Genomic DNA, 72,089 nt, shown 5'->3' on the forward strand with positions numbered 1-72,089 from the left:
ATACTCAAGGTAAGCCTTATTATATTAAATTTTGACATATAATCCCATAAAATCTCTACTTACAGTATACTAGTTAAAATATAGTCATGCAATATTTAGATGGTCTTGTGCAGAATTTGTTTACGTGATAAATATCAAAATATTCCTAGAAATGCATGTATAATATTGGTGGGTTATATTGGTATGTATTACTATGTCAACACACGTGAAGAGTTTAAATTACCTACCAGTATGGACCCTTTGTGTATCTACAATACTTTAACTTTTCCACAAACACTTTCCCAGATGTTTTGGGAAACTGTTTGTTGCCATGGAGGAATTAAAATAACTTACCTCTAGTTATGTTCCAAACTCCTCCCTTTTAGAATGCTGAACAGCTAACATATAAAGGTTTCTCTCCCTGGTTTGTACAGATGCATACTTTTATCAGTTAATAGACATAAACTCAGAATGGGGTTAGGGGTAAGTGTATTATGTACTTTAAATTACATTTTTGCTTTTGTTATATTTTATGCTATATTTTAAACTGGGCATTGCTATTTTTAATTTTAAACTTTTTAACTTTTTATGCAGACAGGAAATGACAGGTACATGCAGGCAGCAAGTTCAGAAGTAGGGGAGAAAAAGAAGAGGAAGGACATAAATGAACTTAAGAAAGAAGTGGATCTGGTATGAATTGTACTTTATGTATTTTTTACAGTTTACAGAACATCAAAATAATACTTAAAGCAATCAATTTAAATATCCTATATGATTGAACAATAGAATGATGAAGTATGTTGGAATGGTGATTTTTGTTTTGTTTGATTAATATAAGTTTTAAACATATATATCCTTGCAGGATGATCACAAGCTAACCTTAGATGAATTGCACAATAAATATGGCACTGACATTAACAGGGTAAGTTGAACATACAACTAAACATTTAAAAAGTAGTTTAAATTGTAAAATCTTCATGTTTTATTAACTGTATAAGCTTATAAACAATTTCTTTAATTAGGAATTTTGAATTCACATGTGATTGTGACAGGGATACATATCTTCTGTTTGAGTGTCTGGTCATTTATTTAGAGTTGTAAAATGCTAATACTAGTCAGTTAATTAAGTGTGGATGCATTTTCCTTTTTTATCTAGTAAATATTTAAATATTACATTTTCATATAATATTTAAATATATATTGAAATAATGTTTAGTTAAAAAATAATTATCCTACAAAATAAGTTCTAGAGATGTGTGGAGAAGCCACAACTTTGAATTAATAAATAAAATCACAAGTGTGGAGAGACCACAGCATTAAATAATAAATCAATAAATAATTTAATGATTCCAGAAAACAGTACAGTGAGGTCCTGGAATTTGCAGTGTGCCAATTCTTTATTTCCCACCCCCACAATCACTTTCAAATCAACTGTGCCCATCTTTTTTATTTTGATTAATTTGTGTTTTGACTGAACGTACATTTGGTACAGACATTTGTTTAGTTTTAAGTGAATGCATTTAATAAGATTATTAGTGTGCCATATGAAATGTGTTCAATGATAGATTTGGTCATTTCTGGGGATTTTATAATAAAAAAAGATGGTGCTAAGTTTTTAACTAGTATCATTTTTGCCCATGAATTATATATCTAAAAATATGTTGGGGTTTTTTTTGTGTAAAATACAGGGTGCTACACATTTCACATATCAGTAAAACCCTGTTATTAAAATTGAGCACCAATTCCTCATCATAATACTTTAGAATTACTTTTAAGAATTTAATCTAAGACATAATTAAAACAAATTATACAATGATGAAGATTAAAGCAGTAGAACATTATGCTGTAGGGAAATCTAGCTGCTATATTTATATATTGCAATGTATTACAAGATTCTATTTTTTACTTTTCTATGCTAATAAAAGCAGTCTCTTCCAGGATGACAGACATTTCAATTGTCAGTGTAATAAGACATAATATTGTTGTTCTGTGTTATTAAACATTTTTTTATCCCAATAAATTTAACTAAAAACTTAATAGGATGCATGCATGTATTTATCTTAAAATAAATAGCTAAAACACACAAACTAATATGTTTTTGAAAATTATTATTATTTGTATTTTTGTAAGGGTTTGTCAAGTTCGCGTGCAAAGGAAATTTTTGAACGTGATGGACCAAATGTTCTGACCCCTCCTCCCACTACCCCAGAATGGGTCAAATTCTGTAAACAGCTCTTTGGTGGATTCTGTACACTACTGTGGATTGGATCATTTCTTTGTTTTCTGGCTTTTGCGATTCAGATTACTACTGAGAATGAACCAGAAAATGATAATGTAAGAAACATTACATTTCCTTTATTGTATGTACTTTATTGATATTTTCTAAATACAGGAAAATTCTGAATCAAATAAAAAGATTGACCTTTTTTCATAGTTGTACTTGGGTATTGTGCTGGCCACAGTGGTGTTGATTACTGGATGCTTCTCATACTACCAAGAAGCTAAGAGCTCAAAAATCATGGACTCTTTCAAGAATCTTGTTCCCCATGTAAGATACAAACAAACTAAAGAAAGAATACAAAATGTTTATATCTCTGCCTTCATTTAAAGTGCATGTTCCTCATACAGCAAGCACTGGTTGTTCGTGATGGTGAGAAAAAATCCATTAATGCTGAAGAGGTTGTTCTTGGAGATTTAGTGGAAATCAAAGGTGGTGATAGAATTCCCGCTGATCTGCGCATTATTGCTGCTCATGGATGCAAGGTAAGATAAAGTTCTTAAAATATTTCAAAGGAACATACATTTTAAAGGAAATGAATTCTATTAATTCCTCCTTGGGTAGTGCAATTGCCAAGGGTCCCGTGTTCAAGGGTCTATCCTGATGTCAGGTTATGGTTTGTGTAGAGTTTCTGTGAATGTTCTCCCTATATTCACATGCTAGTAGGTGGACTGCCTATAATAAAGTGTGAATGATTGTGCAAATGTGAGTAAAAGGGTACTTACCCTATGTATCATAGTTACAATAGAACTATTTTGGGGACAATAACTGAAAACATAACCACACTTACATGAGGATAAAGTACTGTACATCTAAACATATGCCCATACAGGTGGACAATTCATCTCTCACTGGAGAATCTGAGCCACAAACCCGTACTCCTGATTTTTCAAATGAAAATCCTCTAGAGACAAGAAATATTGTGTTCTTTTCCACAAATTGCCTGGAAGGTACATATTTACATATAGACAAAAGATTCAGTCATTGACTAAACAAAAGATATAGAAAATGTATTTAAATAAAGTTTTTGTTTCTTCAGGTACAGCCAAAGGTATTGTCATCAACACTGGTGATTGCACAGTCATGGGTCGTATTGCTATTCTTGCCTCAAGTCTTGAGGGTGGAAAGACCCCCATTGCCAAAGAAATTGAACACTTTATTCACATTATTACTGGTGTGGCTGTTTTCCTGGGTGTGTCTTTTTTCATCTTGTCCATTATTCTTGGATATGGATGGCTTGAAGCCGTCATCTTCCTTATCGGAATTATTGTAGCCAATGTACCCGAGGGTCTGCTTGCTACTGTGACTGTAAGTAAAATCTCCATGATGGTCCTATATTAAATGTGCTCAATAACCAAAAAGTGGCCAAAATAACTATAATAATTTTAATATTTGTTTTCATAGGTGTGTTTAACTCTAACTGCTAAACGTATGGCAAAGAAGAACTGTCTGGTAAAAAATCTTGAAGCAGTAGAAACACTTGGATCCACCTCCACCATCTGCTCAGACAAGACAGGAACTCTGACTCAAAATCGTATGACTGTAGCACACATGTGGTTTGACAACCAGATTCATGAAGCAGATACCACAGAGGACCAAAGTGGAACCTCGTTTGACAGAAGCTCTCCCACTTGGTCCTCTCTTGCTCGGGTGGCTGGCCTGTGCAACCGTGCAGTCTTTCTCGGTGACCAGAGCAAAGTTCCAATTCTTAAGGTATGTGTAATTTTAAAGGTTTTTGGTTTGTTCTTTTGTTTATTATGATTTCATTTTGTTGTTACTTTCAGTTCCATTGTCACCTTTGGTAAAAACTGCTTATTCATATATTGGCTGTGCCTTTAAAAGACTTGTGAAAGGTAATTTATCACTATGCAAGAAACAAGATCACTGAAATAAGCAAAACATTTCAAATTTTTGCATTTTCTTTTATTACAGAGAGATACAGCTGGTGATGCATCAGAGTCTGCCTTGTTAAAGTGTATCGAGCTCTGCTGTGGCTCAGTGAAAGAGATGAGAGACAAGTATCCAAAACTTGCTGAGATCCCCTTCAACTCCACCAACAAATACCAGGTGTTTAGGTTTAACCTTGAAATAACTTTATATGTGATTATTTGATGCCTACTGTTAATCCTAACAGAAGTGTACCTGTCATACATAAGCTCTCAGTACACAAGAACCCGAACACTACAGAGACTAAGCACATATTAGTAATGAAAGGAGCCCCTGAGAGCATTCTGCACAGGTGCTCAACAATTATGATTCAGGGGAAAGAGCAACCTTTGGATGAAGAGATAAAAGACTCTTTCCAAAATACCTATGTCAAGCTTGGGAGCCTTGGAGAAAGGGTATTAGGTGAGAAAATGTAAATAATACACAGCGCAAAAGTTTATATTTTAGATATGTATATGTATGTATATATTGTATATACTCGTATGTTTTATACACTATGCTATTTTTTATATTCCAGGTTTCTGCCATTTCCTTCTGCCTGATGAACAGTTCCCTGAGGGCTATAAATTTGACACAGAGGAGGTAAACTTTACTACCGAGAATCTGTGCTTTCTTGGCCTCATGTCTTTGATTGATCCTCCTCGTGCTGCTGTACCTGATGCTGTAGCTAAGTGTAGGAGTGCTGGAATCAAGGTAGGTTTTTTAGCTTGTATAAAATTTCTATGCAGTTCGTCTTGTAAGAATGCAATTACAGAATTATTCTCTTATATTAAAATACTTGCCTGTGCTTTCAGGTTATCATGGTTACAGGAGATCATCCAATCACAGCTAAAGCCATAGCTAAGGGTGTGGGTATCATATCTGAAGGCAGTGAAACTGTGGAAGACATTGCTGCTCGTCTGAACATCCCTGTGGGAGATGTCAACCACAGGTTACCTGAAACTTTTTTTTTTTTTGCTCTAATCAATATCTATTATGTTTCTCAATAGTCTTATAAGCTGCATGTTTTGCATTTGCTAGAGTATCAAATATGATTTTAGTAAATATGGGCATGGAGTGCATTTAACACTGAGTGAAAAAGAACTGTGTCAAAAACAATTTGACTGACAGTAGAGAACCATAGACAGACAACCCTGAGTATCTATTTAAGAATGCGCTATTGTAGTGGGAAAAACTAGATAATGTGGCGACGCACCTAATGATTGAAGTGACAAGTGTGTGACATGTGTGTTGATTCTACAGGAGGTGGGACGGAGACAGTTTATTATTTAGGGTCCTGACAGCTTGCAAAAAGAACCAATTCCACACTCTGGTGGACTTGGCTTGGATACTGTAGTGCATACTGCTGGATTACAAAGATTCAAAAAGTTTATAGGAGTGCTCAGTCATCATTCAGTTGGCTTTGCTGAGGCAGCATTTGTGGTTTTGTAAACCTCCTGTTTTGGAAACAGAGAGTCAAGAAGCTTTTATTGTCTGATGTAGTACACAGTGAAATGAGACAACATTCCTCCAGAACCTTGGTGCTACATAAAACAACGAGACATGCAGACAACAGACATGCATGATACTCTATTGCGTCTTTACCATCTGTTAAAAGGTCTTCGGGACTAATGCATTCCTATTCCTTTACCAGTGATGTGAGTAGTGAGAACAGGTGATGCAGGTGATGCAGGTGCTGCTGGGATTATTTGGCAAGAGACATGATGCTGTAAAGATAGGTGCCACTGTCACGATAGGAGAGCCATGAATAAGTAGTGATGAGTAGTGCAATCTGGTCTTCTTAAAGTCTACAATCATTACTTTTGTCTTATCAACATTAAGAGAAAATTTGTCCAGCTGATACCAGCCCAACAGCTACTAATCCCTCATTATGTACTCTGTCTTCTTGTTGCTGATGATGAGTAACCCTATTGTGGTATTATCTGTATCAGGGTCAGCATGATGTTCCTAAATCCTCTTGTTTCATCTTCTCTAATTAATATGTGGTTGTTCTTTAGCTGTCTAAGATATTATAGAAGGAAAAAGTAAATCCTAGTAGATTTAGCTTTGCGACTATGTTTTGTGGAATCGTTGTATTGAATACCAAGCTGAAGTCAATAAACAGCATTATGACATATGTTTTCTTCATGGTATTGTGGGAAATGCATATTATGTACAGTGTGTAATTTGACGCTAGATCTCTTTGCAGAGAGGCAAAGGCCTGTGTGGTCCATGGTGCAGAGTTGAAGGAAATGACAGCAGAGCAGTTAGATGATGTCTTGAAACACCACAATGAGATTGTGTTTGCCCGAACGTCCCCTCAGCAAAAACTGATTATTGTGGAAGGTTGCCAGAGACTGGTATGAATACATTTTAGTATTATTAAAACTATTAATTAATAATATATGAATTACTTTTGTTAAAGTGAGAATTTTACCTTTTGGGTAGTAAAAAAAATATCTTTACATTATTTGCTGACAGGGTGCGATTGTAGCTGTGACTGGTGATGGTGTTAATGATTCTCCTGCTCTGAAGAAGGCTGATATTGGTGTAGCGATGGGTATTGCTGGATCTGATGTCTCCAAACAAGCTGCTGATATGATTCTCCTGGATGACAATTTTGCTTCTATTGTTACTGGAGTCGAAGAAGGTAACAAATGCCTTGTTTTTTAGGTTTGGTTACAGTTAAGCCAAATGAGTAACATCAATTTAACTCTCTCTTTAGGTCGTCTGATCTTTGACAACTTGAAGAAATCAATTGCTTACACCTTAACCAGTAACATTCCTGAGATTTCCCCCTTCCTCCTCTTCATCATTGCTGGCATTCCTCTCCCTCTTGGCACTGTCACGATACTTTGTATTGACTTGGGAACTGACATGGTAAAACTTTTATTATTATTATTATTATTATTATTATTATTATTATTATTGTTGTTGTTGTTGTTATTGTACTTAGGTTTAGAGGCATGATTCATATGCTTTTTTTTTTATTTAGACAGTCTCTACTTGCAGCAATAAATGCAACACAATGGCAATAACACATGATTCTTTGAGTCCAGCCAAATTCAACTAAATTATATATATATATATATATATATATATATATATATATATATATATATATATGATCCACATATTTGATTTGGCACAATAATATGTATATATATATATATATATATATATATATATATATATATATATATATATATATATATATTTAAGTTGAATTTGGCTATATATATATATTACATATAAATACAAATCATATATGCGGATCAGTCGAGGCCCGGGTCACTAACGACCGCCACAGGTATCGTTAGCCAACAGGGTGCGGTGAAAATTGGGCTACTGTTGGCCCAAGTTATGGGAAAGAGTAGTGGAAGCCAGGCTGAGAGAAGAGGTGACCATCTGTGAGCAACAGTATGGTTTTATGCCGAGGAAGAGCACCACAGATGCATTATTTGCTTTGAGAATGTTAGAGAAGTATAGAGAAGGTCAGAAGGAGTTGCATTGTGTGTTTGTGGATTTAGAGAAAGTGTACGACAGGGTGCTGAGAAAGGAGTTGTGGTACTGTGTGAAAAAGTCAGGCGTGTCAGAGAAGTTTGTGAGGGTGGTGCAGGACATGTATGAGGGTAATGTGACAGCAGTAAAGTGTGCAGTAGGAATGACAGACTGGTTCAAGGTGGAGGTTGGACTGCATCAAGGATCGGCTCTTAGCCCTTTCCTGTTTGCAGTGGTGATGAACAGGTTGACAGACGAGGTCAGACAGGAGTCTCCATAGACTAAGATGTTTGCAGATGATATTGTTATTTGTGGTGAGAGTATGGAGCAGGCTGAGAATAGCTTTGAGGGGTGGAGGTACGCGGTGGAGAGAAGATGAATGAAAGTCAATAGGAGTAAAACAGAGTTCATGTGTGTGGAGTGGTGCAGTTGCAGGGAAAAGAGGTGCAGAAGGTGTGTTAGTGTGTTAGAGAAGTGAAGAAAAGAGTGCAGGCAGGGTGGAGTGGGTGGAGAAGAGTGGCAGGAGTGATTTATGATAGAAGGGTATCTATATATAGGACTGTGGTGAGACCTGCGATGTTGTATGGTTTAGAGAGAGTAGCATTGAGTAAAAGACAGGTGGTGGAGCTGGAGGTAGCAGAGCTGAAGGTGTTGAGGTTTTTGTTGGGATTGTTGAGGATGGACAGGATTAGAAATTAGTTTATTACAGGGACAGTGCATGTAGGAAGTTTTGGAGACAAGGTGAGGGAGAGCGAGATTAAGATGGTTTGGACATGTGCAGAGGAGGGACATGGGGTATATCGGTAGGAGAATGCTGAGGATGGAGCCATCAGGAAGGAGGAAAAGAGGAAGACCAAGGAGGAGGTTTATGGATGTGTTGAGGGAAGACATGCAGGTAGTTGGTTTAAAAAGTTTGGCTCGACTCAAAGAATCACAGACAAGTGTAATAACTAAAGAGTAGTGTGCAATAACAGGTGCCTGTTGATTCCACATGAAGTGGGTGGGAGCTATTTTATTATTGAATGTCCTAACAACTTTTGGAAAGAAGCTGTTACAAAATCTGCTGACCCTGGCATGGAAACTTTAGTGTCTTTAGTGTCAAAGATTTAAAAAAAAAAGGAATTGCAGGGGTTCGATTATCATTTAGTTTATTCTACTGCATTGAAAGACATCATATTTAATTGTTGCCTCCAACTTTGTGGTAACAGTTTGGGGGAGAACCATATATAGTGGGAAAATTCAGATATCCCAATACCTTTGTCCACACAGTCTGCTGCTTCAGTGTTTTTAGATCTTTTTATTAGATGTTACTATGGTATACTGAAGTATAATTACAAACATTTTTATAAGTGTGAAAGGCTTTTATTGGCAATTACATTAAGTTTATGCAAAGAGTTAATGTTTGCGGTGTTGATCCTTCTTTTTCAATACCTCTACAATTCATTCATGGCATGCTGTCAATAACCTATGGGTCACATTCTGACTGATGGCAATCAATGAATAATCTTGCATAATCAATGCTTAGAGTTTGTCAAAATTTGTGGGTTTTTTGTTTGTCCACTGACCTCTTGAGGATTAACCCCAAACATGAATGGTCTCAGTATGCTTTACTGTTGGTATGACACAGGGCTGATGGTAGCGCTTACCTTTTCTTCTCCTGACAAGCTTTTTTCCAGATGCCCCAAACAATCAGAAAGGGCATTTATCGGAGAAAATGACTTTACACCAGTCCTCAGCAGTCTAATTCCTGTACCTTTTGCAGAGTATCAGTCCCTGAGGTTTTTCCTGGGGAGAAGTAGTTTCTTTGCTGCCCCTTTTGACACCATGCCATCCTCCAAAAGTCTTCACCTCACTGTGCATGCAGATGCATTCAAACCTGCTGTCAAACCTGTCTGTGAATCATATACATTATTTAGAGTAACCATGGTTAACAGAGGAAGAACAATTATTTCAAGCAACACCCACCTCTTAAAGCTTCCAGTCTGTTATTCTAACTCAATCAGCATGACAGCGTGATCTCCAGCCTTATCCTCATCAACACTCTCACCTGTGTTAATGAGAGAATTACTGACATGATGTCAGCTTTTCCTTTTGTTGCAGAGCTAAAATGCAGTGGAAATGTGTTTTTTTAGGCTTATGTTCATTCTCTTGGCAAAGATTTTGCAGTTAATTCAGTTCATCTGATCACTCTTCATAACATCCTGGAGTATATGCAAATTGCAGACATTGTGAAAATTAATATTTGTGTCATTCTCAAAACTTTTGCCCACAGCTGTACCTCAGCAAGGTGATTTGTCTAAATTCCTAATAGGGGGTGCTATAACTAACACTTTTCTAAAACTAATCATTTTTGATCATCAACATCAAATAACATCTTTTTTCCCTGAATATAGTTTTTAATTGCCACCATTGACTGGTTGGCTAGATTTCAGCAGGGAATTAAACATTGTTAGTATTGAGCTCCCATCATGAAACCTGATTGGTTGGTTTGTGTCAGAATCTACTAATACATAAGAGAAGCTCATAAAATGTTCTTGCCTTTTCATTTCTTTTTTTAATAAGGTTCCTGCTATTTCACTGGCATATGAAAGTGCTGAAAGTGACATCATGAAAAGACAGCCCAGAAATCCACAAAAAGACAAGCTAGTGAATGAGAGACTAATCAGTATGGCCTATGGACAGATTGGTAAGAAACTGTAAAGTATATTAGATTTAAAATAATAAGGATATTTGTCATTTAGACCTGTATAGCACTATTTTTAACCGAATCAACATTCTTTTCTATGTTTAGGAATGATGCAAGCAGCTGCAGGTTTCTTCACTTATTTTGTAATCCTTGCTGAGAATGGATTCCTGCCCTCATACTTAATAGGATTGCGGATTGGATGGGATGATAAATATTTAAATGACTTGGAGGACAGCTATGGCCAACAGTGGGTATGTACTTCAGATGAGAGTTGATTGATTAGAATGCATAAAATGTTCAGATTGCTATATATGCATTGTTTCACTGAAAATACATGTATGTACTGTATATTTTGCAGACATTTGAGAGCAGAAAAATTGTAGAGTACACATGCCAGACAGCATTCTTTGTGAGTATTGTGGTAGTGCAGTGGGCTGATTTGATCATCTGCAAGACAAGGATGAACTCCATTCTAAAACAAAAAATGAAGTATGTGACTCTTTTAGGCCGTATCATATTTAATGAAAATTACAATTTTAAATGACCTGCTAAATACTGACAAATATTAAAATGACTAGTTTTACAATTCCTTTTTTTTTTTTAGCAATAAAATCCTTATTTTTGGGCTTTTGGAGGAGACAGCTTTGGCTTCTTTCCTGTCATACTGCCCAGGCATGGATATTGCACTTAGGATGTATCCACTTAAGTAAGTTTGCTGCACTTTTTAATTTAAAGGCATTAAAGGTTTGTTTTCCTAACATTTTAATTGTATTTTACTGCACTGACCAACCCACACCCATTTAAAAAGCGAGAACAAGTAAAATAAAAAAAATTAAGGAAGTTTGATTTTTTTCTAGTCACTTTATACCACTCTTTGAAGCAAAATGATTTTCCTGATACAGCAACTGTCGAGGAGTGGGTTACATTAAGCAACAACACTCACTTATGGAAAAATGGCATGTGTTAGGAACTTTGAGTGACTTTGTCAAGGGCCAAGGTGTGATGACTCGAGGACTGGGTCAGAACATCTTTAAATCAGCAGGCTTTGTGGTGTGTTCCCCTTATGCAGTGGTCAGAACAAAATTGGTCTAAAAAAAGCATAACCTGTGAACCTATGACAGGGTCATGGATGCCCAGTTCTCACTGATGCACATTAAGAGTAAAAGCTGGCCTGTCTCAGAGAAGAGCTACTGCAGCAAAAAATGTTGACATGCTGCCTATAATAAAAAGTTTTCATAACACACATTGCATCGTGGTTTGCTGCATACTGTAGCTGCAGACCTTTCAGAGTGTACAGTACATACTGACTCTGGTCTAATGCTGAAAGCACATACAATGGGCATGTGAGCATCAGAACCGAACTATGGAGAGAAATATATACATTGGCACACTCATTAAACAGAATATATATATAAAAAAAACATCTTATATTCCATAGGGAAAGCATCAAAACTTACACTAAATGACTTATTATAACTCTTTTTTCTGTTTAGACCATCATGGTGGTTATGTGCCTTACCATATGCCTTCCTCATCTTTATATATGATGAGACTAGAAGATACATACTTAGACGAAACCCTGGAGGTAAGTAGGGGTGTAAATATTATTTTCATTTTGGCCCTTTAGAGTCATGAGAAAACACCAGCTGTAATATACTTGAGTTTATTAAGTGCCATTAACAGTCACTTCCGAGATGAAAATATTTTGTCACCTTTGTATATATCTCATGGATTAAGATCTAGTGTACATATAATACAACACATATTAATAATAGAGCAAAATGTTTAAAAGTGTTGAATATTTTTGTTTTGTTTTGTTTGTTTTTTTAGGTTGGGTGGAAAAGGAAACATATTATTAAAAGAGGATTTGTCTATTTCTAATTCCAAGGACACACATTAAGCAATCCATAATTAAAATATAATGCATAAAATGCATCAACATTTTAATTCCAGTTACAAACAATAATCTTTAATCAATGCAAATTTCTTATTTTTGGTTTAAAATAACTGTAAGCAATGGTATTCAAAAGACCAATAAAATCATGTAATGCAAATTATGTTGTGTTTATTGTGCCTACGTATTGCACCCACCAAACTAAAGACCTGAAAACTGAGCTTGTATGTTTTTGGTGAACAATTGATCAAAACGCATTAAAATATAAAGTTCTGGACTGTGAGTGACTGCTTAACTATGTTAAGTATGTGCCTACTGTATCTTTTCTAGCTGTTTGTTTTTTTTCTAGCTTTTTAGCTATGTTTTATTCTATTTCTTGAATTAAATAAAAAAAAACAATAAAAGTGACCTTAAAATAAAACACTAATTTTAAAACACTGCATACTGGCTACATAACGCATTATTTTCTTTCTTCCATCCTGCAAATCCCAACAGAACACAAGAACTTGGCTTTAACATGTGAATTATGAATTGCTGCAACTCCTTTTTCAGATTGTTACTTCATCTAATTTAAAATGTGTTTTATTTGTCTACTGCATTAGTTATAAAAAACTAATTACACATAATTTATTCGTTCATTTTGAGATATATTTTATTGGTAACTTTTTTTTATTATAATTATTTTTTTGGCCACAGTGAGGTATTGTCCAAATGGACATCTTGTTTAGGAATGGGATCTGCTTCTCATTATACTGTTGGGAAATTCCCCTACTGGTTTGCCACTATTTTCCTTACATGTTTTTTATGTGCAAACACTGTGTGCTATTAGAGACTTGAAGGAATACAGATACATATGGTCACTTATCATTCCTTTGTTAGCACTGGAGCTGCAACTACCGATTATTGTTGTAATCGATTCATCTGAGGGTATTTTTTATATATATTTTATTTAATTTTTTTGATTAACCAATTCATCTTTTTCTAAGCACATTTTTAAATAGATATTTTGTTTATAAAACGCTAATTCGGGGTATTTATGTATAAAAGTGTATTTTAAAAAAATGCAACAAACACATACTGAGTTTAACTATCTTTAATTTAGTTATTTCAAAGCTTATAGTGGCTGCTTGTTGAGTAGTGCACATGGGATTTCTCTCCCATGCTGGGTTGTTTCTTTCTGTAAAAAAACACAACAAAAACAAACAAAATAAAAAGCATCTGATTATGCAAGGTGAAGCAATTTGTGTCAACCAACATTTGTATTGTATTTTGCAGATGGCAAGTTATACCATATTTAAAAAATTAATATAAAATATAATACAGCACTGTGACAATTTTTGTTTTAAAAATACACAGTCATTTGTTCATTTGTGAAGATATAAGCATCTAGAATATATCATAAATTTATATCTACTTTTTATATATATTTAAACATTTTGTACATTAATTAAAAGATATATGCATAAATTAAATATAAAAACATTAAAAACAAGATTTTGAACGTGGTAAAGCCGCAGTACATCACACTTAAAAACACACAGAACAGATCCAGTGCAACAGTTTACACAATAGCAGTTCAGTAAACTATACCATTTTCATCCATGACACCAGTGTGTTTTCTTTTCACGTGCTTCTGCATTAACTGTGGTAAGCTCTGCTTTGCATAATTTCCAGGTAGAGTTTTCTTTGTTACATTTAATATAAAAAGCTCCAATTCCTTGCGTTTAATATAAAATGTTCCCATGACTTGGGTGACGGGACGCACACTTTTTCCTGCTGCCTGTTGTCCCTGTACTGTCATCATTTTCCCAGGTGGCTGTGTTATCTTACCATCGCCCTAAACCGTAACTTGAGCAGCCTAACTAATCGATAACGGCATTCGGTCCATTGAATTTCTTTATCGATTATTATCGATTTTATCAATTAGTTGTTTGTTGCAGCTTCAGTTAGCACAGTCTCATGTATAGATGAGCCAACATATCACCACTTCCATATCAATCAAACAACAGACTGATCTGTTGTTGGAATTATATAAAGCAATCAACAACACCAGCAAGTCAACATCTCCCATGTGCTGATTGTATGTGGATACTGCAGGGTATGTGGAGTACAGTTTCAAAAAGCACTTGTCTACCATTAAAAAATTAAAAAGATGCAAAATAATAAAAAATCATAAAACTATGACAAAAATCTTCTCTACACTTTTATACACGCACATATTTTATGGTTAATGTCATTTTAATAAGATTTCTTTGACCATGTAGCAAAAAAGTCTCATCCTTAAATAATGCTGGATACTGACTCCTACACCTTACTGAACTGTTTTTTGCTGCCATTTGACTATGCTGGTTGATTGCAATAACTTACATTTGTGGCTATTAAGAATGCACATTTTACATCCACTATATTTGGGGATAAAAAAACTTTCCATTGCCTGATAAGAGCAATGTACAGTAGATGGATTCAGGATATATGAATCTTAGCACAACTTTCACCTAATATGCACCTCATATAGTAACTGTGGGTGGCTTTTCTTCAGGGGTAAACGAAGTACAAAACCATGTAGTTGAGTTAAATCTGAGATAAAATGGGGAAGAAATTACTCCAGTACAGGTAAAAGTGCTCCCTTTAAACTTTTACTTAAGTAAAAGTGCCTTCAAATGTACTTAATTATCCAAAGTACTATGATTTATTATGGCTATAATCTTCCAATTATCATTTTTGTCACAAAACCCTACAATGTTAATGTTACTCAGCACACCGATCTATTAAGATATCTATTAAAATGATCATGAGCCTAGAACCTTCTTTTCGACTACTTAAAAAATCGAGTGGAGTGTGTGTGTTGTGGCAAGTTACAGTTAGTAGTTTCTTCCACCATTTATTTGTCTCAAAATATTGTGCTTGCTGTTGATTTAACAATGAACTGTATGTTGGTTATCAGTAGATACCACCAAGTAGCAATCAAAACAAGTTCAAAACAGAGCGCATGCTCGACCCTGATTGGTGGCTTGCTGCGTGCTTGACCAGTGAAATGTTTATCCACTCATAAATAAAAAGGAATAACTGATTTTGCAATATGTAGTTGAGTAAAAATTACGATATTTGACATTGTAATGTAGTGACGTTGAAGTAAAATTCTTCCCAATTTAAATATTTACGTAAAGTACAGATACATGAAAAAACTACTTAAGTACAGAAATGAATAACACTTACTTTATTACTGTCCACCACTGCCCTTCTACTGCACTAAAAACATTGGTGTGATTATTAAACCTCATTTGAAACTCACACATTTGTATAATATTAACGCTATAGCATTTGATAATCTCCAGAAGTCCAGAATGTAGCAGCCATTTTGTTACATTTGAATAAATCACCCGATACATCGCACTGGCTCCCAATCAAATTTTTGTGGTGATTATAAAATACTTATTTTGACCAATTGAAGACCTTTGAGGTATCAGTAGTTAAGCAAACATCTGCTCTTTAATGATCCACTCCACCCATTTTGACGAAAAGGCTGTAGGCTGTTTGTTGGTACCTTAAATAGTGAAAGCTACAGCAGGTGCCTGTGTTTATGCAATAGCTTTCCAGTTAGTGTTTGGGACTCAGACTCTCAGTCTCAGTGCTTATGTATAAGTTGAAAGCATATTTGTTAAGTCAAGCCTAATAAGTTTTTTTTTAATATAGGAGCAGATCTGGAGGATTCACAGGCAAAAAAAATGTTTTGTGAACTGGTATGTTCTGTTCTTCAAATGTACCTGTTTATGTAATATTAAACAATTGTCAATGAACAAAAATTATGTCATCACTACTACAACTTATTAAATGAGCAGTATTAATAAATGCTTGACGTTAACTTGGTGAGGTGCGAGGTGCAGATATTAATACAGGCACACAGTAAATTAAATGAGATAATGATGTGAGATAGATACAGACTATGGAAATTTGTTGGTCCGTTTACATTCTCAGAGGGTCTTTCATTAAAGGGGTAGCTCAGTGTTTATGCAAGGCCCCTAACCCTCAACTGCTCAATTGTATGAATGGGATAACTGCAAGTTGTTATGTAAGAGGGCACCTGTCGGGATTTTCCAAGTTTTGCAGCACGCACTCCCGACTTCATAGCGTTTACTTAGAGGTCGGCAGCCATCTTGCCATCTTTCCCGCGCCACCCGGTATATAAGGTCATCTAGACTCTGGATTCTGTTCATGTACCTGTTCCTGTACCTGTTTCAGTACTTGTTCCTGACCCTGATCGTGACCCTGACTTCTGTTCTGCACTTCCTCTGCTCTGGGTTAAACTCTGGATTGGGTCTTTGGTTTGTGTTTTTGCTTAGTCCTCAATTGCTCAGTTTGCTGTGCCTGACCTTTTGGACAGTTTTTTTTTTTGGATTTTGACTTCCCTGCATTTCCCTGTTTGCATGTGTTCAGACCCTGGAGATATATCTTATTTTATGTACCAATTTATTTCTAGGTTTCTGTGGGATGCCTAAATTATTAAAATAAACAACTGCAACACCCTTTCTCTGCCAGTTGGAAATGACTAATCTATATAAATAAAAACTACCTTTATTTAATGTTAATTTAGTTTATTTCACATCAATATATTATGAATTAATTTATCTATCAATAAACACACTGAGTGTAAATTAAGAAATATTTAACAGTTCTGGCTGTGCATTATGTACGATCAAATTTTATTTAAATTAGACTACTAGAAATGACTGTATTTCCGGTCAGTTTTTGACTGTATTTCTACATTTTGTTTAGTTTGGGGGAACAGTCTCCATATACTGGCATCTAAGTGAGCTAGCAGATGGTTGGTTTAGCCTGTTGTCTGCTTTCTGCTCTTTTGGCACAATTACCTTCAACTTTAATGATTATCTACTGAATTGAATTCCAAGGAGCAGGAGGCAGATGCAAATGCAAAAATTATTTTTACAAAAACAAAAAACAAACACTGCAGAGGAACAAAAATGTGACATCCTCAGCCAGGAAAGGGGGCAGGATGATACTCAGTAAAGCAAGGGGGTGGAACCAAGTTCTCAGCTGAGCAAGGTGGAAAAGCAACATCCTCAGTCCAGCAAGGGGGTGGAGCAACTTTAAGAAGAAGACTTAAAAGGGAACCCATTTTCATGTGTGTGACCATTCATTAGTCAATTCATTATAGCTCCTATCTATAAAGCCCACGTGGATATCTAGTAGTTTAGTGACCATCACCTGCTATAAGATACATTGCCACACTACATTTGGATAGGTCCAAGAATATTACAGCATCAGGCATGGTCTTTGCTAATTTACACAAATCTACAAGGTTACTTTTAATAACCTCAATATCATTATCTCCTACATATTATGTAAAAACTATCTATGATGTTTGCTATGCCTGATGCCCTGGCTTGCAGTATACACCAAGCTAGTGCTGCAGGTGCCCCCAAAGGTAACATGTCTCAAGATCGTCTTCTTAAACCACAATTATTTTGGATTTTTCAGTGGTCTTGTCTCATACATGAACTGAACAGAAATGGCATTCCAGGTAACGAGCCTTATTGTTAGTGTCACCATTCATTCTGCTGTTAAAGCTCTAATGCTAAATATCGCAGATTGTTAATTCCTTTCTTTTCTAACTATTTACTTAGTCTATCACAAAAAAGTGGAAAGAAATGTTTGGGTCTTTGGCAAGTATACAGCAGTTTGAACAATTAGAGCACTTGAATTCCAACATTTACTAGATAGAGAGCTAACATGTGCATTTGATTATGAGTGTAGGTTTGAGTCCAAGTCTAATGTTCTTGACTAAACAATATGTTTCATGTGATTTTGCCAGCCTCTCATAAAACAAAAAAGCAGTGCAGTGAAGAAAGTTTACTCTTTGCTAAAGGATTTGATTATGTTGTTAGCAAGACATAACTGAGATAAAAAAAAACAGTCAATACAAAACAACACAGCCTCATATACAAAATATAACAGAGTCAGTGACTTAGGCATTTGTCATGCATGTGCATTTATGTCCAGTAGCACAGACTAGACTATAATTAATAGGAGTTTTTTGCTTACAAGGTTAATTGCAAAGTGCAAACAGGTTCCCAAATTATAGATTATTCAATAATTAATAACAATGAAGTAATTTACTAGAATGAACACCTTTATCCTTACACAACAAATATTGTGTGCATATTTGTGTAGATGGATAGATATGTGTTTGTGTGTGTGGATGAAATAAGCTGTATTTCATAAACAATTTTTTTTTTTTTATCTTGGATCGTGTTCCTGTGAACCAACATAACAAAGAAGATTTTAGTAGCTTATTATAAAAATGTTTTATGCTTCTTTAGTCAGTTTTGTGGAAGTATATAGCTTTTAAAATTGACTGGAATATTTACAGTTTTCACAGTGGTTTAACAGAAAATATAGAGTTCTGGGACTTCCTGTCTCAAGTTCTGTGAAAATGTACTTATGTCAACAGAATCATGGAAAAACTAATTCTTTGGCTGAAATGCTTGGAAAATTCTGATAAATATTTTGCCCACATTGTTAATGTGTATGGTATACAGAGGGAAGTTTATCTGCAAACTACAGCATTGTGTGGTGGTAATGTGGTACACAGTATACACCAATCAGCCATAACATGAAAACTTGCCTAATATTGTGTAGGTCCTCTGTGTACCCCCAAAACTGCTCTGACCCTTTGAGGCATAAACTCCATATCTGCCCAAAAACATTAGCAGCAGATGCTTAAAGCCCTGCAAAATGTGAGCCGGTGCCTACATAGATCTAACTTGTTTGTCCAGTAAATCCTACAGATGCTTCATCTGTAAGATTTAGATATTGAGATTATATCTAGAGAATTTGAAATTCTAGGAATCTTGGAATTACTATACCAGACACACAAAAGGATACATTCTGCATGGGAGACTTATACACTGCAGGTAACAGTACACACACTCAGTGATTAAGACTAAGGCGTTATTGATCAGAAGGTTCAAGCCCTGGTATTGCCAAGCTGCTGTTCTTGGAGCCCTAAACCCTCTGTGCTCCAGGATGTAACATTGCTGACCCTGCTCTCTGTCCCCAGCTTCCTAACACTGTTGGGATATGTGACAAAATAACAATGTAATCCCTGAAAAAAACTATTAACAGAATTTGTCCCTAAGCAGAAAGTCATTATTGTATACATGTTATATAAAATATATTTGTAGCTATAGAAAAAAGCATTAAAAACACAAAAGGAAACTGTGCCCTTTGTTATGAAATGCACTGATCACTTGTTCAGGTAAAGGTTTTAAATGCACCTCAGCTAAAGATAATCAATTTGTCTGTCAAATTTCCACACATTACTATATATTTCATTTGGCAAGGCAATCAGAGAAATCCAGAATTCCAGTGGGTCTACATACCGCAAGGTGACTGTCACGCTAAACAGTATGAAAGAATTCAGAAACTAATGTAATGACTTCTAGAATCATTTGATTTACTAAACTTTCTTTCGGCTTCTCCCATTAGGGGTCGCCACAGCGGATCATCCGCATGTTTGATTTGGCACGTTTTTACGCTGGATGCCCTTCCTAACTCAACCCTCCCCATTTATCCGGGCCTGGGACCGGCACTAAGAGTGGCTGGGGTTGGTTCCCTGACCGGGGATTGAACCCGGGCCGCAGCTGTGAGAGTGCCGCATCCTAATCACTAGACCACCAGGGTCCCCGAATCGTTTGATTTACTAATTGTAGTAAAAGTTTAGAGATGGTGCCTTTAATGATGATACCATGGGAATTCCAAGCACCTCAGCCAAGACTTGAAGAAGTCTAGTTGCCTCTTAGGAAATTTTAAACACTCATTTGTACTTTCAAATAGTACAAACTATTTTAAATCTGAATCTTGGAACAACACAAACACTGTATCTTTCAGAAAGGAGAAACACATTTCAAGGAATTATTTTTAAATTAAAATTCTATGTCTGTTCTAATTTGTATTCATTAATAATTATCATATCATAAATATATTTTAAATTCTTGGCTTTAGTATGGCTAATGTTGATCTTCTCTGGCTTGCTCATTAGGAATAAACATATAGAGATACATTTCTTAATTAAATATATTGAATTGAACTGAACTGAATGGATTTACATTGAATTGAATATAAATTTTGTTTAAAAAAACACAGATTAACTCTTTTCTTATTTAAAACTTAAAAAAATATCTGCTGTTGCTCGTAGTTAAGGGATACCTGTGTTTTACAAATTCATTTAGACTACAGTAACAGGAAGAACGTGTTTAGGAATAATTCGAGCGTCACCTACCTGTATAGAAACAATGTGTATTACTAATAATTTTCCAGAAACATCTAAGATGTTGAGGGAATAATTTTGTTTTTGTTTTGATTTGTTTTCATGTAGACAAATTACCTACCCCTATATCCAGTTTTACGCAAACCACACCCACCAGACAGGATAAAGGAAGGAGTATAAAGATCTATGAAACTGATTTGGTGATGCAGGACCTCTGATGCATCTGTAGGGCACAGACTAGAGGACTGTAGGGAGGAGGACAGCTGCTACATCTTAATAAAAAAGAATAAAATGGGATTAGGAGTGAGTTACTGATTTTAATGTTTTGTTTTGTATTTAGTTCTTATAGCCTCCTAAAGGGTTATTTTGAAAATATTTGTTGGATAAGTTTTTGAATCCATAATGTGCTTTAAGTTAGCACAAGCTCTTTATGATACCTGATGATAACCCACTAATGATATCTTAATAAAATTTAAGTTTCCACAGAAAGACATATTAAGTATCTTTAAAAGAATGTTATATACTTTTCTCTGACTTTGATGTTTGTTTTTATACAGAGGGGAAATGATAAATACAAGGTGGTTGCTGAAAAGGACAGTAAAGAAAAAAACAAGGAGGATCTGAAGAAAGAACTTGATTTGGTAAGACATATATTACCTTTAACATATTTTACATGATTTGTATGATGTTTTATAAGTTTTATATTTACGGTGTACTGCTCATTTATAGAATGATCACAAGCTGTCTTGTGATGAACTCCACCAGAAATATGGCACGGATCTCAATAGGGTATGCAAAAAAATTATTAGCATTATAGTATATCAAATAAACATATTTTATTAAGAAAGATAAGCACAGCAAAAATAAATTGTACACAAAACTTGTATTATTGTAAGGGTTTGTCCAGTGCCCGTGCAAACGAGATCCTGGAACGTGATGGACTCAATGCTCTGACGCCTCCTCCTACAACCCCAGAATGGATTAAGTTCTGCAGACAGCTCTTTGGTGGATTTTGTACATTGTTGTGGATTGGAGCTTTTCTTTGTTTTTTGGCTTTTACTGTTCAGATGTCTACAGAGACTGATCCAACAAATGATAATGTAAGATGTTTTGTTTTATTTCAAATATATAAGCTTGTATGGTGTAGTTACAACATGTACTGTAAATATTGTACTAATTTCTGCTGTTTCCTTCAGCTGTACTTGGGTATTGTTCTGGCTGCAGTGGTGTTGATCACTGGATGTTTTTCATATTACCAAGAGGCTAAAAGCTCAAGAATCATGGATTCCTTCAAGAATCTTGTGCCACAGGTATTCAAATAGTGATATGCAATATTATTGGAAATGTAATAATGTCTGACATAATTTAATTTTATACACAGCAAGCTCTAGTAATCCGTGATGGTGAAAAGAAGGACATCAAAGCTGAGAATGTAGTTGTTGGTGACCTGGTTGAGATCAAGGGTGGAGATCGAATCCCTGCTGATCTGCGTATAATCTCTGCACATGGATGTAAGGTAAGACTCCCAACATCCTAAGAAAAAAGCACAGCAAATACTTGAGGAAAGATTCAAATTATTATTGTATTTAATTTTCATATAATTTGTATCATTTCATTCTTTCATTAGAGTTGCATATTGCATTTCTCAAGTATTTATATGTGGAAAAAAACAAAAAAAACAGTGAACTGTGTAATGTTTGTAGGTTGACAATTCATCTCTCACTGGAGAATCTGAACCCCAACCTCGTTCTCCTGAGTTCTCCCATGATAATCCACTGGAGACAAGGAATATTGCATTCTTTTCAACAAACTGTGTTGAAGGTAACAGATTTTTTTTTCAAATATAACTGAAACTATATATACTAATATAATAAAATATAATTAACACAGATTCTGAAATGGCAAGAACTACAAAAATTAATGATTTAAAGCCACTGAATATGCAGAAAACTATGTTTCCTGTCATGGATTCTTCTTCATGTTGTCTTTAAAGATGTAGTGTGACAATGTGCATTGCGTAAAATATTAAACTTGAAAATAAATGCATTCCACATTACTTATATTTACAAATTATTTTAATAAATAAATTAATTTAATTGATTAGCCAATTTTAATCACATATTGCTCTTAATGTGCAATTCCTCTTAAGGTTCTGCCACAGGTATTGTCATTAACACTGGTGATCGTACTGTGATGGGTCGAATTGCTAGCCTGGCCTCAAGCCTTGAGGTGGGAAAGACCCCAATTGCCATTGAAATAGAGCACTTTATTCACATCATCACTGCTGTGGCTGTGTTTTTGGGTGTCACATTTTGCACCCTGTCTCTCATTCTTGGCTATGGCTGGTTGGAAGCTGTCATCTTTCTTATTGGAATCATTGTTGCCAATGTGCCTGAGGGTCTGCTTGCTACAGTAACTGTAAGTTTAATATTATGTATGTTAAATTATAGTTTAACTATTATGTATTTTAAGAGATAGAATAAAAATTAGATAAATGTGATTTAATACTGTGATAAAAAAAAAAACACACTATAAGTTAATTCTTTCACATCGCAGGTGTGTCTGACTTTAACTGCCAAACGTATGGCAAAGAAGAACTGCCTGGTCAAAAATCTTGAAGCAGTTGAGACACTTGGCTCCACCTCCACCATCTGCTCAGACAAGACAGGAACTCTGACACAGAACCGTATGACTGTGGCGCATATGTGGTTTGATAATCAGATTCATGAAGCAGATACCACAGAGGACCAAAGTGGAGCCACTTTTGACAGAAGCTCTGCTACATGGTCTGCTCTTGCTCGTGTAGCCGGCCTGTGCAACCGTGCAGTCTTCCTGGGCGATCAAGCAAATGTTCCTATCCTTAAGGTGGAAATTATAATTGTTTACATTTTTTATTAAAGCAGCATTAAAAAACATTTGTTTGCAGTGGCTGCAGTAATCAAAGGTGAACTAATATTTAGAGCACAGCAATAAATCCCATAATAACTTAAAATAATATTGTAACCTTCTAAAACTTAAGAGTAGCAATACATGGTATAAGGAAATTTATAGGAAAAGTGAAACTGCTTAGTTAATGATGAGAAACTGATAAGAAAACAGAGTTTGTGTTTTAAAAGTAACAGAGATGAAGCTCACAGAGGCGCTGAGGAAAATAATTCCAAAACTTGGGATCTTTGTCAATAGTTCCTCTTACAGAAAAAAAATAACATACATTGAATTATGCATTTTTCATAACTAAGCAGAGCTTTCTTTTGGCCCACTGGAGCTAGTAACCATTGGTTTTCATGGCCATCAGTTCAAAGAGCATGACTGAGTTAAATTCCTAAGGGATGGTGTATTCAAATTACTTTCATTAATTTTAACTGTATGCTATTGTGAACCATTACAGAGAAATACTGCAGGAGACGCATCAGAATCTGCCCTGCTGAAGTGTATTGAGCTCTGCTGTGGTTCAGTGAATGATATAAGAGCTAAATACCCCAAAGTGGCTGAGATACCTTTCAACTCCACCAACAAATACCAGGTGAGGGTTTTTTTGCAAGCTGGTTTGTTTGAGTATGGTTTGTCCATAGTATTAACAGCAGACAACTTGTGTTTTGTTAGCTTTCAATCCACAAGAACCCAAACGCCTCAGAAACCAAGCACCTGCTTTTAATGAAAGGCGCACCTGAAAGGATTCTAGACCGTTGCTCAACTATTATAATTGAAGGAAAAGAGCAACCACTTGATGATGAAATGAAGGATGAATTCCAGAATGCATATATGAAGCTAGGAGGTCTTGGAGAAAGAGTTCTAGGTATGTTGTATTAGCGCATTTATTAATACATGACCCTGTATGACAGACCCACCAAAACAAATGAATTACTGCTAAAGAGATTCCTGGTATCTGTTCTTTGTACACTGATTACTCAGTTAGCTGTATTGCAGTACATGGCCGTGCATTTGGTACCTCGGCCTTCAGTGGGGACTTTCCCTGACTTTATCCACCTCTTAATACCACCACTATCAGGTCACAATTATAGAAACCATCAATACTATACAAACACGCAATATAACAACATGTAGCATTATATAGAGAGAGAGGCATTTCACTTATGGAGGGTGAAAACCATTTTACTAAAGCAAGAAACACTCATATTCACTGGTCTGGAAGTGGAGAACAAACCATTTCCTGGGCTGGGACAAGCCTAAAAAAGTCTAACTCAGATGTATTAATTTGTGCAGCACTACACACGTGTTTTGCCAGTCTAACTTGGCTGTAACAGTTTCCCTCTGACCAACCAGAGGACGCAAAAATGTTGACGCTATTCTGGCTATTCTGGCCCTGTGAGGCGGATATGGAATCTGATTGGTTAAAGAAACAGAGCTATTTCTTAATGAGACAATGGTAAAAAAAAAAAAGACTTTGCAGGCCCTGGGCAGATTAGATTGACAAAGCAGCACATAGAGGCTGAAATCTGATTGAACAAATCTAACAAATCTAACATCCACATACACATGCTGGAAGCAGTGCAGCCAAGAGAAAAGCTACGAAATGAAGAGAATAAACTGTTGGGAATATATTGATACAATTTAATGAAACAAACAGCAGAGAAAAAAATAGCAGAGAACGCTTTGCTCGCCCTGACCACCTGCCACTGCTGTACTGTATAAGTGACTGTTCATTATAGATCCAACACCAACTCCTCCATGCCAGAGCCATTAAAAGTCCAATGTCAAAACTCTACATGAAGTGGGATTCAAATGGGGTTGGTACATCTCTAGATAGTTCAGGGTGTCAACTATTCTCTTCCATTATCTTCTTGAGGTGGGACACAACCGGAGCCGGCGCAACCTCAGAATGCTTTAGGATAGGTAGAAAAAGAGAAGCAGTGGAGAGGAATTAGCATAGCTGCTGTTCATAATATTAACAAGCAAGTTGATAATGTGCATTTTATCAGATGTACTGGAGCACAAGGTTATGATCAAGTCAAGTCAAATCAAGTGGCTTTTATTGTCATTTTTACTATACACAGTGGTACACAGTACACAGTAAAAACGAAACAACGTTCCTCCGAAACCCTGGTGCTACACTAAACAACAAAACAACATAAAGTGCATCGAGTGCAGCCTGGTGCAAACAGTGCAAACAAAAAAACAATACAGACAGACAGAGTGCAGACAGACAACACAAGACAAAAACCAAGTATAGCGCCGACTAGTAAACCTACTGTATACTTAAATATACAGTACTGTGTGAGGAGAAATGTAAAAACTATACCCAGGAGAAAGTACAAACAGAACAGAGCAATGTAGTGCAAAAAAAAACAGCAGCAAGGAGGTGCAAAGACAGCATGTAAACATTATACTGTAGTACAAAAGGTGCAAAAACAGCATGTAAACATTATACTGAATATAAGGTGCGAGTATAAATAATAATAAATAGATAAATGGTGGTGGAGTGGATCGAGATGAGTGATGATTGTGTTTAGTCCAGGTTGTACAGTTCAGTAACAGTAACACACAGTGAGTGTGTGTGTGTGTGTGTGTGTGTGTGTGTGTGTGTGTGTGTGTGTGTGTGTGTAAGTGAGTGTGTGTGAGTTCTGTTCAGTTCTTTGTGTTGAGAAGCCTGATGGCTTGTGGAAAGAAACTGTTACACAGTCTTGTTGTGATGGCCCGAATGCTTCGGAACCGTTTTCCTGATGGTAGGAGGGTGAAGTATGTGTGTGAGGGGTGTGTGTGATCGTCCACAATGCTGTGTGCTTTGCGGATGCAGCGTGTGGTGTAAATGTCCATGATAGAGGGAGAGAGACTCGATGATCTTCTCAGCTGTCCTCACTATCCTCTGTAGGGTCTTGCGATCCGAGACGGTGCAATTCCCAAACCAGGCAGTGATGCAGCTGCTCAGGATGCTCTCAATGGTCCCTCTGTAGAACATGGACAGGATGGGGAGGAGATGGGCTTTCCTCAGCCTTCTCAGGAAGTAGAGACGCTGCTGGGCTTTCTTGGTGATGGAGCTGGTGTTAAGTGACCAGGTGAGGTTGTCCGCCAGATGAACACCAAGGAATTTGGTGCTCTTGACGATCTCCACAGAGGATCCATCGATAATCAGTGGAGATTGGTCGCTCTGTGCTCGCCTGAAGTCCACAACCATCTCTTTCGTTTTGTCCACGTTCAGAGACAGGTTGTTTGCTCCACACCAGGCAGTTAACCGTTGCACCTCTTCTCTATATGCTGACTCATCGTTCTTGCTGATTAGACCCACCACGGTCGTGTCATCAGCAAACTTGATGATATGATTCGAGCTGTGCGTTGGTGCACAGATGTGAGTCAGCAGAGTGAACAGCAGTGGACTGAGCACACAGCCCTAAGGGGCTCCAGTGCTCAGTGTGGTGGTGCTGGAGATGCTGTTCCCGATCCGGACTGCCTGAGGTCTCCCAGTCAGGAAATCCAGGATCCAGTTGCAGAGAGAGGTGTTCAGGCCCAGAAGGTTCAACTTCTCCATCAGGTGCTGAGGAATGATTGTGTTGAATGCTGAGCTGAAATCAATGAACAGCATTCGTACATACGAGTCCTTGTTATCCAGGTGGGTGAGGGCCAGGTGGAGGGTTTTGGAGATGGCATCGTCCGTGGAACGGTTTGGACGATACGCAAACTGCATGGGGTCCCGGGAGGGTGGAAGCTGTGTATTGATGTGATATGATATGTGATATGTGTCGATTTCACTAAAAAGACACGTCTTTAATCTGCACTTAAACTGGGAGAGTAAGTCTGAGTCCCGAACCCTGGCAGAACAGTCATTCCAAAGTTAAGGAGCTAAATATGAAAATGCTATGAAAATGAACTTTGCTATTCTAGGAACTACTACAAGTCCAGAGTTTTGAGATCTCAAAGAGCGTGATGGATTGTAGTGTGTTAGAGGACTGGATAGATACATTGGTGCCAAACCATTTAGGGCTTTGTTAGTAGCAATAGTTTGTAGTCGATTCAAAACAGGTGAATTTGAACCAACTTAATGGCTGTCCCTGAATGCCGATGTAATTCTGTGCATGATCCAGGTGAAGATCATGATCTACAGTGTCGAATGCAGCACTAAGATCTAGTAAAACTAACAAAGAGATCTAGCCTTGGTCTGAAGCTAAAAACAGCTCATTGGTGATTTTAACTAGTGCAGTTTCTGTGCTATGATGTGGCCTGAAACCTGACTAAAATGCTTCAAAGATATTGTTCCCTTGTAAGAAGGAACATAACTGGAGAGACACAATCTTTTCTAAAATCTTAGATATAAACAGAAGGTTTGAAATGGGTCTGTAATATTTTTTGGACCGCCACGATTGTTTCTAATACTTTACATTTTTTTTCAGTGAAGAAATTCATAAATTACTTACTACTAAACTGTAATGGAATACTCTTTTCAGATATCTGATTGGTAGTAAATTTAGCCACTGTGCTAAAAATTAACCTGGGATTGTTTTGGTTGTTTTCTGTGATTTTGCTCAGGTGCTCGGCCCTTGCAGTGTTTAGCGCCTGTCTGTAGCTGAGAATACAATTGCGTATAATTGCTTAAAATCTCTAATTTAGTTTCTTTAGATTACAGGCTGCTCTTTTGAGCGCATGTGTATGACTATTATACCACTGTGCAGGTGTTTTTTCTTTAACCTTTTTTAATCGGATGGGGGCAACAGTGTCTAATGTGCGGGTAAGGATAGTGTCTATATTGTTAGCCATTTCATCAAGATTATTAGCATTTAGGGGTAAGTAAGATGTTGAGATAGATCAGGCAGGTTACCTATAAATCTGTCCTTAGTGGTCAGAGCAATAGTCCTCCCAAGTCAATAACGTGGTGAGACACGGCTAATCTGCGCTACCGGTAGTGTGTACAGTATGAGGTAGTGTGTACCTTATACTGTACTGTGTACAGTAGTGTGTACAGTATGAGGTAATGGTCTGTGATGTCATCACTCTGCAGTAGAATATCTAAATCAATAATGTCTGTGCTATGGGATATTATTAAGTCTAGTGTTTGATTTAAACGATGAGTCGGCCTAGTGATGTTTAGTTTAACCCCAAAGAAGTTTAGTGAGTCCACAAGTGATTTACTGAGTCCTAGGGAACCATACACATCATCTACATGAATATTAAAATCTCCTACCAGCAGCATTTTATCAAAAGTGGTCCGAACGAAAATATGCAAACTCTTGAAGAAAATCAACGTAGGGCCCAGGTGGTCTGTACATGGTGGCCACCGCGAGAGTTAGTAGGGGTTTGTCTGAAAGTACAACATTAAGAACGAGCACTTCAAATGATTTAAACCTGAATCCTTATCTCCACCTAACATTAAGAACGGTGCTAAAAATAGTTGCTACACCACCCCCACAAATTGTCTGATGGGGCTCATGCTTATAAGCATATCCTGATGATGTAGACTCATTTAGACCCATATAATATTTTGTTTAATCCAGGTCTCGGTAAAACAGAGTGCATCGGGATTATTGTGATCTACTGTTTAGAAATTTAAACTTTAGAACCTAATAAAAGATAATAAAATATCCAGAAATAAGATTATTTCTGGATCTTGTAGTGTGTTTTTTCTTGAACTTACTATGCTGGAATTGGTTTCTATAAAATTAGCTATATTTGTACTTGCAGCTATTTGGTTTGTTGTACAACAGCTATCAAAATTGTGAATTGCATAATGTCTTACCAATTAGATGGTGTGCAGCATGCTAGAGCTGTTGTCTGATAAGACTGCTGCTCCAATTCTGTTGGGTGCAGGCCATCAGGTTGGATGTAGTCAGCATTGTTTGAAGAACGGGCCCCTGGATTCTATAAATATAATTAAGATTAAAAAGATAATTTTTTTATTTTACTAATTCAGTTCATGAAGAATTTACCCTTTTTTCAATTTTACAGGATTCTGCCATTTCAATCTTCCTGATGATCAGTTCCCCGTAGGCTTTTCATTTGACACAGAAACAGTAAATTTTCCCACTGAGAACCTGTGCTTTCTTGGTCTCATGTCCATGATTGATCCTCCTCGTGCTGCTGTACCTGATGCTGTAGCTAAGTGCAGGAGTGCTGGAATCAAGGTAAGTTATTTAGTTCAAGTTAAGCTTCTTGATCCTTAAAAATGTGATTAGATGATCATTGGCAGATATTTTAAATATTTACCCATATGTCCAGGTTATCATGGTTACAGGAGATCATCCAATTACAGCTAAAGCCATTGCTAAGGGTGTGGGTATCATATCTGAAGGCAGTGAAACTGTGGAAGACATCGCTGCTCGTCTGAACATTTCCATTGAAGAAGTCAACCGAAGGTAAAGCAGAACGTTTTATATATATCATTTTATAGAATAATATATATATATATATATATATATATATATATATATATATATATATATATATATATATATATATATATATATATATAGTACAGTACAGACCAAAAGTTTGGACACACCTTCTCATTCAAAGAGTTTTCTTTATTTTCATGACTATGAAAATTGTAGATTCACACTGAAGGCATCAAAACTATGAATTAACACGTGGAATTATATATGGAATTATATACATAACAAAAAAGTGTGAAACAACTGAAAAATGTCATATTCTAGGTTCTTCAAAGTAGCCACCTTTTGCTTTGATTACTGCTTTGCACACTCTTGGCATTCTCTTGATGAGCTTCAAGAGGTAGTCACCTGAAATGGTCTTCCAACAGTCTTGAAGGAGTTCCCCAAGAGATGCTTTGCACTTGTTATCCCTTTTGCCTTTACTCTGCGGTCCAGCTCACCCCTAAACCATCTCGATTGGGTTCAGGTCCGGTGACTGTGGAGGCCAGGTCATCTGGCGCAGCACCCCATCACTCTCCTTCTTGGTCAAATAGCCCTTGATGCCTTCAGTGTGACTCTACAATTTTCATAGTCATGAAAATAAAGAAAACTCTTTGAATGAGAAGGTGTGTCCAAACTTTTGGTCTGTACTGTATATATATATATATATATATATATATATATATATATATATATATATATACACACAGTATATATGTTATATTATTATTAGTAGTATTACTTTAACAGCTAAATAACCTTATATTTAGAGAGGCAAAGGCCTGTGTTGTTCATGGTGGCGAGTTGAAGGACATGACACCAGAGCAGTTGGATGACATCCTTAAAAACCACACTGAGATTGTGTTTGCCAGAACATCTCCCCAGCAAAAACTGATTATTGTAGAAGGCTTTCAGCGGCAGGTACCATAACAAATTTTCTGGCAATAGTTTTATAGTTTTATAATTTATAGGCTGTTATAAAATGTTTGTTTACTTGCATAGTTTTATAGGTATTTTCTCTTACTTTTCAAAGGGTGCGATTGTAGCTGTGACTGGTGATGGTGTTAATGATTCTCCTGCTCTGAAGAAGGCTGATATTGGTGTAGCGATGGGTATTGCTGGATCTGATGTCTCCAAACAGGCTGCTGATATGATTCTCCTGGATGACAACTTTGCTTCTATTGTTACTGGCGTAGAAGAAGGTACATGGTGGCACTTAAATTTAATTTCATTATTGTCTGAATATTTCAGTTCTTCTAATTCCAGTATAATTCACTTTCCAGGCCGACTGATCTTTGACAACTTGAAGAAATCTATTGCATACACGTTGACAAGTAAAATCCCTGAGATGTCACCCTTCCTCTTCTTCGTCATTGCTGGCATTCCTCTGGCTCTGGGCACAGTCACTATTTTGTGTATTGATCTTGGAACCGATATGGTAATTCATCATTTGTAAACCATAATGTTGTCATTTTAAATGACATCATATGTAACTGTGGGGTAAACTTTTACAGGTGCCTGCTATTTCTTTGGCTTATGAGGCTGCTGAGAGTGATATCATGAAGAGACAACCCAGAAATGCCAAAACAGACAAATTGGTGAATGAAAGGCTCATCAGTATGGCTTATGGCCAGATTGGTAAGAATGTGCTTATTACACAAAACACAGTCTTTAGAAACATTTATTTGTATTGTATTTCTTTTGAAAAAAAAAAGTAGTAACTCGGTTATCATTTCTCTTGTTTACTAGGTATGATGCAGGCAGCAGCAGGGTTCTTTACCTACTTTGTTGTCTTTGCTGAGAATGGATTCATGCCTCTGTCTCTGATAGGACTGCGTATAGACTGGGACAATAAAGATTATAATGACCTGGTGGATTGCTATGGCCAGCAATGGGTATATATTATAAAGATATAAATGAATAACAACAAAATCAATAAACATATTAGGTGTTTCTAACTCACTTTATGTCTATTTTTCCAGACATACGAGAGCAGAAAAATTCTGGAGTACACATGCCACACTGCATTCTTTGTCAGTATAGTTGTCGTGCAGGTGGCAGACTTGGTCATTTGTAAGACCAGGGTTAATTCCATTGTGCAGCAGGGCATGAAGTATGTAAATAAATGACTCACTTTTAGATAACAAAATCCTATGACATGCAGTCAGGAATAATGTGTATGTTTCTTCCCCAAGGAAAAACAAAGTCCTCATCTTTGGTATTTTTGAAGAGACAGCACTGGCGGCCTTCTTATCCTACTGTCCAGGAATGGATGTTGCTCTTAGAATGTATCCACTGAAGTAAGTCCTCTCTAACATTCTTGCCTCCAAATGAAAAAGAACTCCTTAAAATCTGAAAAAAGGATCTGTGTAAAACTGCAGTTTGATTCTCTGTGTTTACCTTCACAGACCATGGTGGCTGTTATGTGCTATACCATATTCACTCCTCATTTTCTTCTATGATGAAGCAAGAAGATACCTTCTAAGGCGAAATCCAGGCGGTATGTTGCATTGTATAATGGACAAATCTTACCGTATTTTTCGGACTATAAGCCGCTATTTTTTCACACGTTTCGAACCCCGCGGCTTAAACAATGAAGCAGCTTATTTATGAAATTTTCCTGGGTTTTTCCCGGTTTCACAAACTTCAAGCCAAAAAACTGAGCACATAACATTAGACCAATGAAATTTCCGAATGGAAATGAAAAAACGCACCTCACCTGTGTTCTGAGCTGCACGGCATCAGGAGAAAACTTTCATCGGGTGATTTTTAAACACACGACGATGCCAAAAGATAAACTCCCGAGATAAATAGTTGTGAAAGGAAGGAGGAAGACAGTGAACAATGACTTTCTTGGTCGGCTACTGTTTAGATACAAGCCGTTGTAACGTGTTGAGTCTGAGTGAAGGGAGCGCTCGCTAACTCCAGTTGCAAATACAATCATATAAGCACAGACAGGTTTCCAAAACTCATCCTTTTTTATTTTCTTGGCAACAGCGTTACGGGTTAGTCAAAGAAAGTTAGAAATGAGCATCAGAAAATAATGAGCACATAATCCTCAGTCTCCACACACACACACACACACGCAGTAATACCGGAAGAATGCAGTGACGTGCTATTCCCAAAATGCCGCTCTGCTCTTAAAGGAGCCACAACATATTTCACCCGTTACACCGTGTAACAGACACTGTCTTTCGTTAAAGCCTGTGTAAAGTTAATTAGTTTCAGTGTAGACCTGCGGCTTATTCACAGGTGCGGCTTATTTATGTTAAAAATAAAAATATTTGTAAAATTCAGTTTATATAAGGCTTATATAAGGGTGCGCTTTATAGTCCAGAAATTACGGTAATTCTTGATTTAACATGATCAACTGGCAGGTGTTGTAGATGTGTATCCAAATCACAACACTGTGCTGGGTTCATATATAAGAGCAACGTTTCATGTTGTAATATGAATAATCCATCATTCTGGATGGAATGTTATATATGTTATGCATATTCAAATGTATTTCTTTTTGTTTCTTTTCTTAGGCTGGGTGGAAAAGGAGACCTATTATTAAAGCACCCCGTCATACCAACCATCACCTGCTGCCCACACAATGTTCCAACCATTTCATTTCATCCATACAGCTCAATGGGCATTACATTGTGTAAAATAAACATATTTCATCAGTGAGAAGTGTTGATTTCTATTTAAAAAGTAGTATTGCCGACAGATTTAGATTAGATTTAGAAGTTAGAATACTGGATTTATATACAAACATAAAATAAATGTTGCACAGTACAAAAATAACATTACTAGCGTTGCAGTCTAAATATTTTGAATGGTGTTGTTAGGGCAACAGAAAACAAAACATAACTTTTTAAAAATATATTTAAGCTTAAAATATTAAACTAAACACTGTCATGTTTAATGTACTGGTAAATACATTATAGGGGTGGCACGGTACATGGAAAAACACCCGAACCGTTTGGTTCGCTTGTCTCGGTTCGGTTTGTGTGTGCGTCGCACGGTTCGACGCATGCGCAATGTAGCCCCGTGCTCAGTTTCGCCTCAGACAGTTTCACGTGAACATACATATAGGCAGTAAAATTTAAGTAAGGAGTGCTGCAGAAATGGCAAGTGGAGCAGATAATGAAGGCTGCACAGAGTTGGCGGATGCGCCCGCGTCGTTCAAATCCGGTGTGTGGGAACATTTTGGATTTCATGTTACTTTCGATGACAAGGGAAATAAAACAGTAGATAGAACTGTGACTGTGTGCAAGCATTGTGCAAAATGCATTCAATATGCTAATGGAAACACTTCTAATATGACAGTTCATTTGAGAAGACATCACGCCAATGTGTCGATAAGCACAAACAGGAGAGAGCCGGTTAGGAAACAACTTCTACTGTCCGCAGCATTTAAGCAGCCTCTCAGTGATCAGTCGGACAGGGCAATAGCCATAACTAAAGCATTGGGGATGTTTATAGCAAAAGATATGCAACCGTGCAGCGTGATTGAGTGTGAAGGATTTCGTCAGCTGATGAATGTACTCGAGCCGCGGTTTAATATTCACTCTCGCCGACACTTTTTTTTTTTTTTTTACCAAATAAACAAAAGGCATGTCATCATCAATGTCTTCTCTCTTGCTGTATCAAAACCTCACCTAGCTTTTACTCAGAGTTGGTCCCAATAATGTGCTTAAAGTCAAGTCATATTCAGTTAGTGCATGATTACATTACAAACATGTTAATACTGTAGCCTATATTGTGGATAATTAAGCTAATAAGTTGTCTATCAAATGCTGAAGGAAATTTCTGGAGTGTTAAAGATTAAAAGAAAAAAATAACAAAAAGAACCGTACAGAACCGAAAACCGTGACCCTAAAACTGTGATACCAACCGAACTGTGGGTTTTGTGAACCGTGCCACCCCTAATACATTAAACAAGGTTTAAACAAGGTTAAACAAGGCAAGTGGAATTTTGGTAAAGAAATGTAAATTTCTTGGAATTGTAAATTTTTTGGAATTTTGTTAAAGACTAATGCAGACCTGCTGATCATTGTCTGTTTCACCCACATTTGGAAAAAAAAATGTTTGGCTTAAGTAATAAATATTAGTAATAAATATTATTTATGCAATTCATAAAAATATGTCCCAGCTATTCACTACAATGGCTTATTTTTGTTTTGATAGTCTTAGGCAGTCTTGACAGATAATGTAATATTTTATTAATATGAAAAAAGTTAATAAAAGTAAAAAGTGTTAATACTTAATAAATTAACAAAATGGAAAGCAAATGGACAAAAGATACAATCCAAATCAAATTAATATTTGGTGTGACTAACCTTTCCTGCAAAACAGCATCAAATGTTCGAGGTACACTTGCACATAGTTTCTGAAGAAACTCGGAAGAAGAACTTGGAGAACTAACCACAGATTGTCTGTGGATGCTGACTGCCTCAAATCCTTCTGTCTCTACATATAATCCCAGACAGACTCAAAGATATTGAGATCAGGGTTACTGGGGCCAAACCATCATTCCAGAACTACACTAAAGTTCTTAATGACATTGACTGTATGTTTGAGGTTGTTGTCCTGGTGCAGAAAAAATTGGGACTAATTACACACCTTCTGATGGTATTGGATGATGGATAAGTATTTGCCTGTTATTCTTAACACTGAAGAAACGTCTCTAGGTTACGTATGTAAACCTAGTTCCCTGAGGGAACGAGACTTGACATTGCGTCGAAACACTTTGGAAAGCACCCGAGTGTTTATGCTCTGAGATAATGTGTGTAATCAGTCAAAAATTAGACGTTGGCCGTTACTGAAGGGAAGACGTCATGACGAGGAATTTTCCTTCAGGGAACTATGGTTACATACGTAACCTAGAGACTTTACTTTTCATTAACTCAAGCTGCCTTAAAACCTGTCCCTGACTAGTGTGTATAAGCACAGCTAGGTGGAAGGACAAAAGGGCCAGGAGTGGCACTGCAGTCCAGGCTATAGAACCGGACAAAGGTCAGCGGGTGGACCAGCCTGCAGCATCGCAAATGTCTTGGAGGGGTACTCCAGAGGACCAAGCCTTTAAGGCAGCCACACTAAGGGTGGAGTGAGCTCTGACCCCAAAAGTAGCGGGGAGACCAGAAGACCCCAGGGACCCATTATGTGGGCGTAGGTGTCTGGTGCGTGTACCGGACACAGCCTGTTCAATTTCTCCTGGTCTGCCTGAACGGAGGATAGAATGACTGTAACCTTACAGGTCGTGGGAGCACCAAGGGCAACTTGGGGTAAAGGCACTGGAACACCTGGAGTAAACTCCAGGAAACAGGTGGCCACAAAATAGGCCTGCAGGTCTCCTACTCTCCTGAGAGAGCAACTGGCCAACAAGAAAGAGGTCCTGATGAAAAGACGTCTCCAAGATGCCTCGGCTAGAGGCTCGAAAGGGGGCTCAGAGAGAGCACTGGACCAACTGGGCAGTGGACTAGATCTAGCTGGTGGTGCTCAAACCACAAGGTTGTGGCATACAACCCCCTCATGGAGGGAGCTCTGAAGTGGGGAATGGTTCAATTCAATTCAATTCAATTCATTTTTATTTGTATAAATTTATTTGTTTTTATATTAAGCTGTTTTGTATTGTCTCAAAGCAGCTTTACACAGAAAATGTGGTGATTAAAAGTGAATATGCTCTTTATAAGTAAGTTTGTCCCTGATGAGCAAACGGCAGCAAGGAAAAACTCCCCAAGATGGCATAAGGAAGAAAACTTGAGAGAAACTAGACTCAAGAGGGAATCTATCCTCATCTGGGTGTCCCCGATTGTCCATTTATTACAGATCAACGATGTTGAGGTGTGCAGTGATGGTGATCAGATGCAAACTGTAGTCCTGAGTCAGTGTAGCAGACTGTTGACATTAACTACAGTCTAAATCCTCAGAGTTCCTGTTTTTACTCCATAATTTCATGGATCCCCATGGCATCAATTAGAAACCATCCCCTGCTGCACAGAGTGGCCTCCAATCGAGCATGGTCTCTATCACCTCGTTGGAGAGACCGGAGGCTAGGAGACAGGGTCCCTTGTAGGCAGAGTGTGAGTAGCGATGCTTTGTTTCTGAACCTCCCGGTGTCAGGAGGAGCTGGGTTGATCCTGGGGCTGCACCCACTGAGCATCCCCACAAGAGCGGGAGAACCGCCACCGACTGTTCCTTGGCTTTCTGAAACCTGTCAACGACTGTATTCATGAAGTTGCAGAATAGGCCAGTCAGAGGGGCTTCTAGGAGAACAGCCCTTTAAAGTCATAGGTGCCTTTCAGCAGATACAAGGGTGGCAAAAGACCGGCCAACGGCATAGCGGTCTCTTTAGTGGCCCTCAGAGCCAAGTCTGCCTTACGCACACTGACTCCTGGTGAGTTTACCATGAACTTAGATCCACATGCAGCCCCAGTAGCTCACTCACCAAGGCGTATTCCTCTAGCCCAGTGGTGGGCAATTAATTATCCCAAAGGGGCTAGATTAAAGCTTTAGATTAGCTGCTTCTGGGAAGAATACGTTATGATAAGCCTATGAAAATGTGGAGTAGATCAATTGTAGGTCAAAATAAAAATAGTAAAATTGACAATCCTTATATCACTATTTCATTTTATTTTGATTGCAACATACTTTTAACCTTCACAAAAACAATACTGAACTTGGATACAATACTGCAGGGGTGTAGATTACGCGGGGGACACGGGGGACATGTCCCCCGCACTTTTTATAAAAAGTAAATTCGTCCCCCTCAGTTTTTTAGTGGAGAGTTGTGTTTGCGACATGTTGAGGTTTTAATGGAGCAATGTATATAAATGCAGAGTGATTTAAAATTCAAAGAGACAAGATAGTCTATACATGACGTTCACGTATCCTTGGCAATCAGTCACTCACTTGTCACGTCATCATCACGCGCCCTAGTACTGTAGCTCGAGTCACATCCATGGTCTCACGTGTGATCCAACATTCGGTTCCGATGAGCGCAAAACGGCAAAAAACTATTTACTCCTTTTTTACAAAAAAGTCAAGCAGTGTAAGTTGGCATATGGTATCCGAATTGTTTTACACACTGTTTAGTAGCTCTGCCTGTTGCTCTTGTTGAATAATTAGCAAGTTTTAAAGGATTATAAGGAAAAATAGCTGCTTGGACAAACGTTCACTTTTTTCTGTGTATTTTCCTTAATCTCTTTTATAACGTCTTTTGTTTTAACAAGTCTGTTATTAAAACCGTTTAAATAAGAATAAAGATAATGTTGAAGTGAGATTTTACAGCATGTTTAACTCTGTGTGTCACAGTATGTACACGGAGAGAAGAGGACACGAATAGTAACATTAAACATGTGATTTTAATAATAAGGAGCAGGTAAATCACACATACATACAACGTAGTAAAGACGATAACGGACACTGAGTGAAGACAGTTGTGAGTATAAATAGAGTCCGGGTGAACAGACAGGTGAAGACGGGAAACAAACATGGTGGATGACGGGGTGCAAAGCATGATGGGTAATGTAGTCCGGTGACTGAGTGTAGATGACAGGGGAAATGTTACAGTATGCTGATAGGAACGATCTTTATTTTATGGGCTGCTCTTTCATTATTGCACTAATTTTACGCTTTGGCAGTTTTAAGTAGCTTTATATATTGAGATATATGTTCGCTTTAACACTGTGTAAAAAGCTACTACTTTTAAACAAACCAGCCAGGAAGCTTAAAATAAGTGACACTAAATGTGTATTTCATCTGATTGTATAATTGATATCGGGTCTTGACATGTTTGTCGGTTGAGTTCAATACATATTTTCTTTCAATAGTTTGTTTTAAATGACTTGTTTTATTCCTGAAACATGGACTGTAGAAGAGAACTAAATGAAGTATTATTTGAATGTGCAAGTATCCATTACTGTGTGCCATGTACTGTGCATACACAAAATACAATTTTAAATATGTAAACAATGTACTCTTAGCACCATTATAAGGACATCTTTGTATTTTATACTCAAAAAGGTACACATTACTACCTTAGAGTACCAATGTGTACCTTAATGTACAACTATACATTTTTGGGGTAAATAAGGTACAAAGATGTCCTTTTAAGGGTACTGTCCCAGTGGCAAGCTGTTGTATTTTTTTCTTTCTTTCTTTCTTTCTTTCTTTCTTTCTTTCTTTCTTTCTTTCTTTCTTTCTTTCTGTTTTATAATCATATAATCATAAAGCATATAAAGCAAAAAAAATTATGTTCAAAAATAAAACCTGTCAATTACGCAAGGGTTTACTGAAAAAAAAAAAAAAAAAAAGAGGTATCACGACATTTCGTCCGCACCACTTTTGAAATGATGGCTACGTCCCTGCAATACTGGATATGCAAAGGACAACAGACAGGTGATTATGAGTGTAAGAGGGTCTGTATCTGGACTGTTTGATCCAAAGAGAACTAAAATCTAAGCATGTTTTCTCATGAGAAGAATGTTCTCACTGCTGAAATAAAAATCCAGCAGTGATTCTGGCTTAAAGTGCTCTGTCTTTAGTGTATCAGACTAGAGATTCCTGTGCCTGCTTTCCATCAGACAGGTTTTTGTGCTTCTCTGTGTGTTTAGTCCCATAATGGTTATTTAAATAAAAATCCTTAAACTTGAAATTCTTTATCATTTTTTTCTTTTTTTTAATTATGAGCTGACATTTTGTAGGGCTAAAAACTAACTCAGCATTTCTTGTAGACACCTGTTGTCTCTCTCTCTCTCTCTCTCTCTCTCTCTCTCTCTCTCTCTCTCTCTCTCTCACACACACACACACACACACACACACACACACACACACATTTGATTTGTATCATGGGTCAGGCAGGGACAGCTAGTGTTGGATGTGGCCCATAGGCCATGAATTCCCATGTCTGCTCAAGCCCTTCACAACCATTTTAAAAACTGGAGCTAGTGAGCATTGGGTAGTAAAACTATTATGCTTATTATTATTGTCAGAGTCAAGTGAACTTCATGAAGGTGGCTGAGAAACCGTTGCACAGTTAAACAAAGGATGTATCTAAACACAAAAGACCTTGATTAGGTCACCATAAAGTGACCTCATTACCCATTACCCACTTTTCAAGATACAGTATAACATTTAATCTAGATATATTAGTGTTTTGGATGCAGGATCAGGCATTTGTTCATTTAAGCTCTTAAGTCTGATACAAGTGCTATCATTTCTGACACCTCCACTTTGGACTGGTTTTACATCAAGAGGAGTTTCAGTAAAAAACTATTAAAATTAAGGGCCTGGACAGAGTCATGATAGATTTTGAGAGCTGACAAAAGTGTTACAGAAAGAGGGGGTCACAGAAGAGACAAGGAGATGGTATAATCACAACAGGTTTAATCAGTTAGCTTTCCAAAGTTGCACCAGCCCCTCTGATGCAAAAGATTTAAAGAACATTAAATAAATGTCCATATGTGAACCAGGTTTCTGGCAGTATTGCTGCAAGAAAGAAGACCCTCTGTACATGCATTAATGATTCACAAATTTAGAAACAAATTTGTGTAATTTTGTTCAGATGTAAGTGAACAAACCAGCTTTCTGATCACTGCAGAAAAATCTCATACAAGCATTACAGGAAATTCACATACATTTCATTTGTTAGTGTACATTCACTTTAGCGTTCTCCAGGGAATTATAGGATAAAAGAACTGTGATCTCACAAATTCTTCAAACGATTTAAGGAAAATAATGAATGTTGTTGCAGTACTTGGCCACAAGGTGGTGCAGTAAAGAAGCTTTATTGAGGGTGTGGCTCTGATGATAATTATCAACTTTCGTAACGATAGATAGATGATCCTGATTTTTTTTATTACTATTGTGTTAAAGGAAAATAGTTTTAAATGTAATATTTCATATGATAACTTTTGCTCACATAGGTTTCAAAATGAAGGAGAAGTCAGGAATCTATTCAGGACAAATGAAGAAGAATGCATTATCCAATAATTACTTTTTTCTGGCAAGAAATCCAGTCATTACCACTGAAAGCTGTGCCTCTGGGCAGGACTCAAGATTTTTTTTTAATAACGTTTTATAAGTCTGTTGTCCAGTGAGTATTGAAACAATGAATGCCTGAACACCAAGCTGGCACAGGCTGACACACAGACTTTAATTTTCTTTAAAGCAGATTTTCACAGAAACTCTACTGTTTACCAGGAATAGTTGGAGTGTAATAATTAAGATATTATTCAAGCCATGAAGAGAAGAGCATTTAGTTAAACAAATTTCTTTATTATTAAATTCAAAATTCTACATGAGTTGGTAGGAAATAAGTAAGTAAAAATCACAGTAGAAAATCTATTTAATGAAATACGATTAGAAACAAACAAACATTATTATCATAACTATAATCATAATTATATTTCATTTAGTAGCACAGGATTTCTCACAAATTAATCTCTAACATTACAGATAAACACCATACATTAAGTAAAAATCTCTTCATATTTATTATTTTGCCTTTGGATTTTTTTACCAATCTACTTTATTCCTCATGCTGTTAAAACACAATTTTATGTCTATTTTAAACATTTACATTTACATTTTCAAAGCATTGAACCATAGCTGTTATTACTCTGTCCAAATACTGTATTTTAAAACATTATTTAAATCATAAAGATTAATCATAAATTCATATGTTACATTAAGGTGGTATAGTTTGTCATAGATCTGTGTAGATCTGTGTCTCTCCTGTGATCAAAACAAAAACAAGTGCCTCTTTATTAATCACTTTAGTGTGCCAAATCTTTCTTACAGAATTTTCATGTACACTTATAGGAAAAAGAAAGTACAACTTTTTTTGTTGTTGTTTATGAGGGTCTCAAAAAAGAAGCCATATCTAAACCAGAAGCGCAGGCGTTTTCTTTGGGCCTTATTTAAAATAGACTGTGGCAAAGTGGAAAACTGTTCTGTGGTCAGATGAATCAATGTTTGAAGTTATTTTTGGAAAACTGGGACGCCATGTCATCCGTACTAAAGAGGATAAGGACAACCCAAGTTGTTATCAGCGCTCAGTTCAGAAGCCTGCATCTCTGATGGTATGGGGTTGCATGAGTGCGTGTGGCATGGGCAGCTTACACATCTGGAAAGGCACCATCAATGCTGAAAGGTATATCCAAGTTCTAGAACAACATATGCTTCCATCCAGACGTCGTCTCTTTCAGGGAAGACCTTGCATTTTCCAACATGACAATGCCAGACCACATACTGCTTCAATTACAACATCATGGCTGTGTAGAAGAAGGATCCAGGTACTGAAATGGCCATCCTGCAGTTCAGATCTTTCACCCATAGAAAACATTTGGCGCATCATAAAGAGGAAGATGCAACAAAAAAGACCTGAGACAGTTGAGCAACTAGAAGCCTGTTTTAGACAAGAATGGGACAACATTCCTATTCCTAAACTTGAGCAACTTGTCTCCTCAGTCCCCAGACGTTTGCAGACTGGTATAAAAAGAAGAGGGGATGTCACAGAGCGGTAAACATGGCCTTGTCTTAACTTTTTTGAGATGTGTTGATGCCATGAAATTTAAAATCAACTTGTTTTTTGTTTTTTACAATTTGTACTGTGTCACAACTTTTTTGGTTTGTACATTTGTCACTAACATACAAACACATAAATAACCTCAGGCAAATAAAAGGCAAACACATTTGTGACTTTGTTCTTTCTTGGGATGGCAATCCTGAAAAAGAGTTTGACCAGCCTGCTGGGAATACTGAACTCAACTCCATTCACCACCACTGACAAAAACTGGAAAAGTGTTACTGACTTTACTTGTTATTTTAAATCATTTGTACAATCTATTGTAATGAAAAATGTCTACTTGATGCTCAATTCTCCAGTAAATTGTTATCCAACATTATCTATGTTATCCAAAGACATATTGATGTGTATAATTAGACCGTGTCCATTTATCAGAACAGCAGTTTTGCTGGCAATGTACTGTGAGAAGTTCTTTTACATTCTTACCAATTTGCTATTTATTCTATTAGTATTAATTAGTTGAAATCAGTCTTATTTAAAGGATCTGAAGAGTTATGGCTAGTAGACATGCTTTTCACTCCATGTCGATTTGTAAAATTCATCAACAAGCAGATAAGGCAGCAGTAACTGTAATGTTGCTTGGTGGATTTATGGCATTATTAATAGTAAAATCCTCATCCACATGTGTTGTTATCCAATTATCCATCCAAAAGCAATTTGTTATAAATTACTCAGTGATATTGTATGTATTCTCTGAAAGGATTTCAGCTTTGATTCTGTCACAAGGAAAATTATTATACTGATAATCTTAAATTAAATGTATCTGTAAATAGTAATTAAATGTTTTATATTTAACCATTAAATTGTGTTCTTGTTTGTACCTCACATTAACATAATTTCTGGTCAGTACATATTATCTAATCTAGCAAACACAAACGATGTTGCTGAAATAGAACAGTTACTATCTGTGGAGTGCACTGAAATGATTGCAAACAAGACCAATGGTGAGTTTTGTATGTACTTTGAGGTGACTTGTCTGGCACTTTTACCAGCTCACCTGAGAAGGAGGAGTTGAGTACAGGTGGAAACCTGAATTATATCTTGGTCAACCTTCATCCATACAGGTAGGTCATTTAGGCTTCTCAATGTCAAGAGCCAAAGTACTTAGAAATCTGTACACAAACATATCGTCCACTTTTTAAATGTGCATGGCATAAACACTGAACTGTTCACAAATCTACACGGTCCATATAAAGATGACACCATTTTGTATACTGTTGCACTTACTATAGTGACATGAACAGTTTACAGTAAACCTTCTGCAATAATGCATAAGTTTTAGGCTTTATTGTAACTTCCTTAATGGTCTAAGTCACAAGGTGAGTTCCATGTTTCTATCAAAAGATCACATAACCTCATCCTACGAAATAGACAACTAAGATAAACTGAGTGTTAAAAATTTGTTCAGATAAATGAACTAAATAATAATAGTACCTCAGGCTGATGCTGATATTATGAAATATTTATTCTTTCTCAACAAACTAACTCGTGATTATTTATTCAGTTATTCAACTGTCAAGACTATATGAATTATTTTCACATTATTGGTACATTCATTAAATATTAATAAATAAATCTTACTCAATGATTATTAATGATTACATTATGAATAATTATTTTTAATTAATGCAAATTTGTATTCATTAAATGTTTAATATAATTTTTTTATTTTATTATATAACAAGAGTAGCAATTAATTGTCATTGAGGACTTCCTACGACCTACCTGTATAAGCACCTTGTGTATCTAAAATACTTTTAAATGTGTCCATAAAAAACTTACCCACTTCCTTCTTGTTTAGGAAGGTCTTTGATTGGTTGTCATTGAGATGTTCAAATGACCTGCCTGTATGTTCCAACCCTACCAAAAACTCCACCTCTTTATCCAGGTGAGATGTTGGAGTATAAAAGCTTGCATACCTGATTTTGAGACACAGGGACACTCATGTCTCTCTGAAGAAAAAAGGGAAGAAGTAGAAGGGGGGATAGTGACAGTTTTTGGAGAAGAATGGGGTTAGGAGTAAGTGGATTGTTGTAATTGTACAGTTCTTCTACTATGTTTTAGATCTATTTAGCTTTTATTTTAAATTGTATTTTGACTTTATTTTGACAAAGTATTATATTTTTCTGTTAACAATTTCTGTATCATTTACACAGGTAGGAAATGATAGGTACCGGCTGGCTTCAACCTCGGAGAATGAGGGAAAAAAGAAGAAAGGAGGAAAGAAAGATCAAAAAGACCTGGAAGAACTAAAGAAAGAAGTGGATCTGGTGAGTAATTTCTACAAAATAACGAATGTTTGTAATGTCCAGCATAAGTGAAACTATTCTTCACACTAGAGTATTGCCACATGTCTGAAAATGACATTTCTAATGTTTTTAATACTTGCAGGATGATCATAAGTTAACCTTGGAGGAACTTCAACGAAAATATGGCACTGATCTCAGTCAAGTGAGTGGTACAATTATATATAATAATAGTTTTTACACAGAACAGTAAAGCAACTTTAACATTTTGAAATCACAAGCAGTAAAATAAATGCATCACAGCATGTATTACATTAACACTTAAAAGAATACTTTTCTCTTCACTAAATCAAGGGTTTGTCCAATTACCGTGCAAAGGAGATCCTTGAGCGTGATGGACCAAATGCTCTAACCCCTCCTCCTACAACTCCCGAATGGGTCAAGTTCTGCAAACAGCTCTTTGGTGGATTCTGTACACTTCTGTGGATTGGAGCTTTTCTTTGCTTTTTGGCTTACACGATACAAATTTCCACAGAGAGTGAGCCTGTAAATGATAATGTGAGAAGCGCATTTTTATGTGAATTATAAAATCTGTACTCACTTTTTAGTTTTTGTAAAATTTGTAAGATATAAATAACAGAATGTATATTTTCTTTTAGCTGTACCTGGGTATTGTTCTTGCAGCAGTGGTGATGGTCACAGGATGTTTCTCTTACTATCAAGAGGCCAAGAGCTCAAAGATTATGGAATCTTTCAAGAAACTTGTTCCACAGGTATATAAACATATAACTGCATTTTATTATGAATGCAAATTTTTTTGTTGCACATGCAAGAAAGTTATTGAAACTGGAAACATTGTATTACAGCAAGCTCTGGTTATTCGTGACGGTGAGAAGAAGAGCATTAATGCAGAGGATGTGGTTGTTGGTGACCTTGTGGAAATTAAAGGTGGTGATCGAATTCCTGCTGATCTCCGAATTATTTCTGCACATGGATGCAAGGTAAAAAAAAGGAAGTAATCATCAATTGTCCTACAAGAAAGATATTTTTTAATTGACTAATAGTTTATGTTTAACTTTTTCAGGTGGACAACTCCTCCCTTACTGGTGAATCTGAGCCTCAAAACCGTACCCCTCAGTTTTCTAATGAAAATCCTTTAGAAACAAAGAATATCGCTTTTCTCTCTACAAACTGTGTTGAAGGTACAAGAAAGCATAAAACTCTTTCTTATTTAGTAAAAAATAAGGTCTATATATTTTAAATGTGTGGTGCATTATGCAAATCTTCCACAGGCTCTGCCACAGGCATTGTGATCAACACTGGTGATCGCACCGTTATGGGTCGAATTGCTATTTTGGCTTCAAGCCTTGAAGTTGGACAGACACCAATCTCCATTGAGATTGAACATTTCATCCACATCATCACTGGTGTAGCATTCTTCTTGGGTGGCACATTTTCCATCTTGTCTATGATTCTTGGATATGGCTGGTTGGAAGCTGTCATTTTTCTCATAGGGCTCATTGTTGCTAACGTGCCTGAGGGTTTACTTGCCACTGTCACTGTAAGTATATTACTGTAATATTATTTTAAATATGTGCTAATGTTAAGGGTGTTTCTAATGCTTGTCTAATTAGATTTCAGTAAACTAACATACATTTTAGTATGATTATTTTAAAAGATGATTTTAAATTATTCTAAAATTATAGTTGGCCAAAGGATATATGGCTATTTCTAAATTACAGATTAGATATATAATGAGCTATACAATAATACATCATGGGTATGTTAAAGTGTTTTCTTGAAAATTATATATGTTGTTTCACCTGTATGAAATGCATACAAAGCAATTAACCTGCATTTATAACATTAACTGTCTGCATTTTTTCTTGCATAGACAACAATTCTCAGTTTTTCTCTGATTATTGTAGGTGTGTTTAACTTTAACTGCCAAACGTATGGCTAAGAAGAACTGCCTGGTCAAAAATCTTGAAGCAGTAGAAACCCTTGGCTCCACCTCTACTATCTGCTCAGACAAGACAGGAACTCTTACCCAGAACCGCATGACTGTGGCACATATGTGGTTTGACAACGAGATTCATGAAGCAGATACCACAGAGAACCAAACTGGAACCTCCTTTGACAGAAGCTCTCCGACTTGGTCTGCTCTTGCTCGGGTAGCCGGCCTGTGCAACCGTGCAACCTTCCTTGCAGATCAAGCCAATGTGCCTATTCTTAGGGTATGTAAAAATCACTTAGTACAGTGTGAAGGTTATATATATGTTATTTTATACACATACACACAAAATGAACAGTAATATTATTTTATAGTTATTTTTCTTCTTCTAGGTGTGAAATGTGTTTGTAAAGCTTACAGTATATTACGTTTCACATAAAACTTGCACCTTTTTGCAGAGAGACACCACTGGAGATGCATCCGAGTCTGCTTTATTAAAGTGTATTGAACTCTGCTGTGGCTCAGTAAAGGACATGAGAGATAGTTATGCAAAAGTGGCTGAGATTCCCTTCAATTCCACAAACAAATATCAGGTATTTTTTTAACTAAATTTGTTTTAATATTCACAATTCAAAGATACTGGAACCATAACTGATCTGGTGTACAATAGCTATCCATCCACAAGAACCCAAATTCTTCAGAGACCAAACATCTGCTAGTAATGAAGGGTGCTCCTGAGAGGATCCTGGACCGATGTTCAACCATTATGATTCAAGGAAAAGAACAGCCACTGGATGCTGAGATGAAGGATGCTTTCCAAAACGTCTATTTGAAACTGGGTGGTCTTGGAGAAAGAGTGTTAGGTAAAGCATGTGAATGTAGTTTGGACAATGATTCCAGATGCATGTTTCTTTATGTTGACCATACATACCTTTTGTTTGCAGGATTCTGCCATTACAGACTCCTTGATGATCAGTTTCCTGAAGGTTTTGCATTTGACCCAGAGACAATAAATTTCCCCACTGAGAATCTGTGCTTTATTGGCCTTATGTCCATGATTGATCCTCCTCGTGCTGCTGTACCTGATGCTGTAGCTAAGTGCAGGAGTGCTGGAATCAAGGTACTGTTTTAGTTCACTCTATTTCAGATTTGTCACATGTTGGAGTCCTGAGTCTAAAATATCAGAACCATGCAAATTGTAAACTATGAAATGTTTGTATTTTTAGGTTGTCATGGTTACTGGTGATCATCCTATTACTGCTAAAGCTATTGCTAGGGGTGTAGGTATCATCTCTGAAAGCAGTGAGACTGTAGAAGACATGGCTGCTCGTCTGAACATCCCCGTGGAAGAAGTGGACCCCAGGTAAAGACAGCTAAAATTTGTCACATATTTTTTCACTTTTATGAAATATTAACAAAAAGGTTTTGCAGAGATGCAAAGGCCTGTGTGGTCCATGGAGGAGACCTAAAGAATATGAGCACAGAGCAGCTGGATAACATCTTAAAAAACCACACTGAGATTGTGTTTGCCAGAACATCTCCCCAGCAAAAACTGATTATTGTAGAAGGCTTTCAGCGGCAGGTACCATAAAACCATTTTCTGGCAATAGTTTTATAGTTTTATAATTTATAGGCTGTTATAAAATGTTTGTTTACTTGCATAGTTTTATAGGTATTTTCTCTTACTTTTCAAAGGGTGCGATTGTAGCTGTGACTGGTGATGGTGTTAATGATTCTCCTGCTCTGAAGAAGGCTGATATTGGTGTAGCAATGGGTATTGCTGGATCTGATGTCTCCAAACAGGCTGCTGATATGATTCTCCTGGATGACAACTTTGCTTCTATTGTTACGGGAGTAGAAGAAGGTACATGGTGGCACTTAAATTTAATTTCCATATTCAACTGCACATTTAATTTTTTTTAATTGATGTATAATTCACTTTCCAGGCCGACTGATCTTTGACAACTTGAAGAAATCTATTGCATACACGTTGACAAGTAAAATCCCTGAGATGTCACCCTTCCTCTTCTTCGTCATTGCTGGCATTCCTCTGGCTCTGGGCACAGTCACTATTTTGTGTATTGATCTTGGAACTGATATGGTGAGAAAGACATTTTATATATATATATATATATATATATATATATATATATATATATATATATATATATATATATATATATATATATATATATACACTTTTCATAATTTTGTCTTTGTACAACACCATGTTGGATCTGAAATGATGCAATGGTTCTTTAATATAAGGGGTTAAACAAAAATATTATATTAATAATTAAGAAATTACAGTTATTTTTCAGGCTCAAAAGTAATAGGATAATTGACTGATGTGGTTTCATGGCTTTGAGTGGTGGTCTTTTTCCTCCTTATTCCATGAACTTTGGGAACTATCAATATGCAATCCAAAGTGGTGTATTTACAAGTGAAGGTGCCCATCACTGGCCTGAAATAGCAAAACAAATCTGTCAAAGGGAGATGGCAGGAACTTTTTCAACAATTTCAACAATTTAGTACATTCTAAAAAAGTGAGAATGGTGAGGTGCACTGGCAAACTCACCAGCATCAAAAGGCCTGGAAGACTCCAGAAACCAACTAAAGTGGAATTCTTTCCTTGCTGAAGAAATATCCCATACCAATATCTAGCCAGGTCAAGAACACTTTTGAGGATGTAAACTCAGGCTCTAGTCATTTCTGGACCAGGCTTCAGCAACCCACTCCTGGCAGAGCAACGTTTGACCTCGGCTGCAGAGAACTCAGCTGCACAACTTGTTTTCAACATTCTTAGATCTCACACCACCACATTGTTACATTCCCTCAACCTGACTAAATAAGCAAATGCTTGCCTCATAGCACAAAGCAGCAAACACATGTCCTACCTCTTTCAGAAGCTGCAGCTGCAGTAACGGCTTAACAAATCATCTTAGAATCTCAGAAACTGAACATTTTGCCCATTTTGCAATGTCCATGAGTTCCAGACTTCAGGAGGCATTGTCTACAAAATTTGCATTGAAGTTGATGTAACCAAAATATTTATAATTATAATAGATAATAACAGATTATTCCATTACTGTTGAGCCTGTGAACATGGAGGGACTTGTTTAAAAAATGGGTAATGCAATGTTTTTATTTCTTTCTCTCTAATCACAAACACAAACACACATAGTAGAGTCTGTGTGTGTAAGCAAATACTTTATGTGGCTTTATATTTTTCATACAGGTGCCAGCTATTTCTTTGGCTTATGAAGGTCCTGAGAGTGATATTATGAAGCGGCAGCCCAGAGATGCCAAGACAGACAAACTAGTTAATGAAAGGCTCATCAGTATGGCTTATGGACAAATTGGTAAAACCGCTGTTTTCTATCACATTTTTCATAAGTTTAAGCATAGTCTAATATTTACAGATTTGTGTAATGATGGAAATATGCACTTATAAGATTGGCAATTATATTATGTTAAGATATTTTCTTTTGACTTGCTCTATTTGTACCAATGGCATGCATTTACTAACATAGCAAGATTTAAACCACAATTATTTTGTTTGTGGGGGGCATAGTGGTGCACTGATTCGTGTTTTACAGCTCCAGGGTCCTAATTTGATTTTAATTTTGGGGTCCTGTTTGTGTGGAGTGTTACATGTTGCTATGTGAAATGGCTATCCTAAAATTGCCCTTAAAGTGTGAATTTGTGTATGTTTGGGGCCCTGTGATATAATGGGTTACCCCATCCCCATTTCATGCCGGGTGATCCCAGGAAAGACTCTGAATTGCAATCCTGGGCAGAATATAGCTCTTAGTGAAAATGAAGGAATCAATGTAAAGTTAATTTTGAGTTTGATTGTTTTTCTATTACAGGGATGATGCAAGCAGTTGGTGGATTCTTTACTTACTTTGTAATCCTTGCTGAAAATGGATTCCTGCCCTTGTTCCTGCTTGGACTGCGTGTAAATTGGGATGATCCATATAACAATGACCTGGAGGACAGCTATGGTCAGCAGTGGGTATGTATATTTATCAGTGCAGACAAATTTAAATACCAGAAAGGTTTTATTTGGTGAACTTCTCTAATTGTTTGGGTCTCTTTTTGTTTGTTTTGTTTTCCAGACTTATGAACGCAGAAAGATTGTAGAGTACACATGCCACACTGCTTTTTTTGTCAGTATTGTGATTGTTCAATGGACAGACTTAATCATCTGTAAAACCAGGACAAACTCACTGATACACCAGGGAATGAGGTATGTATAACATTGAAATTACATCAAGCTATCAAATAGAATAAAGCATTTCATTGTTATTTTATAAGTCCAACTGTGAGGGATTTCTTACATCTCACAATAAACTTTCTTTAGAAACAAAGTCCTGAACTTTGGCCTTATAGAGGAAACAGCTTTGGCTGCGTTTCTGTCATACTGTCCAGGCATGGATGTTGCTGTCAGGATGTATCCACTTAAGTAAGTTCATTTTTTTCAATTATAGTTTTTTTCTCTAAATAAATTGTTAGAAGAAACTGTTGATTGTTTCCTTTATTTTGGTTGTGTTGTACAATATAGCGATGTAGTCACACATTTTTACTGCATTATGTCTTAAGTTTATTGTGCAGTCACAACAAGCTAAACTCAAACAGTATCCACATTACAACTCTAATAATCAGTGTCCATCTCTTTTAGGCCATGGTGGTGGTTATGCCCTATGCCTTATTCACTCCTCATCTTTATCTATGATGAGGTCAGAAAATACTACCTTCGGCGGAACCCAGGAGGTAAGAACACTTAAATCTACTTTTCAATAGGTTACTGTTGAATAAATAAAGCAATAAATATATATGGACAAAATCAAACTATAACATTTTCTGTTAAATTAATTTTGAGACAATCTGTGATTCCATAATAAGGGGGTATTCTCTCATTTCTGTTTCCTTATTTTTAGGTTGGCTAGAAAAAGAGACATACTATTAAACCTCAATGACCCCTCTACCATGGACACACCCAGAGTCAATAACTGTGCAATGCTAAAAAAATAAAGCATTTTCATTTATACAATAAATATCAAATGTCAACTCTGGAAAAAAAACGCGTATGATGTGTTTATTATATTTTATTCTTAGATAACAGATAAAATGATGCATATTCCTGAATATCTTACAGACAAAAATGCCTCACTGCTCTGCTGTTAGACTCACTGTCTATATTTATCCACATGAAGTAATACAAAAAAAGAAGAGAACTATTTCATGCAACCACAGCAGCAGGAACAAACACTGCATACTTGTTTTCAACAGATAAACATAATAGTACAGTACAGTGCAGAAAACGTGTCTCTTATTTGGATGTATCAAAACAAGTCATGTGCTTCAAAGACAGTGAATCACTTTGACTGTACCAAAAAAAAACAAGAGAGTAATACAGTGAAGATTTAACTGCTGACACAGCATTAAGATTTAGTATGTTAGCTTAGCAGTAAAGAATGTACTCCAAACCAATAAAGCCCTGATTAAGTATAGCTTTAACTTACAAACGTATCTACTGAGTTTACTGATAACTGTCATAAAATAGTTTTGCAAATCAGTGTAATAAGAAAGAACAGCCTGTAACTGATAGGTCATTATAGGGGCTATTAGATGAGGTTTTAAAGCTTCTGTTCTATGCACTTCTATCTATCTATCTATCTATCTATCTATCTATCTATCTATCTATCTATCTATCTATCTATCTGTCTGTCTGTCTGTCTGTCTGTCTGTCTGTCTGTCTATCTGTCTGTCTGTCTGTCTGTCTGTCTGTCTGTCGGATCTGAAGCAGGTCTTTGGGGTGTTTATTACAGCAGTGTTACATTCCCCCATAGGACACATTGTTCTGTTCGGGTGGGTGGTGGAACATGATTGTTTCTATGGCAACACATTTATAGGTTAGAGCCTGGAGTGTGTAAATATTTGCTATTTTTAGCTTTCACATTCTATATATAAATATATATATACTTGCTTGGACGGTCAGTTAATAAAATCTGAAAATGTAAACTCAACTCAGCTTAGGTTATTGCCACACACACACACACACACACACACACACATATACAAATGATGTTTCATCATATATCATATATATCATATATATATATATAGTGTGTGTGTGTGTGTGTGTGTGTGTGTATCTTTTAACCTCTGGAAACTAAGAATATTCCAGCCAATCAACATGTTCCCAGTCTGCAGGCATTTGTTCCACAGGCTGCAGACTCCTTAGAGAAGCTCCTCGCCATGTACAGTGCACTACAGCATGAGCCGAGCCCCTCACTGCCGCAGACTCCGCCCACTTCATGTTACCATGGCAGAGCCCACGTCACAGGAGAGGGCAATCGCGTTGTATAAAAGAGAAGTCGCGCGCCGCCGGCGGAGGTCGGTGCGTGTCCGGGTGGAGAGACACGTGTGTTCTGCGACGTGTTTTAGGAACACCTGCATCAAACCTACAGGAAATTTAATTTAGTGATTTCTAGTTTTTTCTTTATTTTTATTATTTGGTTTGAAAAGTCAATATTTCTCTCAATATTCAAATCCTAAAGACGTAAAATGGGACGCGGAGTAAGTGTTTTCAGCATTCTTTTATTTAATAATGATCTCTAAATAACAGACATGACTTTTGGGTTAAAGATGAGATATTGTTCTGATTTGTTGTTAGTAAAGGAATCAGCGATACTGTAGACTTCACACAGGACTTCCGCAGTTCCTCTAGTCGTCGGATTTAGGCTTCGACTAATGTCGAGCTTCTCATGTGTAAACCAGAAACCATTATTTAGATGTAAAGAGCAACAGGTTCTTGTGGAAGAAAGTGGAATTGAATGTAGTGCGAGCAGAAAGTAGTGTTCAGTGAAGATTAGTAGATGTGGAGATGAAGTTCTTCTGAGATGGCGGCGAGGTCTCTGTGGCCTATTTGACTGCGCGTTGGTGTAAAATGAGTCTTGTGACCAGTCCAGAGCTTCTCATTTAATCTCAATCCTGAAGTCGGGGAAGTGGAAGAAATCTTTACAGTGAGATTCGAAATTTTGGCTCAGGTTTCCTGGAGAATAACTTCATGTAGAGTCGGACCTCCTGTGACACGTTTGAAAGGCAGGAATGGAAATTTACCAGAAACGCTTGTGGGCTTCATTGAGCCTTCAGTAATCTCACAATTTCGGTTCTCAGCGCAAACCCGTGAGCAGCAGCTCTTCTCACCAGACTGATGCAACAGTGTGGATTTTACCCACAATCACGTGTTTCATCATCTAACCTGTAATTTTAAAGATGACGCTGGAAAAGTGCATTTTTCTCTACTTCAGTGTGTCTGCTGGTGTAGAAGACGTGGAGCCATCATGTCTCCTCCTCTTCACCGCCCCTCACCCACCCGTCATACTCGAGCTTCCCAGCAGCCCAAACCGAGAAGATCCTGCAGGAGAAGCGCACAAAACGCGTTCATTCTGGATGATTAAATGATTTATTTTTATTCAAATGTGATTATTACAAGTGGAAAACGTGTTTGATGATCACTTCGGGGTTTTCTGTTAGGTTTTTTTATTTTTGTTCAGTGTTATGAGTGATTACTGGGCTGCAGCTGATTTTCAGCGGTTTTAATGTTGACTACAGATGTGATTAGATGAACATAGTAAACCATGCTTTAATAAACCAGAGCAGGTCTGAGGTGGTGGTGGTGGTGGTTTGGTGCAGTGAACAACGCCCCCCTTCCTCCCGTCTCTCCGTTACAACCCCCACAGCTGATCCTCTCCTCTCTGAGTGATGAAGATGAGAAACAGAACCACTTCCTCGTTTCCTGTTTGCTTTTCGTCTCAGTGACTATGAAGGATCTCTTCCGGCTAAAGAGCAGGAGACGAGCGTAATACGGGTTACAATTACGGTTCTGTTTGAAGACAATTACCTTTGCCATAAGGCACGGACATGTCTCCCCGTAGCCATAAGGCACGGACACGTCTCCCCGTAGCCATAAGGCACGGACATGTCTCCCTGTATGTGTAAAGGCCATTTTCTCTTTCTCATTCTGTTTCTCTCCTCTGTCTGACTCTGTGTTGTCTGTCTTTAGCCATCTCTCTCTCTCTCTCTCTCTCTCTCTCTCTCTCTCTCTCTCTGTCTCTCTCTGTTGTCTGTTTGTCTTTAGCTATCTCTCTGTGCCTCTCTCTCTCTCTGTGCCTCTCTCTCTCTCTCTCTCTCTCGCTCTGTGCCTGTCTCTCGCTCTGTCTCTCTCGCTCTGTGTCTGTCTCTCGCTCTGTGTCTGTCTCTCGCTCTGTGTCTGTCTCTCGCTCTGTGTCTGTCTCTCGCTCTGTGTCTGTCTCTCGCTCTGTGCCCCAGCTTCATAAATGGCAGCAGTGTTAGTGTTTGGAACAGGTGTTAGGACACAGCTGAAGTTCACAGCTGTGTTCTCATATGCCCCCTCCCCTTTTTTTTCCTTGAGTGCTTTGCTCCTAATGCCATCATATCTCTCCAAAGAGTTTAACATTCTTTCCATTCGGCAGTCTCTACTTGTGAGACTCTTTTGTTACTGGCGTTTTCTTTTCTACCAGTGTGGGGCGTGCCCTCCCTCGCCATTTAGCCGTTTCCTTTTTTGGTGCTTGGCCTAAAGGAGCAGATGCATTGTGGCGTAAGTCATTTCTCCCTGCATATATGATTCTGCTCTGCTGCTGGTCAGGAAAATTGTGAACCTTGTTGAATGTGTTTCCATCACACAGTATTTATAGTTTTATTTTTTTTTGTTTTTTGAGACTGGCTTACCCCCTCCTACGCCGAATCCTAAAATGTAGCCGCTATATTTAAAACAGGAATTCACCTTTCAGAACAGCGAGGTGTTTCTGTAGTGCCGAGGGAGGGAGGGAGGGAGGGAGGACTTCTAGTGCATGTGCACAGCTCGTTTCACAAACATCAGTGAACGGTCTGTTTTGTAATGTTCTCCCACATGCTGTAAATATCTACTACACAGGCTTTTAGTTCAAAGAAACTCTAACTCTATAAGAAGGGAGAACGGGTTAGAAGGAATTTAAATGCATATGGTAGTCATACCATACACACGTATTTGTGTAATGTAATTTGTAAATAAATAAATAAGTTGTCTAGATTTAGTGTTGAACTGTTAAGTTGTGTACATGACTGACTTATAGTTTTATACACACAAATAATATGCAATAATCTTTTGCTTTTCTAGGTTCTGATACTGTTGATACTATTGATTGTATTCTTAGATAGACGGTATGAAATTGTAAATTACACTGTTATAATAGAAAAAGGTTGCCTAGCTTATATAGACCATCAATATACAATTACTCCAGTTCTATACTGTATAATATGTATTATTTAAAGCTTCAGGATGATTACAGGCAGTAAAATAACAGTGGAAATGAGCACAAGGATTTTCTAGATTCTAAAGAGTCTTAAGAGAAATTGAAAGTGACAATTATAAGAGTGATGAGCAAGTTATTTTAGTTACTTTATTGCAGTTGTTTTGCAGAATGTCCCCTACATATATTTTTGCTGCTTGGTATCTCCCCGTATTGGGTAGTTCATTTTAAACCAAAGGTGTAGAATTGGTGTTGGGTGAATGCTAACATTAAATCCATCTTAACAGATGACTCCTGTACAATACATTGGCAGTTATTAAGGAAATGATGGCTGCAAACGTTTCACATGTCACTTGGACTTATTTAAATATTTCTATTTATTATAAACCTTTCTTCTTTCAGCTACTCCCATTGGGAGATCATTCTTTTATTATAAATATTTGCCCTAATAAAATTCTGATCGCTTTGTCCAGAAATGGAGCCGGACTGATTAACCTACAGCTGTTTCATTACACCGTTTGTTTGGTTTTGTTTATTTATTTAAGGAGTGGGTGGACACTGTCTTATGTAAATCATTTGTTCATTCATGTTTAGATCTCTGATGAGTGATGTTTGGCTGAAATTATCGTGTCACTTTATTTTTCGCTGCATAATAACCTGTGGGTGTACATACTTTTTATTGTGAAGCAATAAAAATAGCCTTCAGTGTGCCTTTCTAGTGGAGTTTTAATTTTCTCTTTTGTATTGCAAGGTTTTTATGGGGGACCAAACAGTCATGCGTGCATTATTTTGTTCTCTACAGGAAGGTCGAGAACAGTATGAGCTGGCAGCCACCTCAGAACAGGGGGGCAAGAAATCCAAGTCCAAGGGCAAAAAGGACAAGGATAAGGATATGGATGAACTGAAAAAGGAAGTGGACTTGGTGAGCCAGCTCCTTCCACATATATATATGAAAACTTTGGCTCAACAGGTTGTGTTACAATCTAAACATATTTTTCCAATATTTAAACACTGTAGGATGACCATAAACTGACTCAAGAAGAGCTTAACAGGAAGTATGGCACCGATCTTACGAGGGTAAGACTTATATTTTTATAGAAATTACTATATACTAGTAGAATTTCACTTTAAGCTTCTGTATGAATCTATTCTTTAATCTATTGTTGGTACCTTTTTGAATAACTTTTTTTTTTTTTTTTTTTTCTTTTCCTAATTAGGGTTTGACTGTCGCCCGTGTAAAAGAAATTCTTGAACGTGATGGACCCAATGCTCTGACCCCGCCTCCAACTACCCCAGAATGGGTCAAATTCTGCAAACAGCTTTTTGGTGGTTTCTCCACTCTTCTGTGGATTGGAGCTCTTCTTTGTTTCCTGGCATATGGAATTCAGGCAGCTGCAGAAGATGAACCAGCAAACGATAATGTAATATTTCTTGTTTTCCAAAATGTTTGGATTTGGATGTAATGCAGAGGTGATTGATCCCTGTTTCTGTCAACCTCTGTCTCACTGCATTATAGTTGTACCTGGGTATTGTGTTATCTGCAGTGGTCATGATCACTGGTTGCTTCTCATACTATCAAGAGGCTAAGAGCTCAAAGATTATGGACTCCTTCAAGAATCTTGTTCCTCAGGTACTAAAGATGGTATTTTTATTCCCATTTTAAACTCATAAAACCCATCATGTTGATTATGTTAATTTTTATTCTTCAGCAAGCCTTGGTCATCCGTGATGGTGAAAAAATGAGCATCAATGCAGAAGAAGTGGTGGTTGGAGACCTTGTAGAGGTTAAGGGTGGAGACAGAATTCCTGCAGATCTGCGTATAATTTCTGCCCATGGATGCAAGGTGCACATAACTGTAGTCATGGGCAAATTTAGTTTTATATCTACCTGTTTATTGTTACTCATGTGAGGAATTCCTCCTTTTAGGTGGACAATTCCTCACTCACTGGTGAATCCGAGCCCCAGACTCGTACTCCAGACTTCTCTAATGAAAATCCTTTGGAAACGAGGAACATTGCTTTCTTTTCTACAAACTGTGTAGAAGGTGCACACGTATAAAATTCTTATAATGCCTCTTATTTACAGATAATAAGGTTATACGTTTTTATTAATGTATATTTTGTATTGTATTAATAAATATTTGTTCTCCCTTTAGGTACGGCTAGAGGTATTGTCATCAACACTGGTGATCGCACTGTGATGGGCCGTATTGCTACTCTTGCTTCTGGTTTGGAGGTTGGTCGAACCCCCATCTCTATAGAGATTGAGCACTTTATCCACATCATCACTGGTGTGGCGGTCTTCCTTGGTGTGTCCTTCTTTATTCTGTCACTGATTCTTGGATACAGCTGGCTTGAGGCAGTCATTTTCCTCATTGGAATCATTGTGGCCAATGTGCCAGAGGGTCTCTTGGCTACTGTAACTGTAAGTACAACTTTACACATCAGTATTAAAATATTGTAGTAGCTGTGATTTACTGTTAAGATCCCAAATGAAGGCAGAGAGTTTAATTTTAGTGGTGTTACAGACTTCTGATATCCACCTGAGAGTTCTAATCAGTCCCTTATTGTCCCTGTGTGCAGGTGTGTTTAACTCTAACTGCTAAACGTATGGCAAAGAAGAACTGTCTGGTAAAAAATCTTGAAGCAGTAGAAACACTTGGTTCTACCTCCACCATCTGCTCAGACAAGACAGGAACTCTTACTCAGAACCGTATGACTGTAGCCCACATGTGGTTTGACAACCAGATTCATGAAGCAGATACCACAGAGAACCAAAGTGGAACCTCTTTTGACAGAAGCTCTGCCACTTGGGCTGGCCTGGCTCGAATTGCTGGTCTGTGTAACCGTGCAGTCTTCCTCGCAGATCAAGACAGTGTTCCAATCCTTAAGGTATTCAGTTTGTTATAACTACCCGTGTCTTCTCTCCCCATCCCCCGCCACCCCACCCCCCATTATACCTTTTTTTTTTTTTTTTTTAATTAAACTAAAAATTATAAATGCATAACTCTTCCACAGAGAGATACAGCTGGAGATGCATCAGAGTCTGCTCTGTTGAAGTGTATTGAGCTTTGCTGTGGTTCAGTGAGGGACATGAGGGATAAATACACAAAGATTGCAGAGATCCCTTTCAACTCGACCAATAAATACCAGGTATTATGATCTACCTACTTATACATTATGCATTTTTGCTTTCTGTAAGTATGAATTTGCTAATGTCTTTTGCAATGGGCTTTTAGCTTTCCATCCACATGAATTCCTGTGAAGGTGAGAGCAAACACCTGCTAGTAATGAAGGGAGCTCCTGAGAGGATTCTGGATCGATGTTCAACAATTATGCTTCAAGGAAAAGAGCAACCACTGGATGATGAGTTGAAGGATGCTTTCCAGAATGCCTATTTGGAACTGGGAGGCTTGGGCGAGCGAGTGCTGGGTATTATTCCATTTTAACTGTGACTGAATTTACAATTTATTTTGTTATTTTTCATTTCTCAACAAGTTTAGTTATTTAAAAAAAGTGTTGCAAACTTTTTTTTTTTTTTTGGTAGGTTTTTGCCATTACAGTCTTCCTGATGATCAGTTCCCTGAGGACTTCCAGTTTAACACAGAAGAAGTGAACTTCCCCACTGAGAACCTGTGCTTTCTTGGCCTCATGTCTATGATTGATCCTCCTCGTGCTGCTGTTCCTGATGCGGTTGGCAAGTGCAGAAGTGCTGGAATCAAGGTAAGTTATTTATAAAATTCCTATGCAGATTAGCTTGTTACAATGCAATTTGGTAATCATTCTCTCAAATTTAAATACTCGCCTGGTTGCCTTTCAGGTTATCATGGTTACAGGAGATCATCCAATTACAGCTAAAGCCATCGCTAAGGGTGTAGGTATCATATCTGAAGGCAATGAAACTGTGGAAGACATCGCTGCTCGTCTGAACATCCCAATAAATGAGGTCAACCCGAGGTAGTGGGCAGTTATTCAATTTGGATATTCATATAAGGTATGTGATTGATAAACTGATTTGCATGTCAACTACTCTTTTACTGATTTTTCTTTTAGAGATGCCAAGGCATGTGTCGTTCATGGTGGTGATCTTAAAGACCTGACTCCTGAGCAGTTAGATGATGTTCTAAAACACCACACTGAGATTGTGTTTGCCAGAACATCTCCTCAACAGAAACTGATTATTGTGGAAGGTTGCCAGCGACAGGTAATGAGTGACCACAAAGCTGTCGAATTTAGCAGTTAAAATGAATGAAATGATGGAAGGACACTGGTGTACAAATGTATCTTTTATTGTAACAGGGTGCGATTGTAGCTGTGACTGGTGATGGTGTTAATGATTCTCCTGCTCTGAAGAAGGCTGATATTGGTGTAGCGATGGGTATTGCTGGATCTGATGTCTCCAAACAGGCTGCTGATATGATTCTCCTGGATGACAACTTTGCTTCTATTGTAACTGGAGTAGAGGAAGGTATGACACCAAGTATACAAGAGCAGTGACTGAGATTTTAGCTGTGGAATATTATAACCTAATGTTGACTTCTTTTAACAGGCCGCCTGATCTTTGACAACTTGAAGAAGTCAATTGCTTATACCCTGACAAGCAATATTCCTGAGATCACACCTTTTCTGCTGTTTATAATTGCAAATATCCCTCTTCCTCTGGGAACAGTCACCATACTTTGCATTGACCTTGGTACAGACATGGTAAGTGTAATTGTATTGAGAGCTTTGTTTTTAAATAGAATAGTTTGACATTTAACTTGGGCTGTATTAACTCTGTGCCCACTCTCAGGTCCCTGCTATTTCCTTGGCATATGAGGCTGCTGAGAGTGATATCATGAAGAGACAACCCAGAAACCCCAGGACAGACAAGCTAGTTAATGAAAGGCTTATTAGCATGGCCTATGGACAGATTGGTAAGAACTTGCAGAACATGAAACTGCGGGTGAAATGAATAATCACTATCTTGTTACAATGACTCCATTTGATCTGTGGGCCTGAATGAGTTTCACAAGAGTCAGAATGTAAAGGTTAGACTGCTGGGTCAGATCATCTCTAAAATGGCTGGTCTTGTGGGGTATTCCTGTTATAGTGATTGTGTGTACGAGGTGAAGGTTAGCAGGTTTGGTAATGTCCCACAGAGGAGCTACTATAGTACAAATTGCTGGAATGCTGGCTATGATTAGATCCACAGAAAGCTGAGATGCACCAAGTGCCCATGTTGTTTCCATCCACTGACAAAAGCACCTACACATGGACAAGTAACAGAAGTAGATGGAGTGATGGAATGTTGTCCCCTTTGAAACCTTGGATACTGAAATTGATGGGTTTTTTGTTTTGGCACCTACTGAAATATTAGTAAAGGCAAAGTGTGTGAATCGTCTCCTCTAAAGGCTGTGGCCTTTTTCAGCAAGATAATATGGCCTGCCACACTGCAAACATTGTTCAGAGGTGCTTTGAGGAACATGGGAGTTCAGTGTTGAAAATGTATACAGTCTGATCAAAAATGTTGAGTCCATAAAGTTTTCACTTTGCAGCTTTCAGTAATTAAAATGATCTGCTGTGAGCATGTACACTGTGTTCTATGACTTAACTGAGATCAGTTTTTGGCAGCACAAGAGGGACTTGTACAATATTAGCCAATTGATGTTATTGCTGATCAGTGTATGATCACTCACTCAGTTTCTACTCACAGGTATGATTCAGGCACTTGCTGGCTTCTTTACCTACTTTGTAATTCTGGCTGAGAATGGGTTCCTGCCCTCTACCCTGCTGGGTATACGTGTGTTCTGGGATGACAAATATGTCAATGACCTGGAGGATAGTTATGGGCAGCAATGGGTGAGTAAAATTACAAACTTCAAGTTTACATTTTCTTGAGGTTCAAGTTTTAATGTGTACGCATTCTTTTCAGACATATGAGCAGAGGAAGATTGTAGAGTTCACCTGCCACACTGCATTCTTTATCAGTATCGTGGTTGTACAATGGGCAGATTTGATCATCTGTAAGACCAGGAGGAACTCTGTCTTCCAGCAAGGAATGAAGTAAGTAGAGACCAGAATGCATCCATTTAGTGTTAGTCTGATCTTCTATTACTCTATCTGTGACTGAAATTTTTACAATTTCTTGTGAACAGGAACAAAATTCTCATCTTTGGACTGTTTGAGGAAACTGCTTTGGCCGCCTTCCTCTCCTATTGCCCAGGAATGGATGTTGCCCTTAGAATGTATCCACTCAAGTAAGTTCTTTTCGGTCATATGGCCCCATATGAGGGTGTCATTGTATGAGGAACTATACATTTCTAGCATTTATTAAATTCTCTGCTGTAATTAGACAAACACATGTATTTTAACGTTCAATCCTTTTGCCTCTTCAGACCAAACTGGTGGTTCTGTGCCTTTCCCTACTCGCTTCTTATCTTTATTTATGATGAAATCCGAAAGCTTATCATCCGACGCAGTCCAGGAGGTGAGTGTGGAAAAACCTTTTTGTTCATCGTAGTTCAATTCAGTATTTAGATACATTTACAGTTAATGTAGTTTCAGTGCTTTATAGAAATCTAGACGTACTGTTGATATTTTTTTTTCTCTGTAATGTTTCCCAGTTGATTGTGTAAACAAATGATTTATCAATTTGTACATAAAGCAGAGGCTACAATCTATGGCACAAAATATTACTGTTAATAATAAATACCCTATAATTAAATGCCTTTTCAGCAGTTCTGTTTTATATTGAGTCCTGCCAGATGTGTGGTGATTAATGAGTGTGTGTCTCGTTGTAGGTTGGGTGGAGAGAGAGACCTATTACTAAAGAACCCTGTCCACATTGCACACACTTGTTTGCATGGCTGTCTTGCTGCTTGGAATTTAACCTCCAGTAATTCAGTTTTTTTTATATATATAAATATATAGATATATTCACAGAAATCTGTATGTCTCTAGGGAATGCTTGACACAAACATGGAGATCATGAACCAAGACATTGCGTGCCTTGTTTCTGAAGCTGGACCAATTTTCTACGTTTTTAAAATTGTGATAAATATATTCCCAGTCGGTTCCCACATTTGGAATCATTTGGATGCTTTACATTTATTCACTTGGCATTGACTGTCCAATTACAAACCATATAGAGAAAACACAAGCATAGAGCTGAGCAGTTTGAAGGGGAAAAGTAGTTTTACTCAGAACTCCTCTAACACTAAAAAAATAAACTTGATTTATTGACTAGATTTATAGCTTTATGGCTTTCATGGTGCAAAATGATCTGAGATTTACAGACCAAGTTGGAGCCGCTGAGGTCTGTTTCTGTGCTTCCATCTTAGGGGTGGGTTTTAAAGTCTGCTCTTTATACTTCAGAGGGAAGCATGTTTAAGCTTTAAATGACCATGTAAAGAAAAAGCAGTTTTATCATGTTTGAAGGTTCTGTTACACTCAAATTACATGTGATCATGACCTGAATATTTGGAGATATTAAGTAAACATGCTCTTGCTGTGTGTTTCTGCTACAGAGGTCACATTTACTTAGTGTTTCCTCTGTTTATGGATGGACTTAACATTTAACAACTTGGCTGTTACAGCTTGAGCTACTCTTTGTGCTGTGTGGGTTTTTTTTCTTGATGAAATTTGAAAACTTTTATTTTCCCCAGCAGCTTTTTAAAAGTTCAGAAAGAAGGAAAATGCTTACAATTTCCTTGTTTGACACAGTTTAAAAAATTAATAAGCATGAACACAATTTCCTTTATATAAGCGTATGCTTTTGCCTGATTATAACATTAAGGCAGGAAATGAAAAATGTTGTTTGTATTTAAAACAATGTATTTGGTGTGCATGATTTTTGCATGAATGTTGAAGTATTATACAAACTAACAGCAACTGGGTCCAGTGTGTAAAGCAAGTTAATCAGGAAAAGGAAATTCTTGGGGACCAGGTTGTGTGTGTGTACAGTCATCATTTCTGCCTCATTTAGGCTTTACCACTTTTTTGCAATCATAATAAAATCCAGGAAATATGAGCTTGTCAATCATCTTCTGTTTATGACCTCCTTGATATGTATGTCATTATTATAAATGCATTCCCTATGTGAATGAAGACTGTTAAATAAATTCAATAAAAACAAAACAAAAGGATTTACTGTCTCCTGAGCTGCTTTGTGTGTTTTCCACTGTTTGTTTTAAACAACGTTTAATTTGGATTTATTTGTACACTGCTTTTAACAATAGTCAATGGCAACTTTCCAGAAATCCAATGCTGCAATTACATTACAAAGATGCACTAGGTTTAGTATAAAATCATTAATTTAAAAAGTTTAATACACTTTAGGAAGTCGTACAGCAAGAAATCAGAGTATACATACAATATAACCAAGAAAGTGGTGTATGCTCTAAACTAAATATTAAAAAATATTAAACCTCCACCAGGGGGCACTCTGTGGTCTATTGTGTGGTTGTACTGAAGCCTGAACGCCCTCAGCAGCCATTTGTTCTTGTTACATGATCTGAATCTCCTGTCCGGAATGGACAGCGCGTGTGCGCTACTGTGCGCCTGCGCAGATGATTACGTTTGATGTCGCTGCCTGATCTGCGCTTCCGCGAATTTAAACTCAGCATTGTGCAATAAATGATACACCTGATACAGTCAGAATGACGTGCAGAATGTACACATTCTTATATACAGGAATGTGCAAATGAGAAGTGCATAGCAAATACTGTAATTTATTTTAATTTATAAGAATTAAAAATAGTGATTACTGGACCGATCACGTGTTTCAGCCCTGATGTTTAATGCTGTGGTTTTAACAAACACAGCAAACACGACACACAAATCTAAATTATCATCATTATAAAGGAAACATTCACACCAACTAATATCCTGCTATCGCCTCAAAATCTCCACTATTCAAACACGTTTTAAGGTCTTAAGACACACGTCAGTGATCGTCACTTTCCACGTTTTAAGAAGAAGCTCATCCCATCAACAGTTGATCGGAAACGCAAAGAACTGTGTGAAACTACATGTTCTGTATAAATTATATTACAGATCATGTCTCATGTGAACCCATAAGTGGTTCCTGAGATCATGGACGCCACGTGCACTGCACTGAAACTACAATAATGTTGGTCTGTATACAAATATATCTGCTTATAACTTTACATTTATGAAATACAGCTTATTGGTTAAAATACTTTAAGGTTGGACTTTTAATCTTTTGCATCCCTGATGCCAATAAAGTATAGACATGTTTACTGTAATATTGTCTTGTTTTGCTACAAGGCTCTTAGTTTATTTTAAGGTGAGTTGCTGAAATGTATGCAGTCATTAGTGGAATTTTTCTGCCTTTCTGACTAAAGCTTTCTGACTAATGTGTTGCTTTACACTATTTACCCCCTTTTCCCCTAAAATCTGTTCACTGCTCATCCTGAGAAAAGATTTCTGATTGTTGAAGCTCCTGAAGTATTATTGTATTCTATAGTATCAAGTGTTCTGGACAAATAGAGATAAAAAAAAACTCAGATTCATTTGTGATTTCAAGTCTAATGTTTTAAATCTATCAGAATAAAGTTAACCACTGAATAATGATGGAGATTTGAGCACAAACTGCTTTCCTTGAGTGCAATCAGTTCTCTGAATAGGTGCCATTTGTGTGTTGTCATATTCTATTATATGTCATATTATACATTTTATTTATTTTTAAGGTCCCCTGGTGCTCTAGTGGTTAGGATGCGGTGCTCCGGCCAGGGAACCAACCCCAGCCACTCTTATGCCCGGGTTGGGTTAGGAAGGGCATCCAGCGTAAAAACATGTGGAGGATCCGCTGTGGCGACCCCTAATGGAAGAAGCAGAAAGAAAGTTTATACATTTTATTTATATGCTGAAACTAATATATGGACATTCGATGGCACCCAGATGAGGATGGTTCCCTTTTGAGTCTGGATCCTCTCAAGTTTTTTATATCGTGTCATCTCAGGGAGTTTCACTGCAACAGTCACCACTGGCTCACACATTACAGACAAACTTATAGGCACTAAACGTATACACTCTTTTATATAACTTTAAAACTGCTTTATCTCTGTATAGCTGCTTTGAGACAATGTCCATTGTTAAAGGTGCTTTACAAATAAAATGAATTAAATTAAAATTAAATGGATGAAAAATGAAAATGAAAAAAAAAAGAATAATCACATTAACTGAAATTCCCATTAAATAACAAATAAAATTCTTTTGAGTAATAATGACATTAATATAATCAATAAAATACAGATACTTCTCTCTCCTGTTACTGTCACACAAATTAACAAATTAATAATTAACAAATAAATAACCAAATAAACACATGGTAAGCTTAAGAGCACTAAGCAGATTCTAGTAACAAATGTTATTTTTAAGAGTTCATTAATGTTTAAAATTATATATTTAAAATTTGTTCTTAAATTGCATAATTTAAAATTCTTAAATATCTTAAATTGCACTTTGCTTAATAACAAAATGCATTTTACAGTTTATCTTCACACATACATATTTAGAGTGTCCTATTTTAAGGAATGGCTAAATCATTAGGCTATTCATGTGGAGCCATTTTTATTAGTAGTCAGTGATCCTCAGGTGAAAGTGATTTCAATTAGAAATAAAGCATCAGCATGAATCAGGCAGGACTAGAGGGCAGATAGAATGAAGATCATATACATTACTGCACATTATTCTTGCTGCTTGATGTGATGTGTAACTGTCTATGCACATAAACATTCAAGGATTGTGTCTTCATTTCAGAAAAAAATGTATTAACAAGAATCTTCACTAAACAAATAGGATTTAGGAAAACTTGAAGATCTATTAAAGACATTTAGAGAATGTGTCTGAGTCCCAAACTCTCATTAGATGGCAGTTTTAAAACCAGGGGATCTTTATAAAGAAAAGTTCTTCCCTTTCTGTAGTACTGAAAAGCATAAACAGTCTGTACCTTTTGATTGATGTACACTCACCGGCCATTTTATTAGGTACACCTGTCCAACTGCTCGTTAACGCAAATTTCTGATCAGCCAATCACATGGCAGCAACTCAATGCATTTAGGCATGTAGACATGGTCAAGACGATCTGCTGCATTTCAAACCGAGCGTCAGAATGGGGAAGAAAGGTTATTTAAGTGACTTTGAACGTGGCATGGTTGTTGGTGCCAGACGGGCTGGTCTGAGTATTTCAGAAACTGCTGATCTACTGGGATTTTCACGCACAACCAGGGTTTACAGAGAATGGTCCGAAAAAGAGAAAATATCCAGTGAGCGGCAGTTCTGTGGGCGTAAATGCCTTGTTGATGCCAGAGGTCAGAGGAGAATGGCTAAACTGGTTCAAGCTGATAGAAAGGCAACAGTAACTGAAATAACCACTCGTTACAACCGAGGTATGCAGAAGAGCATCTCAGAACGCACAACACGTCGTACCTTGGGGCGGATGGGCTACAGCAGCAGAAGACCACACCGGGTGCCGCTCCTGACAGCTAAGAACAGGAATCTGAGGCTACAATTCGCACAGGCTCACCAAAATTGGACAATAGAAGATTGGAAAAACATTGCCTGGTCTGATGAGTCTCGATTTCTGCTACGACATTCGGATGGTAGGGTCAGAATTTGGCATCAACAACATGAAAGCATGGATCCATCCTGCCTTGTATCAACGGTTCAGGCTGGTGGTAGTGTAATGGTGTGGGGGATATTTTCTTGGCACACTTTGGGCCCATTAGTACCAATTGAGCATCGTGTCAACGCCACAGCCTACCTGACCATGTCCATCCCTTTATGACCACAGTGTACCCATCTTCTGATGGCTACTTCCAGCAGGATAACGTGCCATGTCATAAAGCGCAAATCATCTCAGACTGGTTTCTTGAACATGACAATAAGTTCACTGTACTCAAATGGCCTCCACATTCACCAGATCTCAATCCAATAGAGCACCTTTGGGATGTGGTGGAACGGGAGAGTCGCATCATGGATGTACAGAAAACAAATCTGCAGCAACTGCGTGATGCTATCATGTCAATATGGACCAAAATCTCTGAGGAATGTTTCCAGTACCTTGTTGAATCTATGCCACGAAGGATTAAGGCAGTTCTGAAGGCAAAAGGTGTACCTAATAAAGTGGCCGGTGAGTGTAGGTGTAGAATATCTAAAAATAAAAGTTTAGCCTTTCTTGGTTTTACATGAAATGTTATGTTTGTATTATCAATTAATTATTTAAATGAGAATCTGGGTTCAATAATTTCACTAATGTCATTCACATGCAATTTGTGTAATTAAATTTCCTAGATCCAGAATAACTGCATTATCACAAAGTGCTGCTTGTGACCTGAGTAGAAAAATTTAATAGGAGGAATTTGTCAACATTCCATGTCCAATGTCCTTTTTCCTTTATTCAACTTTATTAAGAAGTCAAATAACTTAAAACTGAAATAAAATCATCCCATGTAGAGTTTAAACCAAGCAAACTGTCCTGCGTTCCGGTCTTCTGAATTTTGTATATTAGTAAATGTTTTTAAATGTAAGGATTTGGTTTTGGATTGAGATTGACAGCAGACATGTCCATGCTGGAAGATTTTAAGAGAGACAGAACTCGTCAGTCTAATTAACATTTAATATCTAGTATAAATAGCACACTCAGTGAGTGTGAGAACAATACTTACTTTGATGCAAAGTTCAAAGTACAAACCAACGTCCTCTAGATCACACCAGGCTGGAAATTTAGTGCAAAGAGGATTCCTATAGAATTAACTAATTTGTTCCCATTTAAGATCAACAATAGACTACAACATAGTGAATATCTAGTGTAACCCTGTAATAGACATTCTAAAGGCATACAGCATACAGTCAATCAGCTTGTTTTGTGTATATATAATATATATTTTTGGGGTTTTTTTTAAGCTTAGTTTTAGTTAATACAGTTGTGTTTCTCATGAACAAATACATGGCATAGTTCTTCCATTTCTATGCCTGTGTTTGGGAAACATCTCGCCATTTTTCTCTTATTTGTTTGATGGACTGTATTGTCCACTCTATTTTCCTTCTTTCAGTCTTCCTAATACAAATATTTTTTTACTATATATCAGACACATTGTGTAAACTTTCCCATTGCCATTATTTGTGGAATTTTATTACATTATGATTATTTAGTATAAAAAATAGTATTTTGAATTAGCCCAATTTTTTCACATAATCCATATTTACTGTCATGTCCACTGTCAATTCTCTGCTGAAAATAGAGCATTTATTAATCTTTGGCCACTTGGTGTAGAGGCTGTCAAATAGAAAGGACTAATGCAGCAAGAAATTTAAGCACGAGTTGAACATCAAAAATCATTGGTGCTGAATGAAATCATTAGTATTTTCTTTTTTTTCATTCATTTAAGTGGATTAATATGAAATGTAAGGTGTATGAAGTATAAAGAAGTGATATATAATATGATCTGCCTGCTTGGGAGGGGAGGATAAACCATCACGCAGCAGCAGGTTCGGCTTGATGGCCAGAACAGATCTACAGATCTAATGCTGCTCAACTCTATAATCACTGACAGCGTTATAGTCACTGCTTTCAATAACTTCAAAACGGTTTTATTCGTATAGTGATTTGAATAATGGACATTGTCCCAAAGCTGATTCAGAGAATAAAATAGATTGTGACTATAATTTTGTCAAAAATTTGCCCCAATAGGTTTTTCCATAATTAGCAAGCCAGTGGGGACAACTGCAATGAAAATACTCTACAGAGATGCATATTGTAGGTTCATGGGTATCAATCATACAGAGGTTAAGCTTGGGGTCAAACAGGGTGCAGGAAACATTCCCATCATCCTTCACTGTTATGGGTTTAAACAGAGACCAGAGCAGAACAGGACAGAAGGGGGGATAAGATAGACTTTAACATCAGTCTGAGAAGATCTGGCCTTTGCTAGTGATCTGGCATTTCTGTCCAGCAGACAGTAAATCACTTTAATGCAGATGCTTGGCCAAATAAGTCACAGTTTTTGTACTGAAATTACCCATGAGCCTCAGCACCATGAAGCTCAGCACTCGGTGACTAAGATCTGTAACTTTGCATGGTCTTTTACTTTGTGGACAAGTTGGTTCCGTTCCTAAAATCTTCCACTTTCCAATAATACCACGAACTGTATTACAAACTGACTTCTTACAAAGGTGGTCAGTATTCAATAATTAAGACGTGTGTCCCAAAAGATACATCTCCAATCTTCTTTAGCTGATGCAAGGTGACATTCCTAATTATCATGCTTTTAAAAGTAGCATCTATATCAGCAATTACTAGATTCAAACAAAGTACAGTAAGTATAGAGACTGTATTAAAGGAAAAAAAACATACACTATGCTGTGTTTACAGTAGTTTTCATGACAATGGAAATCATTCTTCTTGTGTTTTAGTGATATTTTACTGAGAGCTGAACTTTTTTCTCAGTTGTTTTGGAGCGTTTCTCAGATCATAAATGAAATTCTCAAAACTATTTGTTCAACTTCCACATCATTTAGTCATTTGTGCTCATCATAAGAACATTTCTTGTTGCTTTGATCAAATTGCGAATGCTTTTGTACAATTATTTCATTTGTAGACGCGTCAGCGGTTTCCTACATTATCAGCTGTTTGGCATGTTCAATAATCAACTATTTCTCTAAAACAGGTCAAAGGTGAATCTTGTCAATCTTCAAATGGAGAGTGAATACAGAGAGTCAGAATTATAAATTCTGAAAATAGATGAACAAATAAGAAACAAACGTACATGTACAGTACAGTAAGTGTGAATCCTATATGGTCTCTTGCAATCAATAATCAACTGTTTTTAAATACCTGTAAAATAACTTGTGCTGCTAAAATTCATAGATGCCAAACAGAAGGAAGTCAAATTTTGTGCATTTTCAGTCACAAACCGGTTCATAATCAAGAAATCCTAAAACTGTGCATCATCATACTGAAAAACTACATTTTGAATGGTTTGTTTGTGAGCGATGACAAATGAGACTTTTCATTCTGATAGAAATGAGACGTTCAGTGACACAAATACTAACTTTTGAGAGGTTGACAAGTAGTTTTGAGAATTTCATTTCTGATCTGAGAAACGCTTCAAAGCAACTGAGAAAAACTGATATGCCCTTTGTATCATTAATGACAAACTTGTGTCCTGAATGTTTTCATCACGAAGAATGAAGCATCAAGTTTAGAAGTGCAAGAGATTTATTGATCCAAAAATGTATCCGAGAATGTTTTTTTGTAAATGACGTCATTGGGCAACAAGCAACAATACGAGGCGCGAGATATATTAAGCGAATATGACAAATAGCTGAGCAAAGGAAACGAGCCATGCAACTAATTCTGTAGTCGATTTATTTCCCAAAGTTTTATGGCTTTTAAAAAATAATAATAAAAAAAAAAAAACCCTTTGGTAACTGTTCTGATGACTTTTGCTAATTATGGTGTTGATCGAACAAGCAGTCGCAGAGCTTTTATCTCAAAGGAAATGTACTGTGAAAAAGAGCCTCTTCCTGAATTTGTTGTGAAAATGAACTTATTTCTTTTTCGGTTAGAAACAGCGACCAGTGTGTGATAATACACACGTAAATACAGATGTTTTCATCGACATGCACAAATATTTTTCTATTGGGTTGGGATGCTATTCATAAATAAAATAACAGGATAATTGACACCTGCCCCATGCATGTACTTACATGTACTTCTGCAGAAATGTGTAATTTATATAATAGAAGAAACAGAGATTGAACAAAGTAATTACAAAAAAGAAATTCTGTATTAATGTCTCATCTTTAGAGCACATCTTTGCAAAAAAGAAAAATCACAGACTCATTCCTTACGTTTTTATTTTTTATATCACGGAGTGAATGGAAAGAATGCTGTTAGCCATTACATCACATCTGCATGGGTGCAAAAACAAGTGGCCTTCCCCTCTATACCAGTCAAGTTACTACAGTCATTGGGGATTCATGTTTAAAGTAAAGCTGCAAAAATGTAGACTGTGCAATGTCCTTAATGTAAGAAATTATGATGGGATGATTGTGACAGCTCAAAATGTAAGTGGAAAAAGTCCTACATTGGAAATACTTTAACATTTAATGTAACC

General features: G+C 37.0%; 4 protein-coding genes across 6 annotated transcripts in view; 3 read left to right on the forward strand and 1 right to left on the reverse strand.

Annotated features, from left to right (window-relative positions):
* Nucleotides 1-392: 392 nt before the first annotated feature.
* On the forward strand, nt 393-33,540 carry LOC124378176 (sodium/potassium-transporting ATPase subunit alpha-1-like). 3 transcript variants are annotated; one of them, XM_046837715.1, is made up of 23 exons: nt 400-462; nt 574-669; nt 842-901; nt 2,110-2,313; nt 2,414-2,527; nt 2,608-2,742; nt 3,090-3,207; nt 3,297-3,565; nt 3,662-3,970; nt 4,190-4,324; nt 4,414-4,606; nt 4,722-4,897; nt 4,999-5,091; nt 29,807-29,850; nt 30,636-30,786; nt 30,899-31,067; nt 31,149-31,303; nt 31,380-31,503; nt 31,615-31,760; nt 31,848-31,978; nt 32,061-32,165; nt 32,274-32,365; nt 33,396-33,540. In XM_046837715.1, the coding sequence occupies exons 1-23, from the start codon at nt 451-453 to the stop codon at nt 33,422-33,424; spliced, it is 3,060 nt and encodes a 1,019-aa protein (XP_046693671.1). In that variant the 5' UTR covers nt 400-450; the 3' UTR covers nt 33,425-33,540. The 3 variants fall into 3 exon arrangements, with proteins under 3 accessions (XP_046693672.1, XP_046693671.1, XP_046693673.1); XM_046837716.1 differs by lacking the exons at nt 29,807-29,850; nt 30,636-30,786; nt 30,899-31,067; ... (5 more) ...; nt 32,274-32,365; nt 33,396-33,540 and adding exons at nt 6,393-6,543; nt 6,665-6,833; nt 6,909-7,063; ... (4 more) ...; nt 11,864-11,955; nt 12,201-12,404 and having other exon boundaries at nt 393-462; nt 4,999-5,135; XM_046837717.1 differs by lacking the exons at nt 400-462; nt 574-669; nt 842-901; ... (8 more) ...; nt 4,722-4,897; nt 4,999-5,091 and adding exons at nt 20,750-20,854; nt 21,109-21,192; nt 21,281-21,340; ... (7 more) ...; nt 24,155-24,347; nt 29,444-29,619 and having other exon boundaries at nt 29,714-29,850.
* Nucleotides 33,541-44,328: 10,788 nt separating this feature from the next.
* LOC124378174 (sodium/potassium-transporting ATPase subunit alpha-1-like) lies at nt 44,329-51,732 on the forward strand. Its single transcript, XM_046837713.1, has 22 exons — nt 44,329-44,464; nt 44,602-44,715; nt 44,837-44,896; nt 45,046-45,249; nt 45,351-45,464; nt 45,558-45,692; nt 45,776-45,893; nt 45,984-46,252; nt 46,620-46,928; nt 47,104-47,238; nt 47,316-47,508; nt 47,590-47,765; nt 47,872-48,008; nt 48,077-48,227; nt 48,341-48,509; nt 48,592-48,746; nt 49,884-50,007; nt 50,518-50,663; nt 50,767-50,897; nt 51,012-51,113; nt 51,330-51,421; nt 51,589-51,732. The coding sequence occupies exons 1-22, from the start codon at nt 44,453-44,455 to the stop codon at nt 51,615-51,617; spliced, it is 3,075 nt and encodes a 1,024-aa protein (XP_046693669.1). The 5' UTR covers nt 44,329-44,452; the 3' UTR covers nt 51,618-51,732.
* A 1,299-nt stretch (nt 51,733-53,031) lies between these two features.
* LOC124378173 (sodium/potassium-transporting ATPase subunit alpha-1) lies at nt 53,032-64,091 on the forward strand. The gene is made up of 22 exons (XM_046837712.1): nt 53,032-53,230; nt 56,768-56,887; nt 56,983-57,042; nt 57,183-57,386; nt 57,482-57,595; nt 57,675-57,809; nt 57,893-58,010; nt 58,122-58,390; nt 58,549-58,857; nt 58,984-59,118; nt 59,205-59,397; nt 59,513-59,688; nt 59,786-59,922; nt 60,019-60,169; nt 60,265-60,433; nt 60,515-60,669; nt 60,758-60,881; nt 61,661-61,806; nt 61,880-62,010; nt 62,103-62,204; nt 62,343-62,434; nt 62,748-64,091. Exons 1-22 carry the CDS (start codon nt 53,219-53,221, stop codon nt 62,774-62,776), a joined length of 3,081 nt encoding a protein of 1,026 aa, XP_046693668.1. The 5' UTR covers nt 53,032-53,218; the 3' UTR covers nt 62,777-64,091.
* A 7,721-nt stretch (nt 64,092-71,812) lies between these two features.
* The window catches only part of kpnb3 (karyopherin (importin) beta 3), a 24,020-nt gene continuing 23,743 nt past the window's right edge, over nt 71,813-72,089 (reverse strand). Inside the window, exon 26 of the mRNA XM_046837219.1 lies at nt 71,813-72,089. This exon is cut by the window's right edge and continues 293 nt beyond it. The gene's annotated coding sequence lies outside the window, so the exon portion shown is untranslated.

Source organism: Silurus meridionalis, chromosome 24, assembly GCF_014805685.1.
Source record: "Silurus meridionalis isolate SWU-2019-XX chromosome 24, ASM1480568v1, whole genome shotgun sequence".
NCBI lineage: Eukaryota > Metazoa > Chordata > Actinopteri > Siluriformes > Siluridae > Silurus > Silurus meridionalis.

What these genes read in the sequence shown, in the direction of transcription:
- LOC124378173 (XM_046837712.1), top strand. An exon ending in ATGAACCAGCAAACGATAAT is followed by an intron (nt 57,387 to 57,481) that starts GTAATATTTCTT and finishes ACTGCATTATAG; the next exon opens with TTGTACCTGGGTATTGTGTT. An exon ending in GTCTTCCAGCAAGGAATGAA is followed by an intron (nt 62,011 to 62,102) that starts GTAAGTAGAGAC and finishes TCTTGTGAACAG; the next exon opens with GAACAAAATTCTCATCTTTG.
- LOC124378176 (XM_046837715.1), top strand. An exon ending in TAGAAGGCTTTCAGCGGCAG is followed by an intron (nt 30,787 to 30,898) that starts GTACCATAACAA and finishes TACTTTTCAAAG; the next exon opens with GGTGCGATTGTAGCTGTGAC. An exon ending in TTGATCTTGGAACCGATATG is followed by an intron (nt 31,304 to 31,379) that starts GTAATTCATCAT and finishes AAACTTTTACAG; the next exon opens with GTGCCTGCTATTTCTTTGGC.
- LOC124378174 (XM_046837713.1), top strand. An exon ending in TTTCTGCACATGGATGCAAG is followed by an intron (nt 45,693 to 45,775) that starts GTAAAAAAAAGG and finishes TAACTTTTTCAG; the next exon opens with GTGGACAACTCCTCCCTTAC. An exon ending in TATGGCTTATGGACAAATTG is followed by an intron (nt 50,008 to 50,517) that starts GTAAAACCGCTG and finishes TTTCTATTACAG; the next exon opens with GGATGATGCAAGCAGTTGGT.